The sequence below is a fragment of the Penicillium canescens genome (assembly GCF_028828765.1).
Source record: "Penicillium canescens strain IBT 15451 chromosome Unknown utg000009l_segment0_segment0, whole genome shotgun sequence".
NCBI lineage: Eukaryota > Fungi > Ascomycota > Eurotiomycetes > Eurotiales > Aspergillaceae > Penicillium > Penicillium canescens.
This window is the reverse complement of record NW_026703971.1, coordinates 2,748,000-2,817,582: the sequence shown is the minus strand read 5'-3', so window position 1 is coordinate 2,817,582 and position 69,583 is coordinate 2,748,000. Positions and strand designations below refer to the sequence as shown.

Sequence of the window (69,583 nt, the reverse complement as noted above, 5' to 3'; positions counted from 1 at the left end):
TTGACGCTATCCCATTCATCGGCATGTCGGATAATATCCACTACCTGTTCTGCAACACCTTTGCGGACGCGGTGCTTGCCCTTGGGGTTGGTCAAATGACGGACTATCTCCTTGGGCTTCACTCCATGCTCGCACTGGCGACAAATGGCAACTCCCCACTGCTTATTGCAAATAAAATACCGGTCGGCAATGGTGGGTTCTGCCGGTTCACTCATACTAACCATGGATATATATCTCACAATGCGGATTGTCCACTGAATGTATGCTGGTGAAACCCTAACGCTGGGAACTGCTCGGATGTTGATAAAATTGAAACTGGGAACTGATCGGAACCCCTGAAATCCTCGACTGGGTTTTCAAACGAATCGAACCAATAATGCGTGTGTGATGAATCGCGCGGTGATGGGTGTTGGGGTTTCATGATATTGGTGATGGCGCGGCCGACCGTACCCCATCAAAATAATTCCCCAACTTTGAATCCCTGTAACAACCTCTCCAAAACGTTGCTTTGCCTGGTAACTCGGGATAATAAACAATTGACTGTTCAATTGGAATTGGTAAAAATTTGAACGGAAAAAAACCACGGGAACGTAACTGTAATGGCACCCTGAAACTAACTGTAATCTGCCCCCTCGGGAAACCCTAACCCTATATAAAAAAATGCTGACTAAACTGTAACGAGCCTCATTACAGTTCACCCCATGGGATAGCCCTAAGCCCTAAGCCCTTTACCCTTACGCTTCATGCCTATACCACCCCCCTCACAATACTATACACCCCGCCTCACCTATAATAACCTATCTATTTCACCTTACTATCTTCGGCTATACTACCCCCCTCACCCTTACGTTTCATGCCGATACTACCCCCCCTTACTCTTACGCTTTATGCCTATACCACCCCCCTCACAATACTATACCCCCCGACATTACCTATAACAACCTATCAATTTCACCTTATCTCTCTTCGGCTAAGCCGGCCCCCCTCACCCTTACGCTTTATGCCTATACTAACCCCCCTCACCCTTATGCTCTAAGCTTATACCACCCCCCTCACAATGCTATACCCCCCACCGCACCTATAACAACCTATCTATTTCACCATACTATCTTCGGCTATACTACCCCCCCTTACTCGTACGCTTCATGCCTATACTACCCCCCTCACCCTTATGCTCTAAGCTTATACCACCCCCCTTACAATATAACACCCCCTGCCTCACCTATCTATTACACCTCACCTCTCTTCGGCTATACTCCCCCCCTCACCCTTATGCTCTAAGCTTATACCACCCCCCCTCACAATGCTACACCCCCGATCTCACCTATAATAACCTATCTATTACACCTCACCTCTCTTCGGATATACTAACCCCCTCACCCTTACGCTTCATGCCTATACCGCCCTCCCTCCTAATGCCATACCCCCCGACCTCACCTATAATAACCTATCCATTACACCTCACCTCTCCTCGGCTATACTACCCCCCTCACCCTTATGCTTTATGCCTATGCTACCCCCCTTACCCTTATGCTCTGAACTTATACCACCCCCCTTACAATATAACACCCCCCTACCTCACCTATCCATTACACCTCACCTCTCTTCGGCTATACTACCCCCCTCACCCTTACGTTTATACCGATACTACCCCCCCTCACCCTTACGCTTTATGCCTATACTACCCCCCTCACCCTTATGCTCTAAGCTTATACCACCCCCCTCAAAATGCTACACCCCCGATCTCACCTATAATAACCTATCTATTATACCTCACCTCTCTTCGGCTATACTACCCCCCCTCACCCTTACCGCTTTATGCCTATATCACCCCCCCTTACAATGCTACACCCCCTCACCTTACCTATAATACCCTATCTATTACATCTCACCTATCTATTACATCTCACCTATCTATTACACCTTACATACCTATCACACCTCACCTCTATATTACACCTTACCATCTATTACACCTTACCATCTATTACACCTTACCTATCTATTACACCTTACCTCCCTATTACACCTCACCTCTCTCACTATACTTTACCTACCTATCTATTAAATCTCACCCTCTTACTATTAAAACCCTACCCCCTATATCTTTTAAAACCCTCACCCCTTTTAGTAATACTAACCCTTACCCTTCTCACTAATATAACCCTTACCCCTCTCACTAATATAACCCTTACCCCTCTCACTAATATAACCCTTACCCCTTACACTAATACTAACCCTCACCCATTTATTACTATAATACTAGCTAATATATCTTATCTCTCTACCTATACTTTCTAACGGACCTCGCAATTCATGGCTTTGCTTACTACTCCTATTACACCTATCCTAAAATGGCCCATTTCTAACGGACATCGCACTTTACGGCTATTTCCACCTACTCCAATTACACCTATCCTAAAATAGCCTATTTCAACCCACCTCGAATCAATGGCTATTTCCTACCTACTCCCGTACGGCAATTACACCTATGTCTAAAATGACCCATTCCTAACAGTAAATCAATTAATAATCTATTCAATGCTCTTATATATCATGTCCTCTCGCTATACTCTACCTACCTCATTCGCACTAGTTTTAAAAATGACCCATTTCTAACACCTAATCAATTAATATATATTCAACGCTCTCACTATATCATAGCCTCTCGCCATGCTCTATCCACATCTTTCGGACCCATATATACTCATGTACCAATTTCACCGTCTCACCATCATGCCGTGACCCTAAATATCGCACTAGCTTACTCTCATTGCCGATTGATACCCCGAGCCCGTCTAATCTCCGAGCCCACGCCTCCTTTATCACCTCACTTCCCTCGCCGTATACCATGACTGCTAGCCCCGATAATAACAACCCTCGATACGTACAATACCCCTGGCTGCCGGCATTCACGAATCGACTGCAAATGGACTGCGGCATTCCACACCCGTAACAACCACTGAATGGGTCATATTTGATCTGCCGGCGTACCCGTAGCCACCAGCCTTTCGGTGATTCATTGCCGTGCTGGGTCTGGGCCCCGCACTGGTATAAATCATGCTGGTCATCGAATCCACGCTGTGTACAAAACCAGCATCGTCCCATCCATAATTGGGCCTGTTGTTGTAAAAATTCGACCCCGGTGGCAATTTCTTGATGTCCTGCCTGAGCTACCTCTCGGACGACCTGTCTCTCACGGTCTAACCGCTGAAACTGGCTAATTGCATGCGTGGGGATGGATGGACGGGCCACGCGCGTTGGTAATGAATGGGTCAGCTGCCGTGGCGTCGAATGGGCCAATGGTGCTGGCGATGAATTGGCCATTGGTGCTGGCAATGAATTGGCCATTGGTGCTGGCAATGAATTGGCCATTGGTGCTGGCAATGAATTGGCTATTGGTGCTGGCAATGAATTGGCCATTGGTCCTGGCAATGAATTGGCCATTGGTCCTGGCAATGAATGGGCCATTGGTCCTGGCAATGAATGGGCCATTGGTGCTGGCATTGAATTGGGCATTGGTGCTGGCATTGAATTGGCCATTGGTGCTGGCATTGAATTGGCCATTGGTGCTGGCATTGAATTGGCCATTGGTGCTGGCATTGAATTGGCCATTGGTGCTGGCAATGAATTGGCCATTGGTGCTGGCATTGAATTAGCCATTGGTGCTGGCAATGAATTGGCAATTGATCCTAGCAATAAATTGGTCAGTTGCCTAAGCATTGAAATTGAAATTGAAATTAAGCCATGGGGTGGTGTATTACCTGGTGGTTCAATACTGCGACGATAAATCGGACTAATCGATCCGACCTGGGATCGAAATCCAACCGATTCACTGTCACTTCGCTGGGAATTCACCTCCGAATCGGTTAATTGGATCACTTCCGGTGGCCCCTGGCTATATTGAATACCCTCCATGGGTTGCTCCGTACGGGCTGAATCCACCGGGGCTGGCTGGTTCAAAACATGGGTTAAAACCATGGTATCGGACATCTGAAATGACGTATTGGAAACTGGGCCATTTCTCTCACTTCCTACCTCACTTCCTACCTCACTTCCTACCTCACTTCCTACCTCTTCATTTGCCTGCCAATGCTTGTCACACCTATCGCAGCGCTGCTCTGTCTCATCGGATTCTCCACAATACTGCCGTGGATAGCTATCTAAATATTCGTCAAGTATGACCCGTCGGCAGCAGTCGGGATATATATATCGGTCTAACCGGCCCTGCTCGGCCTGAGCTTTCACGGGGTCTTCATGAATCGGGTCCCATTTCGGCCGATCGAACCCGTACGGTTGAATAATAATGGCCTCACTGCGATGCCCGTCTCGGCCAGCACGGCCGCTCTCTTGGGCGTAATCCAATAAGCTGCGTGGCAAGCTAATGTGAATTATACTGCGAATATTGGGTATATCAACACCCATGCCTAGCGCGCTAGTAGCTGCCACTACCCCGGTCGTATCGGCCTGAAAACGGGCTAGTACGCCATTGCGATCGATCGTACGGCTGTGATATGCCTCACATTCGACTAACTCGGCTAGTTTCTCGACAGTCTTGGTGGTGGGCCCGTAAATAACCACCCGGCCGGTCTGAGCACGCGCGCGCGTAATACGATCTCTAATAAATCGTACGATCTCGGGGTTCTCTACCCAATCGTAGCTATTGGCGTATCGGCTTGGGTTCGCAACCGTGGGCTGCCATAGCCGGTAAGCGACATTTATGCGATGGGTGCGAGCTCGAAATAAATGGACCTTCTCTCGCGACGTACGTAGCCGTTGAAATAGCTGATTTTCGGCCGTCGGTGGCAGCGTGGCAGTCAAATATATCATCTGAGCCTGAGCCACGAGCAATCGACCTAATTGAGCCATAGCGGGCCTAAAATGGGTCTGATCATTTAATACCACGTGGCATTCATCGATCACAATGCGATCAAGCCGATGACATAGCCGCTGCCGGTTCAAAAATGTCATGAAATCCTCCGTAATAGCTGACTCCGGCGTCACTAGTACAATCGATGCCTGGTCTGCCAGCCGACGGCTCTCCCATTCAACGCATGAAATGCCGAGCTGCCGGCATCGATGGACCATATCTCCACGTAATGCAATTAATGGCACTACCACCACCGTCACCCCACGGGGGCTGATCCACGCGGGCAGCATGAATAGTAAGCTTTTTCCACCCCCGGTGGGCATCACGGCGACCACCGGGCTCTGGCCTTGTTGAATAGCTTCTAACGCCGGTGCCTGCACCCCTCGGAGTCGAAGCTCGCTATTTCCTAGCATTCGCTGCATCTCGGGCTCTATAGCTGCCTGCGTCAATTGCCAGCGACGCTCCGTACGGCCGATCTCGGCTTCCTTCTGCCATGGTGAAAACTGGGCCATTCCTAATGCACTCTCGGCCCCGCCGTCATCCGTGGACACAAAGCCTAAAAATCGATGCCAGTCGGTGCTACTAAGCCGAAACATCTCACGCCGGTGGGCCGTCGTACCGGGCTGCTCGGTAATGCCACGGCCGTAGATCATGCCGGCCACGTGGGATGAATGGGCCGCCTGGAGGTCAGCAATGTGACCCATCCATTGCTCAGCATTCATGCCCTCTTCGTCATCCTCTTGTGAAGCATCGGCCCTTGCATCCTGCTGCGTATTATTGGGGAATACGCTAGATGGCCGCATGAAGCGACGGCTAATGCCAATAGCAATATCTCGGTAAGCATTCAAATTGATTGCTTGCCCATTAAGCCCAATAGTGGTTTCCCGCTTTAGCACTTCACGGAGTCTATCAGATGACCAATCTCGGCTAGTGCCAGGATCCGGACCCCAGAGGTAAGCCTGACGCTGCCTACATGCCAAAATTAGTAAAAATTGACGAAATTGATGAAATTGGAAAATTGATGAAATTGGAAAATTGATGAAATTGGAAAATTGATGAAATTGGAAAATTGATGAAATTGGAAAATTGATGAAATTGGAAAATTGATGAAATTGGAAAATTGCAAAAACTCACCTTTTGATCTCCTGTAAGCTGTCTAAGCCGTCCGATCGCCGCACCTTCGCGACGTACGCCTCCAACCGTCGTATAAATGGCAATACTAGCCATAAATAATGGACCACAAGCTCACCGACTTCCCGGGGTAAATAGCGATGAATCACCTTCGTATCATTGGATGCGTAAAACCCCTTGTGGTATTGTGAGACGAAGGTAACGAGCCCGTCCTCAATGAATATATTGCGACGGCCCCCGCTGTCGGTGTTGCAATGCCGAATGCTTAATAGCTCCGGGGCGCGAGCCGGCTGGCCACCACTGACATGAATAGCAATAGCAAGCTTCTCACGGAAATGCGCTACCCGTTGAAGGTATACGTCAATTGCTGCCATACGTAGCCGACCAGCACTACTCTCAATGAATCGCTGCCGTACGGGGCCGTGCTGCCGGACCCGAGAGATTAGCCATTGCTCACCGACCACCGGCCATGGCGTACGGGTGTCTTTTAAAAAATTCCACCCGTCGGCTGTCTCCGTGGGATCGTCGTAAATTGCCTGCCATGGAATAGCTGGAACGGACCCATTTTCGACGAATAATAGCTCATTGTGGAGAATTTGGCGTGCCGAGGTCGTAAGCCCGTGGATGAACCCACGGAAGTCACCTATCGAGAAATTGAATTGCTGGTAAAGTAGCTGGTCCTGATTCATCCAGCCGACGTGGCCCGTAGTGGTGCTATTGTAATGGATCTTTAAGCCGTACGTCCGTAGATCTAATAGCCATTGAATTGGACTATTAGTTCCACGGACCATGAATTGGCTTACCATCTCAGCCACCCACTCTCGAAATGATCGCTGGGTCTGCCGAGCCTGGGTAAATTGAATGAATTGCGATGACTGCGTCGGTGGCAGAACTGGGCCATTTTCAAAATTGAAAAATGGATCATCTGATGTCTGAAATTCAGGTGAATCGAGTGGACTCTCGGTATCCCAATCCCCTGCCATTTGATGCTCCGCTAGCTGATATAGCATTGCCTCAGCCGTGGAATCCAATTTCAATGCCTTGTGGACTACCATGAATCGTGCAATTTTAATAAGCTTCGATAAAATCGGAGGATAGCTCTCTGCCGTACGCCAGCCTGTCTCACCCCGACCGAGCACTGCCGTGGCACAAATCAGCGCGCTCTCATAGTCCTCGACCTTAATTCGATGATTCAAAAGCTCAATACAAAAATTGAGACACGCTAGATCAATGGGAGCTAGCTGAAACGGAGAATCGGTGCTATTTTGCTGATTCGCCAGCGATTCGCTAGCAATTCGCTGCGTGGGATGACCCTCGGTGTCACTCTCTGAATGCGCACTCTCTGAATGCTCGCTATTATCGTCTGAACTAGCCGTGGCTGAACTAGCCGTGGTTGAACTAGCCGTGGCTAGGCTGGCTGACCTAGCAATGCCTACGCTAGGTGATGCGCCCGGCTGAGCTAGTTTCCAAAGCGAATTCCACGCGGCTCGCTGGCGCCTAGTGAATTTGTAATTTGGACTGGCCCATTCATGCGAAGCCTGCGTACGAGTGAAAAACATCAAAATTTGCTGCCACGGTATGGTATGTCTCTCAATGTTATCGGCATCCATGTAAGCTTGCAATGGCTGATGCGGTAGTCGGTCACGCTCCGTCCGTACGGCCTCGGTGCGAATGGTATGGCTAGTTTTCGTACAAATCAACTGGCTAATTCTAGCGACAGCAGCCATTGCATCCCATATAGCGCTTGCCGCCATTTCCGTCGGATCGGATGAATCGACGTCGGGTGGTTGGACGCAGTCAATAAGGTGCTGTGGGTCGATTCCACGGAGGTAGACGGCCCACCGCGTACGACGGAGCCATGGATTCGCGTCATCGCGCTCGCCAGCTTCAATTAGCTGGGGTAGCTCACTTTCCTCTTTGAAAGCTAGTTCGATTTCATCAATAAGCCGGTCGCCGACCTCGGTCGCGGGCATTGAATCGGCTTCGGCAATGGCATCCGCCCCGAGCGTACGCACCCGAATGTAATGAGATCCTGGCCCCTGGATAAATGCGCGCTGGCATCTAACGACGCGCGTAAATTGCTGAATTTGCTGCTCGGCCGCCGATAAACCTTGCTGCCGCCGACGGCCGCTATAGTGAGCCGGTGCGACCCAGCCATGCTGCTCACGCCAATGCTTACGTATAGTGCTAGCTTTCCTAGCGATAAATTGACAAAACTGACCCTTTTCGCATAAAATGCCATCCGAAAAAACTGGCAAATTTGCAATTGGGTCATTTACCGCGGTCGGAACTAGCCATTTATCGCATTCTTGCGCGCGCTCGGAGGTCTGAACAGCTTTAGCAATTTGGCGTGCTTTCGGCATTGGAAAGCGATGGTTCGGAGATTGAAAGTGTCGAAAGACCTCTCCGGTCTAACGACGTGCTCGCATGTCTTACACACGAAGACTGGGTCTGTCGAAGGTTGGTGAAAAAATTGGGTTTGCATAATAAAGGTGTAGATATATATCGTACAATAGTGAATTGCATGAAATTTGACGAATGTCTAATGCTAACTTTGGGGTGAAATGGTGTAAAAGAAAAGTGAGATAATAGCTAGGAAGCTTTCAAACCCCCTGAATTAATGGCTACCCCTCCTGATCATTATTGACTAGCATTATCGAGGTTGTTCTATTCGTCTAGAGTGCTGTAGCGGTGTCTTAGGTGCTAATCGTATACCGTAATGGTACACCCCAACAAAACATCTCTAATTTTTAATCGCCATTTTCTCGATAACTAGTAGGCTATGCATGCTCCGAAGCAAATGGGAGATATTTCACATAGTCTATTATAACTCATAAAAATTTGAGAACGATCGGAGTTCATTTGACCTCTGAACCCTGGCGAGGAAATTAACCTGAACTCAGGCGGGGCCCACTTTTTATGTCCCATAGTTAAGACAAAGCCCTAACCTGAACTCTGGCAGAGTTCACCCACCCCCGTGGGATAGGGTTACCTGCCGTCGTGGGCGTTGCGTTGCGGGCGGACAGGTGGAAAGCGTGGATTGGGTTGTATAGAATCAAGCCGCTTTGATATCGCGCTAAAGCAACTTTATCTATGCCGGTGCGGGCACTAAGCCAAATCTGGTTAGCCTGGTTGTGAGGTGCGAACATAGACCACCCTACCAAAATTGCCAGCCTTACGGCTTTCAGCCCAAACAGCTGACTTAAGGCGAGTCGCCAGCTTGTGTTCCGGCAATCTTGAATCGCTGAAGTCGTGGCTCAAGATGTTTCAGATGAACACTATGTAAAAGGGGCCACCGGTACTGTTTTCGCTCCGCGGTAACTGCCACCCGCATTTTCGGTTCAAGCTCAAGGATGTTTGCCGCTAAGCGATCGCGTCGGTTGGCGATTGATTCTTCATCGGATGTGATCTCGTCTTCGGTGTCACACGCGGCCAACAGAACTTGTCGTCTGTGCCTCTTGCGGGGCCGGAGCATCCGTCCAGAATGTCGCAAGACCTCATATTCATCCAGGGCTTGGATCATTCGCATGCATAAGTCTTGCGCCACGGTGCCTTTAGCCTTGCGCTGGGCTTTCAACAACGACTCATCTCCAATTCTGATACCAAAGCGAAAGACAGTCTGCGGGGCTTTTCTCTTCCACGCTGGGGCATCGGGATTCTGGGAAAACTGATCGGCGATCTGTAACAATTTCTCATAGAATTCCCCTTCAGGCAGCCTAACCAGATCCATCTCCGGTTCCATGGCGTTCTCCATGTACTGAGATTCGCCAGACGAGCGGCCCCAGCCAGTCGTTGGATGGTGTTTGATATATTCGGCAGGGAAAGGGTCACCCCCTCGCGACACACCATACCATTGCCTGTAGTGTTCGTACAATCCGGCATTGAAGTTAGACCACCATACCTCCTGTCCTGTATCCTTAGACCTGCGCATAAATCCATTGCTATGTGGGTATGGAAGTAACCAGTGGCTTTGGAGGAATGAAGTCCTTAAGACTTTCTTCCACTCCCGCGCTCTATTCTTACCCAAGATTTGGTGGAGAGCCTCAAAGCTTTGCTGGTATACCATACGATATGGCTTATCCTTCCACCCCTTCCGATCAAAACGGCCATCTTTCCACTCCCATAGCCAAGCGAAGATAGTGTCCACGCTCTTTACCGCGATCCGACGCTGATCTAGAAGCTGTAACGGTTGGGCGCCCTCAATAAATACGCCGCTGATGCTGTCATAGCTAAGGGGAACCTCTCCTGCTAGAGCCCGAGAAGCATGGTCCGGGTGTAACAGTCGTTTGACCTGTAGAAACACGTCCTTACGAAACACACAAAGAGACAGTTGTCGTAGGAAGTCCGCGAGAAGATCGAGGCAAGGAGGAATGGAGCTAAATTCTTCCATCCAGCGGTGGGCCTGGTGCACCCGTAGGAAGTCTAGACGAACGTCTCGGATCTGCGCGTACCGTGCGTGGAACGCCGCCTGCATCGAAGGGCTGTTAAACATCATATATTGCGCGGACGGTTGTCGGAAGGTCATCGTATCCCAGTTGAGCTTATCCAGAAACCAGGCATATCCATATTTCTCACATACTCCTCTGGAATCCGAGACCTTCACACCGGCGAAGGCCGTCCGTCCGCCGAGTATCAGGCTGGAACCAGACATCCCGCCAGCAGCCAGACACCCGCTGTAGAAGGCCACCCGTATAGGAAAATTGCAGGCAGCGCAAAAACATCATCATAACCCGAGTATGTTCCCACGTAACAAAATGGCGGTCATTGATGCTATAGACAGTCTCAAACCCCACGCAGAACTTGTTGATATTCCAGTGGAACCAAAAGAGAAGAGTGGAGGTGGGGAGGGAGTAAAAAGGCTCAACTTGAGACGAAACTCCCTGGAAGTTGTGCCTGGTGAAGGTTGCGCTCGCGAAGCTCCTGATCGATCATATAGAACAGACGGAGGGAGATGCGGTGCTCTTCGCGAAGACCAAATACTTTGATATGTGATCCTTGCAAGGCAGCGTGGCACCGCTGTTTCATGTTCAGATATGCCCGCCTTAACGCGATTGGGTCATGGCTGAGACCGCCCCCGACATACTGCCAGGTCTTACGAAGCTGAGGATCTAGTGCCAAGGTTTCTAGGGCCGGATTAGAAAATGGGTATACATCCCCTGCCGCAAAAACCTCCTTTACACTGGAATAAAACTGCGTATAGAGAAGACCGGCCTGCCGCTGCGGGGAGGATGGACGAGTTTCTAATGTGAGGCTGCCAGTATCGTGGAGCAGACTAATCGGATAAAACTGCTGTGCTTTGGACGTGAGGATCCCGGAGGATGCTGCTGCCCAATCCACTCAGTATACGACTCTAGGCAACATCGCCGCCAGAGGATGGTCTGTGGCACCAGTGGGCTTGCACGGGGCTCCCCGTCCGAATGGAGCCTAGATGCGTGGAGTCCCCCACCACCAACCCGTGAGGGCCCAGTAGGACAGGTCTCTTTCCCAAGATCGATATAGAATTGATCGGAGAGATAAGACTCGTCGATCGTGTTACCCCAATGCTGGGCAAACTCCTGCATCATACTGTCCCACGTATTTGCTTTGGTCAATGTCTTTAGGTTTTTACCCTGGACGAGGATAATCACGTCTAGGAATTGCTGGAACCCAGTGAGCTCGATAGTCTCTAGAATATTCGCCCATACAAGCGAGAGTGCATCTGGTGGTAGGAAATAAAATAGAAGCTGCTCTCGCGCTACCGGATCCACTCGCCGGGAGCGCATCTCAACTCCCCGGGCCGTAGCATTGAACCGGCTGTGATCAAAGCTAGAAGGATAGTGCTGGACTAGAGATCCCTCGCAGTGCTGGTAGATCATAGGCAGGAGGACTTGATCCATCTAGACCCGAAAGTCATCATCCCGGAGGCGGCTGGACTGCTGCTCCTCCCGGTATAGTCGCGGGAACAGAAAGTAAAGAGAAATATCTTTAAATCCAATCAACCGCCCAAAGGTATAATGCGGGATGTTATGTACTGGTTGTTGGACGTGATGGGTGCGACTATTGCTTCCAGTATAGTGTACACGAGGGGGATCAAGGTGGAGACTCGAGTGAAGATCAGAGAGAGGCATCTGAGTTGGGTTCCACCGCACGCCAAGTTTGGCTACCGCCGTCGGGCGTTCCGGTTCATGGTCGGCAGCAAGGCAGAGGTGGACTGGACGAGCGCCAGGCGTGGCTGAGTTTATCCCGGTATAGATCTCCCGTTTTCGGTCTGCGCTGGTTTGTCCTGCAAGGTTTTCCTCACGTCTAGCCGTTGCCGCGACACTGGGAACATCCGGGTATGCCCCTATCTGTGAACCCGGGCGAAGTCATGGAGAATACACTTCCTCAAATTTACAGGCACGTCGGTGAGCGGCCTCACGCTGCCGTTTGACTCGCTGTCGACAAGCATTAGCTGCCAGCCTATCTTGTCGACTTGCATACTTCGGAGGTCGACCTCGCTTTGCGAGTGGATGGTGCCATCTTGTTTGAGATCGATGGTGATTCGCCGTCACCTGTCGAGATATTTGATAACCGGTTTCATCTATTATTTGCACTGACTGCACCATCTTGGGAAGAGTATCTCTCATGTCGCTATTGTTAATTTGCCTAGTCGTTGGAGTTGGTCTTGTTGATTGGGGATACGCCACCGTTGACTGAAGTCTAAAACCCTCTCAACGCGTCCCGTCCGCGGCAGAGGGAAGTGTGAAGACACGAGCGGGAATTGTGTCGTTGCGACTAGCGGCGCCACAACTGGTGATAGGAACCGCACTCTGGGCTTGGGGCAATAGTTTGGATTGAAGGGCATAGGATGAAGGCACGGAGATGAAACGGATGTGGGGTGGTGTTCATGAGCAGGTGGCAGGGCATGCCGACGGATCAGTGGCAAAGGCGGTGGAACGTCGATCGCGATTAGTGGACGATTAGTCTGTGAAATTCTGACTTGTTCGGCTTCGAACATGGGTCGAAATTGTGATTGCCACCGATAGAATCCGGACGAAGGGTTGGCTGAAGGATTGTGGGTCAGGGGAGCTGTGGCCGAGTTCCATGCCCAATGCTCAGAACGGCTTCTCAGCTGCCGAGGTTGCCAACAAGGTCATCCGGGTTAGACAGTTGGAATCGCGGTCGTATAGTGTCGACTGGAAATATAATCTCCCCATTGGGCAGAGGTGGAGCCGGGATAGAACATGCAGATAGCTGGCGGAGGAAAGCGGAAAGGTCAGAAGGTATTCGAGGTAGTTGAATGCGAATATCCATGATTTTGTTTGAGGCTATCCACCCGTCTACTGGGAGATCGGAAACCACCGCCGCTGTGACTAGGGGCGGGAAAGCGTCACTTGTGTATGGAAAGGCATGTGTCACCGCGGGGTGATAACTAGACCACCAACGGTATCTCCATTTGCCCGTTCTCCGAACTTGTATCTTCGAAACAAAAGAATTCGTGCTCGGATACGGAAGCACCCAGTGTGTGGAAATGAAGCGGCGTTGAAGGTCTTCACACCAGGCCTGCTGTTGTCGACTTCCAAGGATATGGCCGATTCTCTTCAGGCAACGGTTAAAAAGAGTCCTGTATGTTTTGTTTCCGAAAGTCGGAAAAACGGCCTGCTGGCAACTGTCTTGCACTCCGTGACTTTCATCCAGTTCCGAGTCGGTGTCGTATTCGGTGATACCTGGGTCCAGCTCAGAGCCTAGCTGCGGCTCCCAGAACCGGTGTAGGATATCAGATATTCCACGGGGATTTGGGCGCGATAGGCCTGGGGCGACAAAGAGCGGTAGGTGGGCCGGATCAATATGGTCTTCTAGGTCCGGTCCACAAAGAGCAATGGACCCAGCAAGCGCTGCTTCTCGACTAGCCGGAAGGATAATAGACTGGACGCTCTCGAATACGTCTCTTCGAAACGCTCGCAGGCAGAAGTCCACTAACAAGGATAAGAGGCCGTAGATCCGCGCAGGATCTGCGGTATAGCAAGCAGTATCCAGCGCCATTAAATAGCTTTCCAATTCTAGAAAGTGTTGCTTAGCACCACGCACGGCCTGGTATCGTTCAATATACCGGCCAAGGACGCTCGGGGTGTGGAGCTGAATGTACGGACGGTGGGCAACGTGAAAGAACATGGTTTCCCAGTCGATCTTGTCCAGGAACCAGGCGTAGCCTGTCCTCTCTAGTGTAACCTTCATCCCGACTCCCTCCCAGCGACGGTCGGCCGGGTCTGTGGAATGCTCGTCATCAAATTTGTTATTAGACGGAGGCTGGTCCCGAATGTCTTGCCAGCAAGCAAAACTCCAAGAAAGCTGGTTTCCCCTTCCGCCAAACGAGAAGCGGAGACTGCGTAGGAATAACAACATAAGCCGCGTATGCTCCCAGAGAACTAAATCGCGCCGAGACAGACTATAAACCATCTCGAACCCCGCGCAGAGCTTGTTCATATTCCACTCCAGCCAACCCAAGATGGTAGAGGTACGATAGACAAGAAAGGGCTGGGTGCACGGCGATGGTCTACCACGGAGGTGCATAACGTGATTCGCAAATCCGAGCCGCTCAATCTCCTGGTCAATTTGATGCAGAAGGTCTGTTCGAAGCCGGTATTCTTCCCGAACCCCAAACGACTTGGTTCTTGAATTATGAAGGGCCCTTGCGCTCCTCGTCTTGGAATGGAGGTATGCATCCGCAAGAATTTTCAAACTCTGCTTGGCTGCCCGTCCGCAATGCTCCCAATTCTGTTTCACGTCTGAATCCAGTGCAATGGCCTCTATCATACGGTTGCTAAAAGGATACACCTTCCCCGCGCATAGGGCTTCTTTCACCGAATCGTAGAACTGGGTGTAAAAAAGACCGTCTGCTCGAAGCGATGACCTTCGCCGAGTCTCCAGGGTGAGTGATCCACTATCACGTAAAAAGGAGAAAGGAAAAAAAGTTGATGAGGAACTGCCTGGGGGTTGATGATCTGCCCGATACTTTTCAAGACAGCATCGACGCCACATAAATGTGAGAGGCTCCACGGGGTTGAGTAGCTCGGGGGTATGATCGGGGGCAGGGAGCTTCGGGCAAATTTCCTTCCCAATATCTCGATACATGATTTTAACGTGCTCCGGATCGATGGTTGAAGTCCAGGTTTGCTCGAATCGTTGCTGCATACCAGACCAGGTCATACTCTTCGTGGCCACCTTGAGGTTCTTGGCATCCAGGAGGAGGTGAATGTGTCGAAATTGTTGGAGATCCTTCTGCTCGATGATCTTGAGTACGGCCGTCCATACAGCTGCAAGCCCGTCCGGCGGAAGAATGTGATTTAATAGCTGCTGTCTCGTTTGGGTGGTTACAGAGCGCGCTTCCTTCCAAGCCGCCCACGTGTTCATAGAGGCATGAGCGTAGCTCGAAGGATAGTGTTGAAGATAGTGCCCTGAGTATCCCTCCTGAAGGGCTGGAAAAAGACTTGGTCCATCCAGATCCGAAAGTCTTCCTCGCTCAGGCGGGGAGTGGAAGATTGTGGATGCGAAAGACCGGGAAAGAGAACATAGATCGATGTATCCTCCATACCTACAACTCGCCCCAGTGTATAATGCTTGATCTTGTGGACGGGCATATGGGTTCGGCGAATACAGCCACTATGACGGTCGGTATACTCCACCGGTAACGGATCGAGGTGGAGGGATGACTGTAGGTCTGACACCGGCCGCTGAACGGGTTGCCACCGAATGCCTTGGCGCGCGGCGGCGAGATTGCCTACAAAGGCTGTGACACTATCAGTGTCGAATGAAACGTCTGGCGGCATCAGCTGTTCTTCCTCATCTGCGAGTAAGACTACTGGAGGTGTCACATGATCGTTACAAATGCCACAGAATAGTCTTCGGCGGTCAGCCGCAGACCACTTTTTCGTCCAGGTAGTCTCTGCATCGGCGAGTCGTGGAGTACCAAGCACCTTGGGGCAAGACCACTTCTGCAGGTCGCCCAGCCTGATAGTTGCGAGAGGAGATCCATCCTGGCTAACTGGCGGCTCCATTGACCGCTGATGACACTCCGGGCAACAGCCCTGGAAGTGGAGTATCTGTCGTGCTATTCGCACCCCAAGGCTATCAGTGTCCGCAGTCTCGATGTTCGACGGATCGGACAGTGGGTAGTCGCCGTCATCCTCATCAGATCCGTATGCACTATCCGCCGAAGCATCAGTGTCTGAATCTGCTGAAACATCGGGAATGTCGAATAGAATCGGTTCGTGGTCATTGGCGGAGATTGGGCCTTCAGTGGGCTCGTTATCGTCTGGAATCGCTTTAGCAGACGGGTTATCGTTGATAATTGCCTCCTCCTGCTGCGGAGCATTTCCGCCGTCAGAATCGAACACACTAGGATCATCCAGCGAGAAATCATTATCGTTGGATAAAGGCAGCGAGCCTTCCAGTGTGAGTTGTGGCTCTGGTATAGGCCCCGCATCAAGTGTATCTAGAGCAGCCGCACGCTCATTGCCGGGTCCGGTCTGTGGAGATGAATTTTCCTCTCGTCTCGGCTTGTGTGGTTTGCGAACGACTTGTTCTAGCTCTGCAGTCGATAGTTAAGAAAGTGGCCGTGCGGAATCAAATTGGCAAATTATATCCCACTTACGCGTTCGTGGACGTCCCGGGACTGATGACTCCCGAGACGGCAGTGGACCTCGCTTTCGCTGCTGATAGCGGAGCCGTCGAGCCGCATTCTTCTCAGCCCTCGTTTTGTATTTCGCCGTAGGTCCTCTTCGGCTCATTTTGCTAGTTTTTGAAGAGCAGTCACGACAGCATAGGATAGGGTAGCATAGCTGGCCCTTATACGTGCGTTTGTCGACTTTTGGACAACGTAGTCCGCCCCTGATGAACACCAAAGACTGGATATATCATTTCTTGGCACTGAGCACAATTAGGCTTTGACAGAACCCACAAATGGGTTGGGTCCTGGGTCCAATTTCATAACCCATTGGGGCCCCAATTGGGTCGGCAAACGATGTAAACATGAAAAATTCAAAATTACTAAAATTACACTATGTTTGGAGTATGAAATCATACCTAAAATATAGGTAAACCTAGATTTTATTATAAATTTCATATCAGAACTAGACTTAAATATTAGCTTGTTTATTAAAATTTTCGAAATAAGTAGATTTTAGGGTCGAGAATAAATTTCGTGGTCTACACAAACAGTGGTGTTACTTCCCTGTCCGTGAATATATATCTTCATAAACAAACTATATTTCTGTCCAACTTCCAAACAAAAGTCTTTTCTTCTCTTTTGAATAAACATATCAGTTTAATGAACCTTTCTTTCGCTATTTTCAATATTTAAATCATATCAAAACTATTCAAATGAGTGTATTGAAGATTACGAGTGCACTATTTTATGACTGCCCCTGCTGGGTAAACGGCATTACATAAAGTCATAGCTGATGTGTCCCTAACTGCCCCAGCGCATCTGGCGGTGTTGCCTAAGGCAATCTATGTCTAGTGCAGCTGGTCCAATGTAGGGCAGTGGTCCTGACAGCCTCCTGTTTGCGCCCCAGCAGAACAGACCCTGACCAGTATACGGGATAGCACGTGACTAGTCTGGCTTTTCGTCCGAGTTTCTATTGGCTGAAACATTATCTACCCTATACTGCCACCATTTGCGAGGGCGATCAAAAGACAGAAGAACTCTGGAAGCAGACCATCGTTGTGATTTGAATGATACCAAGTTCAATATACAACAAGCGTCGTGGCGCCGGTACTATGTGTCTTGACTTTCCCACCACGTGACCTTCGTCCGGGTTTTTCGTCCGAGTTTCTATTGGCTGATAGTATTCTGCCTTCCCTTGCTACCAATTTTCAATAATATGTAAAAATAAAAATAGCTTTGGAACCTGGCGGATGCGAGCTTTTTACTCATACCCAAATGCTTTCTATCTGGGTATTGTGGTGTCGTGGTCACCTGCCACGATTTGCCTGTTGGGTTTGTTAGTGATATGATACAAAGCCAGATGACTACCCCGCTTCTAAGAACTGATATTATAGCACGTGTCCGCGGGCGGGGATATATCTTGGCGTTGGGTACTCACTACACCTGACACTGATCAGGCGTGTTTTGGTTCATAACCTGGGCCCGTTACGCTTGCAAGGGCATGCCATATGACCAATGATGAATGAACACATTTGAAGTCAAACTGTTGGGCTAGGAATTCCTACATGGTGAATTATGGCACCTCACATGTACTGTTTTGTCCACTTGTGACCAACTGAGGGTTGTCGATAGAAATTCAAATTTTTTCTTTCTTAACTATTCACAGTCTGTGACATTTCATCTTCAAACATGGATCTGGTAACCACAATTGAAATTAGGGGCAGAGTTGGCGCGCAAGGTATGTGGGTCTTCACAAACCAAATCTGCGTTTGATATCCTTGAAGATTCAAAGCTTACACCAACCCCCTAGCATCTGAGATTTTGCAATGGATTCAGTTGATTGAGAGTGGGTGGAATCTAGCATCTCCCGATTTCAGCTTAACGAACTATCATTGTATTAACTCATTGTCTAGAGAACTTCGCTTCATTGAAGAAGACGCCTTGTCGAGTCCGTATTGAACAACTTGCCTACGGATTATACATGAAGGGAAAGTGGACAGACCATCCATATTGGTTGATCCATGTATTTCAAGTGGAGGAAACATTCGATATGAGGGTACATTCCTATGAGGGTCCACAAGGCGAAACGCTGAACGATGTGCTTCAGAGGGTGTTTCTACAAAGTTGTCAGGAACATGCCCCTTAGACCTCAAGGAATGGCTCTTTCGTGTTCCAATCTTCACCAGTGTCTATATTTGGCAATCAGATTGTGATAAATCTGGGATTTCGTACTCTCGCAAATGGCTTTTGCTCTTTGGCCTTCTGAAGAGCTGTGTCTAAAGATTATCTGTTATACATACCAGCTGTGACTATGAAGAAATAAAACTGGCAGTAGTGAGCGGAAACCACTGGGAAACACAAACTAGAAACATCTTACAGTACTGTAGCCCACTAGGTTCATTTCTCTACGGCAGACACACGGTATTCGGCATACAGAAGAAAACAAGGCAAGGGCCTACGGTGGATGTGAATCAAGCCAGATTGCCAGATCTCACATACTTCAAGAACCTTATTAGAACATTCTATGAAGATTTACAGTATTTTACAATGACTCAATAGACACTGAAAACTAATACGTCGTAAATTGCGATACGGCTAAGCAGAGTTTATTTCCTGATACGGAATAGCGTGGTTCCGGATACGAGCCGAGAAACAATGCGTGTGTGTCCAGAGGGAATCTGTTTTCGACTCTCACTGTGCCACGAAGTGGTCCCTCGTGGAAAGTCACCTTCTCGTGGTGAGGGACGTCAGTAAGTTAGACTGCAAGGTCTGACCGAAACTGAGAACTTTCCAAATCGAAACTCCGGCGGAAACTCCTTTATTGGTTGTGACGACGCGGCGGGAAGCTTTCAAAAGAACACGTCGACAACTTCGCAACGTCGACGAGCCTTCGAACAACCGACCTGCCTAAATATTTTCAACCTATACTCACCGGATTTTGTTCGCAATAACTCACCTGCCCTACCGGTTCGATCGCATGTCGATTCGTCAGTCCTTCGTCTGCTATCTGGTGTTGCCGCCAGCGAGGCAGTCAGCTACTTCGGGCGTTAATATGAGAAGTACTCTCGGTAAATCGCTACTCAGGGAAGAGGTTCACGAAACTACATCGAGAATGGACACGTGGAGGGGTCCGGTGTCACAGAGGGATGGGTTATTGCTTTTGGGGGAGATGAGATGATGACAACAACAACAAGAAGAAATCGTTAAGGACATACCGTATGGGCTAGAGGGGTTTTTTGCAGCTGGTTCAGCTTTTCCTCTCGAAAATGAGACTATGACAAAATGTATGCAATGGAAAGATCAAATAGCGTATAGGTGCCCTCTAGGCTTGATACCTCCGGGCGTAATGAATTGTGTGTGTGTGTACCACGAAGTGAGCTCCCCTACTTGTAGGTTATGTTGTCTTGAAGGTGAACTGTGAAGTGCAAAATGTTACGAGACAAGCTGTCAGCAACCTGCGGGGGATGACAACAGCCAAACCAAACCCTCAGAAAAGACGAAACCTACAGGAATTACGTACAACCAATCATATCACCAACTGATAAGTTCCCAGGAGCAAAGCAAGAGCGTGTAAAAACGACACCTCAAGCATGAGACTGTGATCGATCCCTGATCGTTCAGGCGAACGTGACCTTGGGATCCACCCGACAGAGGGAATCCAGTACATAGATGCCTTCTAGGTACCTAATGTCCTCTGCCGTGAGGACACGCTGTCCTTGATCACCCTGATTGATCACTAAGCAGTCCCTGTGTAATTGTTCTTGAACGTGCTCCAGTTTGCTCCTGGGAGCTTATCACCCTGATTGATCACTGAGCAGTCTCTGTGTAATTGTTCTTGAACGTGCTCCACTTTGCTCCTGGGAGCTTATCACCCTGATTGATCACTGAGCAGTCCCTGTGTAATTGTTCTTGAACGTGCTTGTGAGAGTCTCACGTATACATAGAGGTGGATAGTGTTTCAAGATAAACAATCAATATTAAGAACAACTATAGTTGACTCTAGATACAAGACGTAGCGCGAGGAAGCAAAAGGAAGGTAGCTTCCTCGCGTTCAGGGGAACCCATGTACACCATGTGGGTCCCATGCGGATCATATCTCTATCCGTTCCGCATGCTTCATCTATATCCTTGACAGTGCTCTTCTTTGCTCCTGGGAGCTTATCGTGTGCTGTCAGAGATCGAGCATATATAGTAGCTTGGGAGTTTGGTCGCTGACCAAACATTGTGCCTTTTTGGCCAGATGGCGTAGTGGTAAAACCCAAGCATCCATGAACCGTCACATGTGCATGTTTTGTTCCTGGGAACTTATCAGTTAGTGCTTTGATTGGTCACACGTGATTCCTGTAAGTTACGTGTTGTGGTTTTTTGAGGGTTTGGTTGGTTGTTGTCACTCCCCGCAGGTTGCTGGCGGCCTGCCTCGTACAGTCAACTCTCGCTTATACCACAGCATACTATCCAAGCCAAATTACGTGGTATAATTGAGTTGTGTTTTGGTGAGAGGATGACATAATATTTGACAAGCTAACTCTAAGCCCTAATACCTATTTAGTCTTCCATCCCATCATCTGATCCAAAGTCACCTGACGTTTCTCATCAATCTGAATCCTGCCAAAGTCGCTGATTAAGCTCTCAATTTGTCTAATATGGTCCGAGGTACCCTTTTCTTTGCTACAAACCCATAGTAGGATATCCTGGAGGCTGTCCAATATAGCAGAATTAGACAGAAGCTCAGGTGGGGGCCCATCAATGTCAATATCCTGAATTTCTGAGGTTGTTGGGGCAATATATATATCTTGCTCATTGGTCTCATCTCGCCCTTCAGTCCCATCTTCTAACATGTCTTCGTCCGAAGGGTTCAAAAACTCGTCAAATGGCACAATATCTTTATCACCAAGCTTATCAATTGCTTGATTATATAGACTTTCAATCTCATCACTCAATCCGGGCTCGGAAAATAGTGCAGACTCAGGTGCGGACTCGGGCGCGGACTCAGGTATAGGTATAGACTTTGGACTAATCAAAGTACTTTGTTTAAAGCAATTGATAATCGTTTGGTCTGATACACTTGTTCTCCAAACTTGCGTTACCCAGGTAACAGTATAATAAATGCTCATTCTTTGTTTTGGGTCTATCCCACGATCAAGAAAAGCAATCATATAGCGCATCCATTTCTTCCGATAATGGTGCTTCAAGTTTTGGATAATACCTTGGTCCAAGGGTTGATAAATTGAAGTTGCGTTTGCTGGCAAAAAAACAACCGTAATCCGGGGTGGTGGTGGCGCTCGCTGGAGTCCAATAACATGTGGTGAAGCATTGTCTAAAAGGAGCAAAGCTTTCTTATCTAAGGGAATACGCCCATAGAAAGATCGCAACCAGTCCTCCATAATGTCATGACGCATCCATGCTGCCTTGTTGTGACGCCAAACACATCCCAGAGCTCGGAAATTAACCCCCGGAGTGCGCGAGGGGTTTTTGCTGTGCCAATCAACCATAAAGGGACTCGATCGGAACCATCCGCATTTGATGCAACAACAATAGTGATTCGTGTTTTATCAAGCTTTTTGCCAGCAATTTTTCCCTTTGAAAGACCACCATTTGGCATACGTCGCCAAAATAGGCCAGTTTCATCCATATTGTAGATTTCGGACGGTTTGAATTGATTGCAAATCGATTTGGTGCTTTTGATCTGATCATGTACCGAGGATGGGACTGAGGCAGCTTCTCCGTGGAAAGTATGATATTGAAGAGAGTGGCGTTGTTTGAAGCGAGTTAACCAACCCTCAGAGAATTGAGGTTTGGTCCGATCTTTGTATTCCGGTATTTGTCTCCAAAGCTCAGCTGCTTTAGTTTGGATCAAAGGGCCATTTATTGGTATTCCATTGCCAATATGGTTATCTGCCCAGTCATATAGCTTTTGGTCCAATAATGGCCAATGAGAGGATGAAGATCGTTTGTTTGCCCCTGCAGGGCCCGTATCAAGATAATTGTATTTGGATGAAAGGATCCTTGATATGGTTGACCGGTCAATCACTTGTTTGAATTGGTCCTCAAACCACTTAGCACATGCAGTCTGCGTGGGCTTTGGGCTAGTATTAGACCAAAATGCCCGTAGTGCCTGTTTCTGCGCGTCTGATATACCCAATTTGGTACGCTTTGGTCCCATTCTGACGCGCTTGGGTGGGGTCGGGAGGGTAGGAGAGCTTGTAGATTGAGGCATTCTGATTGGTTGATTGCGCTGACTAAGCAGATTCGAGAGGAAGAAAGTGTTACCTCAGTTCCCTCAGACCACAGCCAATGATGAGACAGAATTCTGCCGATTCTGCCACGCTAACCCGATTGGGTTGCTTCATCAGCCCGTGGTCTGAGCCGGGAACCCCTTCCGTACATACAAGTTTCCGGTTCTCGCCAGCAACCCCACCATTTGGTCAAGGTGTGTTTTCTCAAGCTCTCTGAGAGTATTTCTGACATTGTTAGAAAGAATGGCATCACCGGATTTGCCCAATATGATCTCTAGATCGCGAAAGCGTGCTCGACAATCCTCCCTCGAGTGGCCTTCTTCCAGTTCACCATTACAAGAACCACCTGCGTCTACTCAGCGATCTCGTTATATCTCAGGATTGCAGCCACGCGAACGTGTCGATATGGTACTGGCTGAGCTTAATGATAAGCACCGGTGGACAATCAAGGATCTTCTTTACCACATGGTGCATGCACAACCAGTCAAAAAAAATGGATATTCGACATCGTATCGAGCACAGAAATTGTCTGACGCTATATATGGGCAACCTGAAATTATTGAGCGGCTAGGTAGTGTCTCAAAAGACATATATGCCACTGGTGCATCCGATCTCGTGTCTCGGATACAGACCGAGATTCGAGGGCTGATTAACGGAGATATACTCGGCGAGTTCCAGTCCAATGTGGACCCTAAAGATATGGACATCTCTAGCTTGGCTACGCAGATGCAGAGGAAAGCTCCAGAGCTCTGTGGACTGCTCGTTAGCATCATGACACCTCCAGGAAACCATCGCGATACACCCAAGATCCACCAGGGCAGCATTGTGATGGTCTGTTCAATTCTGGCTTGCGCTTTTGCACCACGGAAAAGCAACAACTTCCCGATGTTGATCGGCTTGTATTTACATGCAATGGGTGTCAAGCGACGTGTGATTAGCTTTCTGGCTGGCCTGGGGATAAACTCAGCATACCAGACTATCATGGACAGACGGAAGGAACTTGCAGAACTAGGACAGGTACTATAACCGCATTTACCGGAGAATAACATGTTCTGGCTGACTTCTTACCCCAAGATGTGTACAGAAACAATTGAAACAGAATGCCCAGGCTTCTCGCAGGAATCTCATTGTGGCATGGGATAACTTTGACTACAGCCAGACTGTTCGACATCAAACTATTCGTGATCCATCAGAGCATATCTCCGCCACCACTGGCAAGCTTTGTATCGGTCAGTCCATCCCTGCAGGAGGGCTTCTCCGATCTATGTTCCATCCAGAGGTTACACTGAGTCCTCATGATATCTACATGGCACCAGGCAATCAGGATGATGAGATCTTCCATCAATGTCAGCGCCATTGGATTGCAGAGGCCATTCGCTATACTCATCGGGAGGCAGTAGAGAAACTATTTACTGCGGAAGCGTGCGTCAAACCAGGCCAGATGAAACCGCGAGCCCATCTTATTGACTGGCCTGAATTCCCAGCAGTTAAACGACTGCAAGCGCAGAAGACAATTCACTACAGCCTTGGGCCAATGTTATACAACGAAGGCACGACAGAGGGGACATACAAGGTCATTCAGAATGTCTTTCTGGAGCAACTGGGGGATGATGATGATACAGACCTTGATGGGCTTTTACAACTGGTTTATGGAGATCAGAAAACAGTGTCACTCCTTCGTGCCGTCAAAAAAGAACGTGCGGAGGCTTCTCGTCTTTTCGATCGTTTCAGCTGGATATTGCCAATCCCCGGACTGTTCCACTGGCGTATGAACTACTTGGATATGATCTTTGAGCTCTATGCTGGGACAGACCACCCTACCGTTGAATCGACGATCCATCATAATAAGGTCTGTCTCGGTTGCGTACAGGGACACAAAAGTCCATTCCACCATAAAGAAGAGGTGGCTACTCGCTCATTTGACGCTCGCGTCACGGCCATGTTCTATCAGTTTGTCCCATTAACAGTCAATTTCGCGGATGCTAAAGATGTGGATGATTGGATTCAAAGCCTCGGAAGGGGTCAATTCCTGGACGTTGTGGATCAGATACGCCAGTCTCTGTTCCATTTTAAAGAGCAGCAGTCTAAGGTTCGTGAACGAGAAGGAGAACCAGTCGACTATGAGTTCTCAGCACATGCGAAATTCCTTCAGCAGATGGAGACTTACAAGTCCTTGAAGCTTGCCATCAAACTTGGTGACATTGGAATTATCCAGCGGATCTTTGCACAATGTTGTCTCCTCTTCCCTGGCACAAAGAAAACCCGATATTCTTTCCTCTCCTTGTATATGACATGGCTCACTCAAACCAAAGCAGCTGATCCCGAGCTGCAGACTGCCATTCTTGCCAACGGACTTGTGAATCTACGGGGTGCGGAGGACGGTTGGTTCGAAATTGATCGACTGAATGAGTTCTTCAATCTTCATATGAAGACACTCATGTCGACTCGACGGACCTCAAATCTGGACATCACTACCATGTTCCGTCGAACTGCTCTCACAGCCAGCTACTGTACTGATCTAAAGGAGCTTCTGGAGGCTACCTTTGGAGAATATAGCAATGGGCGACACCAAAATAAGGATGCTAGCCAGGATGTTCGTCATCTAGCTTATCAGATCTCGAAGTGCATCCAAAAGCAACCAAATGGTCGGACAAGAGGCTTTCAACCATGTGATATACTCACAGAAACAATTGGCGAAAAGCTCTTCAAAGCCGTACAGAACTTCAATAGCCTCGTCGTCAACGGACAGTGGGCACAAGAAGTTGATTTTAGCAAGATGACATCGACTCCTATTGCTGTTCTAGATGAGATTGAAGAGAATGACACATGACACTGAATAGCAGGTTGCTGCCGGGACAGCTTTAGCTATACTTCTCTTCATTCCATTGATAATACTCCCACGCTATATTATAAGGTGACTGACACACATTGATGGAATGCATCAGATGGATTGTTCATCATTCTCTACCAGACCTTAGAACCTAGGTCTTCTCCACCCTTCATCACGCGACGCCCATTTCCTGATACCACACCGAGGGCCTTGCGTTTGGGAACTGGAGTTGCCGAAGGAGGAGGCATGTCCATAAAAGCTTGGGATGGCGTGTTAATATCAACCCACGGAGAGATATTCCGAGATGGAGTTGGTTGACTGGTGCTTTCTGGCGTGACTGCAGAAGACCATGTGAGGTTGCTGCATTCACTCATTTGACTAGAGTCATTCGACACACGCTTCCTCTTTGCAGGGGTTTGAATAGTGGCCATAAAGGCTGCTTGATATGCATTCTTCAAGACATCCACAAGACCCTCAGCAAGCTGATTCGACAAAGCCCATATTCCCAATATTGTCTGAAGATCCTTTGCCTGGAAATATTCCCGCTCCGAATAGGTGGCATTTTCAATATATATCGCAAGATGGACATATTGTTCTTCTGCCAGTATGCTTGAGCAATCAGGTATGAACTTCACTCCGTTCAAAGCGCTTGAAAGGACCTCCTTGGACCAATATTTTAACTGGTTGATGATTATCTCGTCCATCTGTCCTGACCTCGGACCGTGCTCAGTATACAGATAACGAGTTGGATCATTGAGCTGATACTCAGGATTGCAGTTGCTGCAGCACCGGTCACGCCGAGGATTACATCTGAACTCTTCAGGTTCATTGAAGTAGTCCAGGAACCGTTTCCGGAGGCATTCTGTAGGCTCATTGGCAAGGAGATACCAAAATTCAGGCAACACAGCACGTCGCTCTTCATGACTTAAGCGTCCACCTTTCTGTGGTCTCTCAGGGTTTGCTTCTTTGACTTCATCATCTGAATCGGCCAGTGGGTTGTCTTCCGCTAGATCATCATTTTCTGTATGAATCTTGCGTTTCACGGCACGTTTCTTGATACGCCCCTGTATCCACTGATCAACGAGAATAACGATCTTTCCATCCTGTCCAAGGCGAGATGCCCGACCACCGCGTTGCCAGAGCGTTGCTGGTTGTAGGTTTTTGGGGAACCGATACATGACAACTTGATCAATATCCTGGAGGTCCACTCCGAGCGCTAGTGCCTCGGTGGTCATGAGGACACGAAGCTTGGATTGCGGTCCGGGTTTCTGAAGCTCTTTGATCATTGCTTCCTTGTCTCCCTTTGCGGTGTCGCTATGGTAGACCTTCACCGTATCCATTGCCTCTTTGAGGGTATAGTTGCAATGTTGAACACTTGCCCCATCTGGTTGCTTGTTATGCTGCAGCCAATACCGACAATTTTCCATGGCAGTATATGCATCATTCTTCGAGTCAAAGAATACCAATGTCTTTGGGATTCGTGACGGTCGTAAAATGGGCTGACAAGGACCATTGTCAAACAGGAAACGCAAGGCCGTTGCCTTCTTATGCGCGCCTTGTGGGATCCAAGCTGTTTGAATGAGCAACTCTGGACGATTGACGGATGTCCGCAAGATTTCAACATCCTTTGGAAACCCAAGTCCCTCAATAACAACGCGCAATGTATTCATATCAAGCGTAGCAGAGCATGCAAACCAGGGGACGCCACTGCCGAATAGACTTCGCAATTGATGCAATCGCGCATAGTCCGTTCGAAAATCTTTGCCCCATTGAGCCACAAGATGAGCTTCGTCTACAACAACCAGAGCCAGCCGGTCTCGGAAACCTGGATGCATAGCAGTTGAACGGAACTTGTCACTGATTGCAAGCTCTGGACTCACGAGGACATGTGTGAACTTGCCCGCTTGTACCCTGTCAAGAAGTTCGGATGAGAATGTTTCCCTGTTTAGGAAACAAGGTCGCCCTCCAATGTTCTCGATGTAATTGGTCTGCTCAACGCCAATTTGATTCAATGGAAGCACAACAAGGGTGATAGACTTATCAAGCAAGAGTGACACTGCTTGCAATATCATACTCTTCCCAAATGACGTCTTCGCAATCAGGATAAGGTCCTTTCTCAGGTAGATCAATTGTCTCAATGCTTGCAACTGACCCGCACGTGGATAATAGGGATACAGCTCTCGAATTGCTTGTCTGATGGCTTGGTCCTGTTCATCCTTACGCTTCTCAGACGCATCGCGAATCAGTTTCTGCGCTTGAAGAACTGAATTCTTCTCAACTTGTTGTTTCTCCAGCAAGACAGTTGCGCCCTCATTCTCGTACTCCACTCCCAATTCAATAGGCTCTCCAGCCTTTGAAGAAGGTCGATTATTCTCAGAGGCCAACCAGTTATCCAACTGTGTCTGTCCATTTCCGGGGTCGTTCAGTTTCGCGTTATATTTCCGAGGAGGCTTCCGTCGTGATGGGCGTCGATCTGGCATCGTGAGGCGGGTTTGGAGTCAATTCTCACGCGATAGAGTTAATATTGTGGATCAGATGTAGCCACTATACATTAAAATATGTCAATATATGCTTCATGGAGGTTTTGGCGGAATACTTGGGGCATATAATGGCTTTGACAGCTTAAGAAAGGGTTCCTTCGGGTATTTTAAGGACATATTTCTCACCCACCTTTCCAGTTATACATACAATTTTGGTGTCAATGGGTTCAGCTCAGAAAGATGCAGAAGACATCGTCGCCCGATTCTTAATATTCGCGTGGGTGCGCGAGAAACTTGGAAATATTGAAAGACGCGCCTGGAAACTTCGCCATATAAACACGGGCAAAAACCCCGGAAACTTGTATGGTACCACCAAATTCCCAGCTCAGACGTTCCCCAAAAAAGGTGTGTCAGCATCGCTGGAAACAGCAGGCGGTGGATGGCCAAATTCACCGCCTTTTTGGGGGCGGCTGAGGTAACTGAGGTAAAGAAAGTGTGGTAAAACAAAATGTGTTATATTCTGTCAATTTATATGGAAAAAACTGGAATGAAGGGGCCATCCAAGCAAGGGATGTGTTATTATCAAGAATGTGCAATATCCCACCGTGGTATAAGCGAGAGTTGACTGTACACCAAATATTAGCTATTCAATAATAGCTTAGCTATTTACGTACTTTTTGCAATAAAAATCAATAGAATTGAGTAAGAATTGAGTGAGTAATAGCGGTTTTAAAATTACGGGTGGTTTTTGGAATTATATATTTTGGTGGGGTGTCAACAGACTCATGGCCTATGACTGTATTATCACTCGACTGAGGCAGATGCACTTGCACTATGTCGTCCCTTGATCTAGGCTGTATTTGCCCTTGTGGCGCCAGGGAGGTTTGACGTCCCGAGGCTGGCACGGATGCATGTCGCATACTGGCCGACGGTTGGTTTATTAGTCCCACCGTCTCACTCCCCCTGCGGCAGCAGCCGTTGCCACAGGAAAGCTCTGCTGTTTGGCTCCCACGTCTTCTCTGGTCTGCGTGGAAGGAGTGTTGAGGACTTCATGAAATTCTGCATTTGGCGTACCAATGATTCTGCCGTCTTCTAGCAGGATGCGATAGTTTGTATTTCCTTCGTATCCCAGCAGTAGACATGGCCTTGTTCTTGGTCCCGTTAACTTCTTTCTCTGTTTGGGTGGGATTAGATACTCTCCCTTGGATCCTATGACTCTCAGCCGTGACAGGTCAGGCTTGTCACCATACCAAGCTTGATACGGAGTCATGTTGCGTTTGGATGATGGTGATCGATTGGAGAGGAAGGCCGCAGTCCGCGCAATCTCCGGCCAGAATTTGGGCGGTAGTTTCGCATGCGCGAGCGTTGGTCCAACTCGATCGTAAATTGTCCTGTGGGCTCTTTCAGCTACCCCATTCTGCTGGTGCTGGTCGACGCCCGTGACTTCGGCTTGGATTGCCCTTGAGAAGAGGGTAAATTTCATTTCTTCTCCCACTTGTTCCGGGATCCGGTCAAGACGAATCCGCCTGCATTTGCGCTCAGGGCGCTCGTTGTGGTCGAGGAAGTACCGCAAGGACTCAACGACGTATTCTTGCCGTCGTGGTATGGGAACGATCTCAACCCATCCAGTACAGTCATCAACAATCGTCAGCCAGTAGCGGCTGCCATCAAGGCCCTCCTCAAACGGTCCTGCAACATCGATATGCAGGAGCTCCATGGCGTATTTGGCTCTTTTGCCTGCTTCTGAACGGCGATGTGGGGTTTCAATCATTCTTCCCTGGAGGCATGGGTTGCAAGGTTGGCGTGGCGTATCATTCCGAATGCCGTGAGCTTGCTTTTTGAGTCGTTGTATATTCGCACCGCTCATGTGAGCGAGCCTATTGTGCCAGAGTGCCGATTGCGGGCTGACATGGTAGGCTGGAAAAGCAGGCTTGGCCCATAAGTCGAGTGCGTAGACTCCATGATATTGGCTCGCGGTGAACAGATTTTTCCCATCTGATTTATTTCGAATAATGGCGCCATTGCTTGAGAAATCGATCTTTGCTCCTCGATTGAGAAGTTGCAGCACAGATATGAGATTCGCATGCGCAGTTGGGACGAACAGAACATCATCTAATACAAGCCATTTCTTTCTTCCTCGTACATTGCACAGGACATTTGCAATTCCTATACCGGAAGGGGCCGTTGAGGTATCGACGCTTCTCAACGGTGGGCCATCATACTTGTCCATCTTCACGAATCTCGAGGCATTGTTACAGACGTGCTGAGCACACCCACTATCCACGATCCAAGCGTCACGGATTGAAAGGGTTTTTGTGGCCATCATACCGGGAATGTGGCCAAAAGTGGCCACGTTTCCTTCAACTTCGGCTCCGAATGCTGCATTGATATCTTGTTTTGAGACTTGTGTCGCCATAAACGTCGCTCTTTTGGGGTCTCTCGGTCCTTCTGAATCGTTGTCTTCATGGTCCGTACTGGCCCGCCTCTTAGATGGCTTACAAAAGTCCTTATATGCATCGTTGGGTCTTGGCCTGCGTGTTCTTCTCTCCCTTTTCTTGGTCCCTCAGGTTGGGATTCTTCTTGAAACATTGAGGCTCCCTATGATAGGGTTTTCGACAGAAAGTACAGAAAGGGACATTGATGATCTCGATCCGGCATGTTTTCCCATCTGAAGACGGCGTGACTTTCTTGTCTCCAAGGCTTTGGCTGAGTGTGAAGGCAGGAAGCGCATTTGCATCTGCGGATTGGTTGCTCAGCTGTCCTTTCCTATGTTCCTCCTCAATGGCCTTGTTCTCAATGTAGTCGAATGTAGGGGCTGCTTTGGTGATATTTCCGTTCTCGTCTCTATCATTGACAATGTCCATTTGTCTGAAGATATGGTCACGGAAGCTTTCATATTCTGGACCCAAGGCATGGAGGAAAAGAAGGTTCGTTCAATCTCAGAAGTGACACATGCGGGGTCGAGTAAAAGTTTCTCGGCATGGATCTTTCTGATCTCGGCCCCGAGGGCTTGTGCACTCCCACATTTTGCTCGGGTAAGTGACATGTACCTCCTCTGAAGATTGACGTATGTTCCTGAACCTTCCGGCTTGAAGTTGTCTTTCACCGCTTTGATTAGAGTTTGGACTCGAGTGATTTCGAAGGCGTTTATCCGCTGAGCCGCGTTGTGGGTCAGCTTTGCCGCGATCATTGACGAGTAAAATGTCTGGCGGTGAGACCATTGCTGCGCTCCCTCCTCTTCCAGAGGTGGGATCGTTTCATCTTTAGCCACGGGAGATATTCGAAGAAACTCCTTGACTTTCTGGTTCCACTGCGACCAGTCGTTGGCATTATCAAGTGTTGGTATAGCATGGTAAAATGAGCTCAAGCCTATTTGTTCAAATTTATTCGAATCCATCGTGGTGGTATTCAGGGCTCTTCGGTGCTAAAGAATTCGGCACTTGACGAGCCACTTGAGCGAATTGAGTGGACAGAAGGCGTGTAGTCCGATAGTTCAGGAGATCGAGGCTCCAGACCAAATAGTTCGAGACTCGAGGCCTCGCTTGGTTGAGTAGAGTTGACGGAGTGAGAATATTCCGACGAGCCTGGGGTAGGTGTATGCGAAGGGGGAACGTATTCACTGTCCGGTAGGTCGTATGCTTGAGATGATCGCTATACGATTCGAAGAAGTGAGGAAAATGGACGCGGTCGACCATATATTGTGGCTTTCGCTCTGCGAAAGATGTCGGTCTGTTTGGTCGGAGATTGTACCGATTTGAGGTATTGCTATTTGAGGTCGACGGCGTAAGTTCGATCTCGATATTTATGGAGCTAGGGTGAATTGGTCCCCGTTCCGGATTTGAGAACACCGGCTGCGTTTGACTTGGAGAGTTACGTCCTGTGGTGCGCAGGAACTCGGCAATGACGGGCACAGCGGCGAGCGCCCGGCGTGTGCGCTCTTCCGGAGGTAAATGCCTATAGGCCGCGCCAACTGCGTGTTGGGAAAGTAGTGGAAAGTTCACCTTTTGGATTTTTGGAAAAGGCCAATGACGGATGCATCGAAGATAGCACACCAGATTGAGCTCCTTGTCAGTCCATTGGTTATATGGTCCACGCTTTCTTTTCATAAGTTAGAATAGCGGATTGTCCCCCTTTTGAGAAGATCAGGGGTTTTTAGGGAAAAATTAGCATCTCAGCATGCTATAGAGGACAGGTTATTTCATCTGTCCGGGTAATGTGATACGTCTGGAGCGGTGTGATATCTGTAGCTGTGATGCGTCTGTTGTCTGTTGTGAGACATAACTGTTGACTATGATTGGTTTCACAAAAATATAGCGGTGTGATTTTTGCCAGGATTCGTAAGACGAGTCCGCACATTTCATTTTTTTTTTTTTTCATCGTTGGAAACTGTCCTCTTCGTTGAAGTACTAAATGAGCAATATCAATTCAGTCAATAGATGAAGCTATCACTTGATGGGGAAACTTAGGAGTAAGAAGCGATCTTCAATTCGAGGTGAGCAGTGCCGGGCTCATAACCCGTTGATTATTAAGTGATGCTTCAGTGTTCATGTTATTGAGGGAGTTGATTGTGTGTTGTGTTGCATGTTGTCTAAGATACAAGTAGGCTGGTGAACAGGTAAATATGTATGCACGTGATCCCAGCCTCATTATCTCAGCAACCGGGATATTTCAACAGATATCGTACCGGCAATCGGCATCGACAAATTCAAAAGCTGCCGATATCGTATCGTCTGTCGATATCGTATCGTCAATATCGGTATATCGGCAATATCGTCAACAGCCCTAGTCCTGCCATAAGCTTTGACCACCGCGATACTCAACACGGAGACCTATCATTCAGCACTATTGCTTTTGAAATCGAAACAGCAAAACGCGCGCGCAAGGAGGACTCTTTATGCCTTCTTACGTGATTTGAATCTGTCTTATAAGTGGTCCCAACATCAGACAGAATCCAACAAAGAGGCTCATGGGGATACCTTTCAAAGGTATGCTACGGCTTTCTAAGGCATACTAGAGGAAGCCCACGAGAAGAGCAGATCAAGGAAGCATGATCTATGCGGTAAACTGAGTTCTTTGAACTTGAACCAGTGAATACCACCATCTCAGACAACCCATGTCTAGAGTGTGATCTATGTACATGTGTCCGTAGAGCCCCTTTAAGACGATTGACCGCCATATTCCAGCTGATGACATATCTCTCATTGGAGTTCTCCGGCGTCACACCAGTCCTCTCCAAGGACTATGAGCTCTTCCTCGTCGATCTGCCTGGGCACTCTGCGTCCAGAGAGTTCCTGCCCCTCACCCTAGATAACGCCGTCGATGCGCTTGCCCGTCTCATTAAGACGAAAGTTCCAGGCGGCAAGACACATCTCGTCGGCCTCTCGATGGGCGGCTTTATGATTCTGGAACTTGCGCGGCGACATCCCGAGCTCCTGCTCAGCCTGTGGTGCACCGGTTGCGCGCCTAACTATGGCTTTAAACTCTGGCTCTTCTCGCAGCCGCGCCTCCTCACCGGGCTCATCAGATGCATCAGCAGCCTCGCGAACGAGCGCATGTTCTGGCTCTCGCTCGGCGTGAAGCCGGTCCCCGGGCTGCGGGAGCAGTGCCGGAAGAACCAATCCATGGCGCTGCTGACGGCCGGCTTCACCGAGCTCGTCAAGATCACGCGGGAGAGCCTCGCGGAGATCAAGGGCGTCAGGATCGCGATCATCGCGGGTGCAAAGCTAGATAACGTCAGGGATGCGACGGACGCCGGGAAGATACTCGGGAGTGCGAATCCGGAGTGCAAGGGGTTTGTGGTGAGGGAAGCGATTCACTGGTGGGACTTACAGTTTCCAGAGCTATTTGCTCGAGGCATAAGAGCTTGGATCGAGGGTCGCGAGATGCCGAAGGAGTGCGAATTGCTGAGCTGATATAATAGAATCTAATCAAACGAGAAAAACACGCAAGCGTACGCTTTCCCGACTTCTTCCTCTAGTAAGACCTGGCGTTTGGTTGGGGAGCTATTGTGTTCTCCGCCTTCTAGATGCGCTTTTTTGCGGCCTCTATACCGTTCGAACTATTTGCATATATGCGTGAAAATTGCGTATCGATACGTGCATTACAGATAGCGAAGAGGTGAAATAGGATAAAGTGGAAATTGGTGTTCAGCTTCGCCGAGTGTTCAGCTTCCCCATAAATTACGTTAAAATAAACATGCTCAATCCTTCGCAGGTTTTGGAATGACCCCAGGATGAACGTGTTGTACTTTGTGAGGTCTTTCCCATTTACATCCTCTCAATACTTCATCAAACACTGCATTTGGCTCCCCCTTCCCAAGATATCGTTGAACCAAACTTCCAAAATTCGGAAAAAACTTGGCTGAATGAAAACTTCCACCTGAAGCAACTATCAGATTCTTGGTGTCTGGGACTTCGTCTATAATGAAACGTCCATCAACGGTGAGAAGATCACTGGAGTCTTCAGTCATATACCTCGCCAACAAAATTAGGATACTCACGGACAAACCCAACTTTCTATATCTCTATTTTCGAACTGTGGAAACCACTTGTGCAAAACAGCAATGTTTGCACTGGCATCGCGTGCCATCGGATGATCGTGAAGCTTATTCATGCTCTCCACCTCAAACGTGCGTGGTGTCGTCAACTTCAAAAGGTTGTGTCGTTTCGATACTATCACCTCTCCTAGCGGCTGTAAGCGAGCACAGAAAAAATCTAAAGCCTTAACCTTACCTTCATCCCCAACAGACATTGGCATGTCCATGTTCAATGTCTTCATATCAGTATGAGTTAGTCGAAGAATGCCCACAACCAGTCCGATAATCCTAAGGATTCCATCGGGGAACGGTATTTTGGATGCTTCGAGAAGCTGTGGTATCCATGGACCCACGGACACGATAACTTTGTCGGCGAGCATCTCGTATGGCACTTCTGCGTCGACTTCAACGCCTCGGCAACTCCCGTCATCATCCGTTAGAATCCTTCGTACGTCTACTTCTCTGACTTCAACACCAAGGGCTTTGACCTCATCCTTTACAAGCCGGAGCGCGTATGCTGTATCTGCGTATCCAACGGTGCGACTATGCCATAATTCCTCCGTTTCGGACAGTCTGGGAGCTTCGTCCGAGCCGACCATGCTTTGATACTCTTCTATAGAGATTTTGATGTCGCTTGGTGATTTCCTTTTGCTCTGGGCCCATTTCCTCACTCCCGCGACCCATCCGATTTGATGGAAGCATTCGTGATCCTGCCAATGATTCATGCCATCTTGCGCAAGTCGGACGTAAAGTTCATCTGGATAAAGAGTGCGTATGATCTTATTGTGATCTGTGGAAGCCGTCTTCCTCTCCGTACCTGTGAACCAAACAATATGGTCGTTTGGCGACCCGATCTTGAGAGCACGAACTATGGAGGCTCCGAGCAATCCGCCGCCCACGATCACATCGTGCCCGCAGATTTTCGGCATGACCGTTTGATCATGTACGGAAGAAATCGAAAAGAGAATAATAACTGCGGATGATGCAGTTAGCTAATAGTACAGCGAGCTACGTGAGAACTCAGCGACGCTGTAATTCTAAAAGCTACTTCCCATTGGTGTAGCAAGGAAACCATAACTAAAGCTAGTTATAATGACTTACCTTTTGTCCAGGAAAAAGGTAATGAATTTCACTTGAAGTAATGGACTTATTTATGTGGAACTAGCTTGTAAAGATAGATCTTTATATACTGCTGTAGAGAAGATCAAAAAAAAAAGGGACAGAAGGCTGGCGGGGGCCACAAGACAGACCCCAATTATTACAATTTTAGGTGTCGCCATATTTTATGCAAGTGAATGTACTATCTATATCGATATGTTTCATGCACCTCCCAATCTTCCATCTACGCATTTGTATCGGTAAGCACTTTGTCATCGGCTACAGCTTTAAAGTACGCGACAGCAAGAGCAGCCGCAAACTGAATGGCTTCCGGATCACGCTTCTTCGGAACGTGTAGGAAAAGCACTTTCCCTTTTTTGTCTTCATGATGCTCCAAGGCCTCTGCCAGCGAGGAATAGAGCCTAAACTCGCAAAAGTACGACCCCGCATCATCAGAAACGAAGCAGGGCGTATCCTAGGCATGCAGTGAGCCACAGCAGGCGAATATCGGAGCTGATTAGCTACTGGACTCACTCACTGGAAATTGTTTGTGCACCTTCTCCCATGCTGCATGCACGTCGAAGCTTGTCTTCAGCACTTCTGGCAGCCCTTTTTCAATAAACGGATTAGTCCCGAGGTATTTTCCGTCGCTGCCAGGCTTATCGTATACGTCACGGCGAGCCTGCGTCTCCAGTCCGAACGTTTCCTCTCTCAGTTCCATTCCAAGATGCACGACAAAATCGATGTCGATCGTGGTATCTTCGTCCCCTGCGTCCGGCTTTGGAAGGAAGTCTTTCCGCTTTCCAGCCCACACCTTGCGGGAAACGGACCGGACATCTGTGTAAGTATCAAGGCTATCTTGGGCAAGCTTTCGGACGTGTATGTTCTTTTTGCCCTCTCGTGTAATCAATTCCGGCAACGCATCGAGCACCAATCTGGAAGAATTGTAGCCGAAGTCAAGGATTGGCTACAAGAACAATATTCAGTCAAAAATGCTTTTCTGTGTCGCGATACTATGTTTACCTCGTTTCCAGTAACTGCAACATTAATTTCTTGTGCCATCATGTAGCGCGACCAAGAATTAAATGGACTTTTCCCGCTTGTTGTGGCAATGAGATGTCGATGAGATGCGACTCTCGGTGAGATACTGCCGTTCTTTGTCAGAGGGTTTGAGGCTCTAATGGCAGCTAACTTGGCTAGGCCACCATTAGCAATGCGAAACATGTGAATCTGAGACCTGCGTAGGAGCGCGTTTGCAACCCACGCTCAGCTGTACCCGCGACAAATGTGTGTAAGTGCTCAGTAGATTAGGGTTGTAAATTGGTCGAGTCGGGTTGACATTCTGGACCCAACCCAACCCACACAAAGGCCGGAAGGATTACCTATATAAAAGGGTGTAATTACTGAAATTACCACTAACGTATTTCACATACGAGCTGGACACCCAAGCGAGCTGGACACCCCAAAACACCATAGTAAATGCGATATATTCTACACCGATATCTCAACAATCACGTTTTAATTTTATTTCATTATTTGCCGATAGCTGCTGATAAGACTTTCCAACACTCTATATTAAATTTGAAGCAATTTAAAATCTAGATAGTTACCGTATCGAAAATTACATTGCTAGCGGCCAGAAATATATATATCTCAATTACCAAGTTATAGAAATTCTTTAAACTCTTCTTTGATACTAGATACCACTTAAAAAGCATTATCCTCTGAGGGAAAGTCTTTTGTAACCTGCCGTTGTTGTGATACTATGTTGTAATTTACCGCATTTACTATGGTGTTTTGGGGTGTCCAGCTCGCTTGGATGTCCAGCTCGTATGTGAAATACGTTAACGTAGTTCACCAGTGAGCTGCGCACCACTAGTGAGCTGCGCAGTCCAGAACACATAGTAAATGCGATAAATTACAACTTAATATCTCAACAACCCTAGTCTACAGGAATCTTTCCTTGAGCCTAAATACTCTCTATGTAGTGTCTAGCAATTTACCTGAGCTTAAGGAGTTTCTCTGTCATAATTATCAAAATATATTAATATCGAGCTTTTGCGTTCGTAATTTTCGGTAAATTTGGAAATGATAATCACCTAGCCTTTCGATGTCCTTGAAATTGATATACAGTACTAATAAGTCTTATCGATTGTTATCGGTAGGTAACTAGATAGAACAAGTGTGCGGTTGTTAAGATATAAATGTAACATATATCGCATTTACTATGTGTTCCGGACTGCGCAGCTCACTAGTGGTGCGCAGCTCACTGGTGAATTACGTTAACAAGTTTGGGTCTTACATAAGACCCAACACTGCAGGAGCTAAACCTATATAGGCCAAAATCCAACAAAAACCCGACCCGTTTACAACACTACAGCAGATAAATAGGGCGAGGCGCATTCGTGGTCCGTGCCGTGGGAGTAAGGCTCACCAGTCAGAGCAAGCACCAATGGTATCACGTCGATGCCCGAGGAATTGCTCAATCCGTAAGATAATGCCTAACCCCTCAACCCTGTTGTGCATGTCACTGTGGCCCGCATCAGCCGGGCCATGACGCCTTGCTTTGCCTGCTTTGTGAAGAGATGCTCCAGTCTGCGTCCGTGGCAAATATTTCCACCAAGGTGGAACGATGGAGCAACGTGGCACATCGTGAGGGCACCAGTCAGAGCAAGCACCAATGGTATCACGTCGATGCCCGAGGAATTGCTCAATCCGTAAGATAATGCGTAACCCCTCAACCCTGTTGTGCATGTCACTGTGGCCCGCATCAGCCGGGCCATGACGCCTTGCTTTGCCTGCTTTGTGAAGAGATGCTCCAGTCTGCGTCCGTGGCAAATATTTCCACCAAGGTGGAACGATGGAGCAATGTGGCACATCGTGAGGGCAGATGACCTTGCCAACATGTCGCATCTAGGCCAGTTGCCCAATGCGGGGTTCAATATGAAGTATGGCTTAGCGGAAATGAGAAAAGAGAAGGCTGTCTGTAGGATAGGCGGGAGCACGCAATGTATGTGTACATTGCTATCTGTGAGCTGCGTCATCAAGTCATGTGCCTCCTTTGCGACACGATCCCGAGCTGTGGTGCCGATCATTTATTGGTACATTGACAAGAAAGCTCCTTCATTCACTCGTGCTTGTTCCCTGAACTTCGCTTGTAACAGTTGTCTGGTTTTTATTCCGAACTCTCTTCGCTGTGCAGAGTCCTAAACAACGACAATGGCTTCGACCACAATGACCAGCTGTGTGGAGAAGATCCGCAGCAGCATCTTGCACGAGACAATTCAATACAACATAGCCGACAACATCTCCGAAAACTCATCGGACCGCTCTCGAGATTCAAGTGTCGAACCTGTCGACGAAAAACCCATGGAAGCCAACGAGCGCCTGCAACCATGGCACAAGGTTCCTGAGGTCAGCGGCCCAAAAGACAAAGTCTACGTTACAGCAGTTCGCGAAAACATTCGTCTATTTGGCAATCATGTCAATGCTCATTCTTAGAGCAAATTGGTGGAGGTATAAGACGGTTGGCACAGACTACAGTGGACATTCGCTGACGGTTGTAGACAGAATGAAATATTATCCACTCCGAGACTCTCGTTTGATGCTTTGAAATTGCTTTGCAATGATATGACTTATGTTGCTAGACTCTCGTTCAGTTATTTGTATTGTACTTCAGTATGACGAATAATTGTGTGGATTTAACTAGTCGATACTATAACACTCATTACGTCAAAAAGTTCAAAACACACTTCCAGTTGCGAAGGCTGGTTGAATGAGACTTATGATACAATTTACATGTTCAAATAAAAATGGTTTTCTCTGATCAGACTCGTTAAACATGATTCATATGATCCTCACTAAAGCTCATTCCATGCCAGGAGACGCAGCTCTATGCTCTCACGAGGTCGGGCATTTGGTCGAATGTCCCCGTCACGCAGCACCATCGAGCAATGAGGTGCAGAGTCTATTCTGGTGTCAATGTAGGGGCCTAAAGAAGGACGACAGGTTGACTTACATCTTCGACTGTCCGGATGGAATGAATCCCAAATGTTCATGACAATAGAATCATTCTTCGTCTGGTCGCTCATCCAGTACCATTGGTGTCGCTGCCTACGTTTCAGGTACATGCTTTCTTCCACACTATGATCGAGCACTTTTTCAACGACATCCCAATCGGAGTCCTCGACTGTCCGGATATCGCACAGAACCAGTGGATCGCTCTCGACAACATCAACAATGGGACACCAAACGCTATAATTCGGTCAGTAAAATTCCAGTGCATCCCGTGTAGCGGTAGACTAACGTAAGGCCACGAATGCGGTATTTGCTCGTATCATTCCACTTTTCATCTTCTCCAGCGGTCACGCTTGCGAGGACTTTCTTCATGAATCCTGGCGAGCCGTCTGTAAACGTGGTCAGCAAACGTTGCTCATATATTCTGCGGACAAGATATACCCGAGTGGATCAAATGCGAACTGTTGATTTGAGTAGTTCTCAATTCGTTGCCCTCCTTGCCCTTCAGGCTGTAGATGTTCGGCTCAGTGCGAGGATGAGTCGACTTGCTACGCCGAACCTGCATCGGTTAGCACTGACATGGTGTAATGGCAAGCGAGGATGATATACTCTCCAGTCCCAACACATGACTTTTGTGCATCCATATTTCTCTTTGATAAAGTTGAATGTGGAGTCGATATACTTAATTAGCGATTCCTGCTGTACGACGTCACCAAATCCAACATCGTTAGCTGTTTTGATGCCGCATTCCGTTGGGAATGGTCGATGAGCCCATTCAAAGCCGTGCGTCTCGAGACTAGGCTGGTCGGTCGATGGCAGGCGTACATCGTGCAACGCGCAATCGTGAACTATTTCGAGCTTCACATTGGTCTTAGTAATTGTTGGATCAATGTCCTCTGCCCAAATCTCGTATGGAGTCTCCTTTTTATAAAGAGGAAGATCGCATAGATGAGATAGGGATGCGGTCAATGGTCCCTGAGTAGCCATACTGGATGAATGTGGCGACACAATCGAAAGGTTACCTGGCGAGAGTGAGAGCTGCAATCCCGATTACTCCAAGAGCGGGGGATTCGTTGGACCCGGAGAAAAATGCACAAGGTTGTGATTGTGGCATGACACCCTTCACACCCAGAAACTTGGCATGCGGGGGGCCGTAAGTACTTAGTACATGTCCTCATCCTTCGGGCACCAGTTCTGCACCTCTCCAGCCTTTGCATGCAGTGTGGTTAGACAAAGGATCCTGCTTCGCCGGAAATGGCATTAGTGTGTATCGCCTGGTTGATAGACAGAAGTTCTAAGCGGAGAAATTAGCGCGAAGCACAGGGGATACCACGGAGTGCATCCGAACCCCACACCGAAACCGCTGCCACGACAACACGTTCATTGGGAAACTCAACGGCCCCGCCGAGTGTCCTGTATTCCTCTCTAACAGCCTTATGGGTTAATGTATGTCTGAAAAGGCTGTCCATCTATAGCCTGCTAAATGATTAATTGGTTGCCTATCGTACGTAAGTGCCTGGTTCGCACCAACATGGCAACACTTGAAGGCGCGCAGTATGAGAAACCCATCTTCATCACTTAGCCGTGAGTATGGCACTACTAACTGCTGATTACAGGTGCAAAGACTGTGAAGGACTTTGGCAAGAAGCTTTGCACCGTAGTCGTGACATATTGGGGGTTGAAGACTTTGAGTTTGTGCAGAACTTCACCAGCGTTGAGCGACTGCTCGCGGAAGTGCAGACACTGGAGCACAAATATGCCAACAGCTTCGTCCCGCGAATGCTTCGCGGTCTCAAACCTCATTTCTACCGCATGCAATACCTTATCACCTTTCTGATGCTCAGCATCAACTCGAACTCAATCAGCTACGCGTGCGTGTGGGGCGCAACATTCTTATTGTTAGATGTATGTTTGTCCTTAGCGTTCTCGAGAAAAACGTTTTGCTCAATACCAAATATAGTTAGCCACCAAAACCAGATCCGAGGATGCACTGCAAGAAATATCCCATTTTCTGCGCCAGGTTGGCGAGAACTTGCACCTGTTCGAGATATATCGCGAGAAGGTGACAACAGATCCCGAGATCGTTGCTGAATTCTTTGATATATTGGTGCAACTGCTCTTGGATTGTGCCACGGCCATTAAGCATTTTCGTAAGAACGATGCTCCGTTGAAACACGTTGCATGGCCTAGGGTACGTCAAAAGTTCACCACCACGCTCGAAGAACTCGCATCAAAACTCGAACATGTGAGAAAGCTAGTCGAGGCGAGAAACCTCATCCAAGTGAATCAGAATCTGGACAAGCTTGCCATGGGCGACAGTGGACCACACCAGGGACCGCAGCTGCCGTATTATCAACTACCATTTGCAAGAAACCACAACTTCTTCGGGAGATCAAAGATCCTTGAGCAAATTAAGGAGAAATTACGACCAGTCCCACCAACGCGCGGCATGAATTCTATTGCAATTTGGGGTACGGGCGGTATTGGGAAATCGCAGGTCGCGCTTGAATACGCGCACGTCCAAACTGCGGAGCAGGAGGTGCAACTTGTACTCTGGCTCCCCGCCGAAACTGTGAGCGAACTGTCCAATGCCATTGTCGAGGCAGTCACTCAGATAAAGCCGCCGGGTTTTACTGAGGGCGACTCGCCGGACAAAATGCGTTTGGTCTTTTGGAACTGGCTTCAGATCACAGGTTGGTTGCGCAGTGCGTGGCGCTTCTAGAAGAATATACTAAGCATGTTAGATGTGTCTTGGCTGATCGTTTTTGACAACGTGGAATCGAATGAGCTGTTGAATCAACATTGGCCAAAATCTGGCAGTGGTCAAGTTCTCGTGACCTGCCGCAGCGAGCTGATAGCAGCATCTCCCGCAGCTCATCAGCTAGAGGTACAGCCATTCGACGATCATGAAGCCGGTGAATTGCTTCTTCGCCTCGCAGGACGATCTACAGTTGATGCCGCCGAGCGAAACAGCGCGGAGCAGATCGCGGGCCTGCTCGGTGGTCTTCCTCTCGGCATCGACATTATTGCACGGCAAATTCTGGTGAAGAAGAAGTCTATGCAAGAATTCTTACCATATTTCAAAAATAACAAGCCATCCCTCAGAGTTCCGCCACGATATGCACCTGGGAACCCATACTACACAAAAAACTTGGTTACTGTCTGGCAGACGGCCTTTGAAAGTCTTTCTGACGAAGCAAATAAACTTCTGAGTATCATCACGTTCATTGCTCCAGATGGTATTCCTCGCTTCCTTCTGAATCCAAGCGGGAAGGTCAAGAATACCTGGTCCTTCCTGTCTACAAAGTACGTATTCCCCCTCTCGTCATTTCTTTCATCTGCGCTGACCAGCTAGTTACGATGATGCCGAAGAGGAATTGTACTATAAATCGCTGATTCGGATCAATACGGATTCTGGAACGCTCTCTATCCATCGACTCACGCAAGAGGCGTTCAACTACTTTCTTTCACGAGAACAAAAGCAAGAAGCGCTCCTTGTAGCGCTTCAGCTACTCTCACACTCATTTCCAAAGCGTCTACACGGTCGTCATCTGTATCACAGCTGGAATATATGCAGCCAGCTGGTTCATCATGTCGACGCTCTCCAGGAACAGTACGAAGAGCTGAAGGTTGAGGGATTTGACACCCAGGAGCCAAACTTCGCTATCCTGGCTGCGGACGCGAGTTGGTCAGTGGAATTTCGAACGTCTGGTTCTCGGATCTAATTGAAGTTTTTAGGTATTGTGCAGAGTCTTCGACCATTCAGATGGGCGAACGCATTGCCAAACGTGCGATGAACAATTGTAAAGACAGAACTGCGCTCCAATATGCCTACCTGTGCGAGAGCAGTGCCCATATGACTCATCGACGGGGCCGATACCCAGCTTCGCTAGAGTACTCCCAAACGGCGCTAGCCATCCGAGAAGCAGCTGATCAAACGACGGCGAAAGTTCTCGCCGACTCCTACAGCTCTGTCGCTCTGGCTCTGTTTGGGATGTACCAAGGGGACGCTGCTATCCAGAAAGTCAATCGGGCGATCGAGATCGCAAGGGGTGTCTCGGACGAGGAGCGAAAGACATGGAACTATGACAGATATCTCCGTAATCGAGCGCGACCTCAAGTAGCGCTTGGCTTGTTCGATCTCGCCAAGGCTGATCTCGACGAGGCCGAAGCCTTTCAAACCAGTGTGTATGGCGCAAGGAGTCATTTCCACGGAGAGTATGCAACGGAAACCGTTCCAAACGCTTTGAGGCTGCTTTGACTAACTTATATCGTGTAGAACTGCGTATATTCGTGGGAGAATAGCTGAGGCTGTAGGTGAGCTTGATAGTGCATTGTTTTACTTTCGTCTTGCGGAGGAACTTCAATCACCAGGCAAACCAACCCACCAGAGCATCACGGCAGCGAGGTATCATCAAGCGTGCGTACTTATACGACAGGATGGTGATAAGCAGGCGCTTGAGTGCCTGCAACTGGCACTGAAAATCGCTGAATTCAATGAGCCGAAGATGGGCGATGCGGGCGACTCTGCCCGAGTAAAGCTTCGGATCGCTGAGATATTGCAGCGTCAAGGTTCAATTACTGAGTCCGCGACATTCAGGGCAGCTGCGGAAACTACAAAATTGGAGCTGGAGCAGACAGGGGCTTATGCAAAAGCCCCCGATGACAGTCAGTCATGGGATACCTTTTGCGACCTTCTCAATCGATGAAAAAAATATATTCACGAGCTATTAGGTATACTGGTTTTGTTTTAGCTGAGCAGCATACGCCTTCTGCGCAATGCTGACTTGAGCAGCTGATAGTGCAAGACCAATAAATTGAGCAATCAGACCGATGATGCCGAGGATAATGACGGTCCATATCGTATACCAAAGCCTTAGATCGCGACGGTCTCGCCATAATGACGTAAAGCGATTAGGTTGTATCCCATGCATGTAGTCCTGGATGCGCTTCAGGCGGTCCTTGAATATGGGGAAATCGGCCTCCGCATCGTAAGAGTCTCTGACAGAAGCTCCGAGGGAGAACCACCAAGAGTTTGGTAAATTCTTTCCACAGAGCTCGTCCAAATATGGGTCCACAGTAGCCTCGTAGTCGTCCACTGCCAGGGCGGCTCGACTCCGCTCCTGCTGTATATACAGTTTCCGAGCCCTCGAGTCATCCCGAAAGAGTAATCGATATGTCACTTGCATTTCGCCTACAAAGTTTTGAGCACTGAATTTATTTGAAGGCTGTTCGGTCTCCTCGTCCATATTTACAAACATCCTATAGCAGTCAGTATTATGAGATCTGGGAAGTCATTGGATCATGATATCTTACTTGGCTAGTATAGATTCCTCTGATTGGTGCAGTTTACAGAAGGATGGACACCTGAATATACTGACGGATGGTGTGGTCGGATCGAAATCTAGATGTGCACTGATCGAGTCGACCCAGATAAATTCCATGTTTGCGAGTGTCTTCATCACGTGTGCGTTGAGATAGGATACCTGGATCTTGCGCTCCAAGTGGTCTTGGGATCCGTTCCGCTCGTCCACCTTCTGTATCTGTGACCTAATCGCGAACATGCCAGCGCATGCTCGGAGAAGTTCGTCCAATGGTCGCTCGGCCTTCTCTGCCGGCACGCTTGATTTTAGAGACGACTGGCGACTTTGGACAGCGATCTTGAAGTTGTTTGAGCCTGGGGTGCGCGTAAGGCCGTGGGAGGGTTGGTATAGCATCGATATCCAGCCTATAGTGTTGAAAACTAGCCTCCGGGCACTAAGATTCGAAGGAAGATCCTCGTCGTCTTTGAAGACCCGATCGGCCTGTAGTTGCTTGATTAAGCGGACGATAGAGAGACCGCCATGCATGCGAAAGGTATCGGCGACTTTCTGGCCGGTTACGATAGCCTTCAGATAGGATTCGGTTTGCACAGAGACATCATCGGTGACCACGTCATCAAACTCAGCCGGCCAATTGCCACGGACGCATCGTTTGAGCAAGCAGAGGGCGGCTTGAACATTCTCGGGAGAAGCGTGGACATCATTATCGTTGCCCGTGACGGCCTGGAAAAAGTCGACCTCTACCTGCTGCAGCGGAGACGAGGTAGTCGATCGGTTGAACGTAGGGAATTTTCGACGCCGGGAAATGTGCTTGGGCTTATCGTCTGTAACCAGTCAATATCAACGTCAGCACACGGGATGCAAGGTCTGACCTGTAGACATGCCTGCACACCCAGATCCCAACAATCGTTGGGCCTAAGACTTGTTTGTGCGGTGCGACTTAGTTTTATGCTCCCTGCCGTTCATCCTTGCCTAGTAGGCGTGAATTGTGAGGCCAAAGACGGGTTCCAATGCAGGACAGCTGGCCAGCCGAAGCACAGCCTCATCGTTAATGGATAGCACCGTACTCGAAGGTGGTCCGCAAGGCTGCGGGTTGATGGGCGGATTCCAACCCATTTCCGGCGAGGTCGGTTGGCAGGCTACGCCCGAACCCTGCCTCGTGATGACGTGTGACCTCCGCATCACACGCCAAATTTTTACAAGATCAACTGATGGGTGGGCAGGCGGGGCGCCACGGTGCTAATGCCTAGCGCACGGGCCCCCGCAGCGTCTTGTCTCGTATGCGGGTTCGGGGCTTGCAGCTTGCCTGGTGGAATCCGAATAGACCACGGTTTCACCGGCTGCAGGATCCCCTTCCCCCACCAACCACCCCCATTTTGCACACGCACATGCTCGATGACTTCGCGCTGCCTTCTCCATCATTCGCATACGGAGGTCGTGAAGGCGCAGACCGCCCATCACGCCTGCCTCACATTTAACTACAAAAGGCCGCGGAGCGTGGCTCATCTTTGACATACCTCTCAGATGTCTGCCGCTGTACGTCGAGCTCTTCTTCTCGTTGCGTCCGCCGGAGTCGTTGTATTGATCGCGTCGCAGTTCTCTTCGCCGCTCCCTTCCAAGGTCATCAACAGTTTCTCACCAGCCCTTCGGCGTCTACAAGGCATCGCCTCAACGTTCTCTTCGCCCGCTCAGCACGTCATGGCGGGAAATCTGGCTATGAAGACCCCTCTGCTGCGTCTTCGTGATGGTAATAATGTGCCCATGGTCAGCCTGACTTGAAAATCACACGTCAATGTCGCCTCCGCTGACCCCTACTTAGCTTGCTTTCGGTACCGGCACGGCATGGTTCAAGGAGCCAGAAGACCATGACAAGTTTGATAAAGATCTGGTTCTAATGGCCAAGGACGCTCTGGAAGCTGGATTCCGCCACCTTGACTGTGCCGAGATGTACGACAATGAAACCGAGGTCGGCAAGGCCATCAAGGAGAGTGGTATCCCTCGTGAAGAGCTCTTCGTCACAACTAAAGTCGCGGATGGGATCAAAGACGTTCCCAAAGCCATCGATGAGAGCTTGAAGAAACTTCAGCTCGACTATGTTGACCTGTAAGCCCCCAAGGCATAATCGCGGCTTCACAAGTACTCATATTCCACTAGATATCTTGTTCATGAGCCTTGGAATCTTCACACCCCTAAAGATTACCAGAATGTCTGGCGTAGCATGGAGGAGGTCAAGGCTTCGGGCAAAGCCAAATCAATTGGCGTCAGCAATTTTGTGCGTAAAGACCTCGAGATGATTCTCAAGGGCAGCCCGAAGGAGCTTCCCGCTGTGAATCAGCTAGAATATCACCCATACATACAGCGTGAGAACGATGGTGTCCCCTATATTCCTTGGATGCAGGAGCAAGGCATCCAGGTAGAGGCGTTCAAGGGTCTTACTCCACTAGCCCGTTGCCCAGAAGGGCCACTTGTAGGGCCTCTGGAGCGCATGGCCAAGGCTCATAATGTGTCCGACTCTGCTGTCATGCTTCGGTGGTTCCTGCAGCAGAACATCGCTGCTATAACGACCACGCGCAAGAAGGAGCGCCTGCAGGAATACGCAGAGGCCCTGACTTTCGAGCTCACGAAGGACGAGATGGATGAGATTTTCACGGAGGGCAAGAAGCTGTTCAAGCGATTCTACTTCCCAGAACGATACGATCCTGATGATCGATCTTAGGTTATGGCACGACGTGCTCAAAACTCTAGGCAGCAAATTCAAATTTTTCAGGGCAGTCTCTTTCCTTACCAACACATATCAAATTGAGTATTTGTAGCCACAGCGGCACGTACTTTCGTCTTACGCTCGACATCTGAAAGGTAGGCTTCGCAAAGTGATATCGTACATGCTTGGAGAAGTAGTGAATGGCGCGAACGAGGGTAACTGATCCATTGCGAAGGGTAGGCGCTGTTCCCATTGCTACGAATGTAAATTATGTTCATGATTTCCTGTGCCTTGAGGTAGTGCCTCAGGAGCGCCCTGCATGTAGCGCTCGCACTGCTCTGCAGCAGACGGTGTTCCCTAGAGCGTTGAGGAGCAGCCCCTGCTTGTCGCTGCACTAGATTTTGTCTTCGTACCTCCGTGTGGGCTTTTCATGACTAGTAATACCAAAAAATAAAAGTTTGATGCAGCAGCAAGTCTGTGCTACCGCCGGATAGAATTTATTCTTCAAGCCTCGTTTGGACCCGATGGCTCCCGAGTTCGATCGCGAAGTGTCAGTGCTACACTGGATGCCGCTCCCCACACAGATTTTAGCTCTGCGGTTTGTTTTACCAGGAACAACGTGTTTCTAAGAAGCCGTTCCCTTGTCAATTGGCTTCCTATACATTGAATCTCAGGATCCCAGCCGACCTATCCCTACGGACACCCTCTCGATTTCTATCGGTTCGGTACCATCCACCTCGTGGTGGAGGACATTGGGTTTTTCCGAGCACTTTCATACATTGAAATGTTGGTAGAGGCCAGCCGCAAGCGCGAGTGATGGTGCGAAAGCTAGAGGTTCTCTGGAAGCGACAAGTTGGCAAAGATGGTATGTTTCTATCTTGGACAAGTACTTTAGAGTCTGAAAGTCACCTTCACTGACCGAAGCTCTGGCAGAAAATCCACAATGGGTAAATACATGGATGCAAGACCTCTTCAATCGCGACTGGAGATCATTCAAGGTGAGTTTTCTGCTAGTGCAGCTCATCCTAGGCACTGCGATCTGACCGTGCTTCAGATTTTGCGATTCAGCATCTACTGCCCGCGTACTCAATCAAGCCCCCAGGAAAACCTTTCCTACCAGCATAACGCAATGCATTGCTACTTTTATGGCTCGATCAAGATCGAGGAAGAAGTTGCGCGGTATCTCAACAATCAACGCGGAGCCATGGCCGTAGCGGGTGAGTTTCTCAAGTCCAACCTCCATCCACTTTAGTGCGCTGAAAAGCGAAATATTACGGTTACGGTGCTAATAATATACGCAGTATGTTGCAGGTCCGTCAATAAGTGAGGCTGTGACGAAGACTGTACAGCCACACGCAGGAAGGAATCTCCAGCTGAACGTTCTCGACCCCGATATGAGCCCTGCACCGGATGGTGATGAGGATTTGCCCGGCAGCGTCGAGTCTGCAATTGACCACCAGGATCCAAAACACACAGTCTCGGGAGCGGGAGAGGGTAATCGTATCCACCAAGAACGATGAATTCCAGTGGACAACCGTAAGCTACAGTATTCATCGCCCACAGAAATCGATATGGAAACCGGAAAAGTCGAAATGAGCAACCACTCGAAGTGGGTGGAAAATAGATTGGCACAGGGGCGCTGAAAGCCTACCATCACAGTCACCGAACTATGAATCCTACCAGCTAATTCCGCTCCCTAGGAGCCTAGTTGGTTTCAACACTTCAATGAGTTTCCCTTAGGTGCACCGAGTGTGGGATCCGTTCTGCCTGCCTCTAGTGGAGGCCTTTTCCGATTGACGTGGTCTCAGCACAATGGTTGACTTTGCAGTCCGTTGGCAATGATATCTTCTGCCGGCAGTTCATGTATCACAGGGAGGGTGCCATGGAAAGCTTGGAGCCTGGCCTTGTTCGCCACGCAGCCGGTTCGCCTTCGCGAGCAGATCCCTTCTCGAGGTAACATTAATGGGTCTTCTTGGTGCTTGACATGATAGAAAGGCGATTGCCGGCCATGGCAAAGCTGGCAGCGAAGCGTGCTGATCTCGGGTAGACTGGTGTGTGCATTTCGTCCCGATCCAGCACACTCCACAAGTAAACTGCCTTCTTTTCGAGAAGATTTTGGGGGAGGAAAAGATCTCTTGGCTCTATTGCTTAGCACATTAGTAGTATTTGAAACACAAAGATCATGAGCTCCTCATACCTTGCATCCATCCACAACTTAGTGCCAATAAACCAATTCATAATTATGTGCGTAGGGAGATTAGTTGAAGGCTTCCAGGAGCAAGTGATTCTTACTCCTGGAAGCAATCAATAGCGTGCCTGGGAACCATGCCATGGATCCTGGGTTCGAATATGATCCTTGTGACGGTTCATGGATGCTTGGGTTTTACCACTACGCCATCTGGCCAAAAAGGCACAATGTTTGGTCAGCGACCAAACACCCAAGCTACTATATATGCTCGATCTCTGACAAACCAATATGTTGGCCCTGGGAACCTCAAAAGCATTTCTAGGAGCTGTTTATCCCCTAGGAACCACAATTTAGCTCCTGGGGCTGTTCTTAGTTCTAGGAAAACGAGATCTACCCCTGGGATCTTCACGTTACGTTCCTGATTGTATACGAAACTGGCTCTGGGAATACATTGACCAGGTCTGGGAGCTGTGGAGCCCCTGGGAGCTTACTTTAGGGTCCTAGGGTCACTATCTTGCCTTCCGAGATCGCCGAAAGCCCTCACAAAACAGCTTCACCGGACCTGCGCAAAATTCTGCGTAATTCGGTCATTCCTAGAAGGCGAAATCATCGCCCCAGGAACCAACAAGTCATCAACAGGAACGCGGCTTTGATTCCCCGAGGTGGGGATACCAGACCCCAGAAGCTACATCGGGTTTCCTGGGGGCTACGTGGCTCCTAGAGGCTGTTTCTTTGCTCCCAAAAGCGCTTCAGGGGGCCCCGGGAGTAAGAGAACTCCTAGGGTTAAGAGATGAATTCCTACCACTGATGCAACCGTCAACAGGAGCGTGATCGATTCTTGATAATGACGATGAAGATGTCCATGTTTGTATCTGGATACGGCTATGGATATCTGTTCGTTGTTTATACGGACAGAGACGGAAAGTGCGCATAAGCAAGGAAAATCTCCCTTTTCTTAGACTTCAGCCGTGAAAGACATCAACCCTAAGGAAATCGATATCAAACGCATCAAGCCTAGTGGATTTAGTTTCCACCTGATTTCTGGAGGCAGTAATGAGACGGCGTCTGAGATAAAAGCCCTGCTATCTGTAGAGGATTACCGAGTACGGCGAAGCAGAAATACTTACTCTAGTTAAGTTCAAGGTAAAAGAGAATCATGCTCTTACTCATTAATATTAGAACAAGAGCGAGTTATAACAGTATCTGCGACCTTACGAGCTTCAAACCTTCCGAGGACCACAAAGCAGCCAAGGAGGACCTCGCAGGCTCAGCTGGACTAGACGCAATCACGCCGTTCTGAAACTCCCTGTTTATGCACTATATCGTATATTGGTTGCTTTCAACATCACTTTTCACTCCTAAATCTGACATGGATTATGTACATGGCTTGGTCGAGCGGCGAATTGAGGAAATGATAATTTACCCAGCAAAAAAATGCGGCCCTGGCTCTTAAGCGCATTATAATTGGAATTGCGAGGTATTCTTTGCTCTGCACCTTGACTAGCTTTTAGAACTTCCCAGGTCCTAGGTGTCATCAACCAAGGGGGACAAACAACGGTGGCTAAATGAATGCATGGCTTCAACAGGCTCAATTAGGACAGGCACCCGTGCCTTCATTTTCAAAGTTCCCTATTTCCTGCTCTACAGGCGTGAGTGTCGGGTACGGATTTCCACTGAAGCACATTTCTCTTTGTTGCCAGAATAGCAACACCACTAAGTTTTAGACTGGGTCAGAACATGGAATCTGTATTTGAGGTGTCTCGATCTGCTGAAGGACACATACTGTAACCCATCATTAGCAAGAAAGACAATGGTCTTTGACTGAAATTCGCCACGCGTGATTGTATCTCAGTCGCCTACACCAAGGCAAGCATCGTGGCAAACAAGGGCGCTGAGTAGAAATGAACGGAGGATCTGGACCCGACTACTTGAAGCCGGAGATATTCTGCAGGCTCGGTTTCATCCTAGATAATATGTCGCGGATCCAGATCCGCGGCAAGACATGAGGGCGTTGTCGATATACCAGAAAACTTCTGCCAGATAGCGTGAAGGTCAAGATCGAAACCACAGTCACTAATTTTAGCACAAAACACGCATTGAAGAAACATGTACGGACAATACTTGCTCATTTCGTCCATTTAAAATTCAGGATCTGCTGGTGGGAAATTACAAAAGTGTATAAAGTAGCATTTAACGGGTTGGGAGGGACAAGATGCCGCAAGCTGAGCAGAGATCTTATTTATCTTCAATTATAGAAGATCAGGGCACGTTAGGAGGACTTTACGGCCAGATCCTAAGGTCTCGAAAACCAAGTGCTGGAAATATCAACAGCCGTGGAACGTTGACACTTCGTCACAGAACCCGATCAGTTTCATCCGCAATTGCATTCGCATTCTCTATAATCAGCGAAAATAACTGGTAGAGAGCACCAATACATAGCAGAAATATCCAAACGTGTCCTTATCCACGAGCGCCCAACAATACTGAGACCTTATCAGTTCCCATCAACGTGATAGGCTTGAGGATCGCTCGCTTGCAAGGCTGAAACCACACCGTTACAAAGGGCCTGAACTGCTCGTTTTCGATCCCACAATACCAGTTTCTGTTCCTCGCAAAGCTGCAGAAGGATGTCATTGTCGCTTGCTAGCCACTCATTCAACTCTTGAAGCTGTCGCTGCTCATCCTCAAGTCGCATCTTCTCGGCAGATTTGACCACGTAGCATTCCCATAGGCAAAAGTACAGGTCGAGCAGTTTCAGGGCTGGCGTAGCGAGGGCGTCATTGTATTGTAGAATTTTCATAAACTCCGCCATCAGGGCGCCAGGTGTCACTGGGATCTGCAGAGTATTAGCGTATCTGTTCATTTCTTGCCGAAGAGGGTATGGCTAGTGTGCCACTATTATTGTTTTGAGCATAGCATCTTTCTTGTGGGATTGCTATCTCAACGACGCTGCTGTTGGAATCAATAATTTGTGCATGGTCATGGCTGCATCTGCGGCATTGAGGGGATACACAGATGTGGCCAGGGTCGGAGCAGCGACGGATTCCGGCTAGGTCGACAATTATCTTTTACTTTGGGATAGTAAAGCTTATATACGAAGAGCAGGAGCAGCTTCTAATTGGCTTGACTGGCCCTTATCCCCTCACTAACCCGTCGGCTAAGCACCATGGCCTCCACATCCATCATGCAGATCGACTTGTATGAGGTTGCTGCTGGTGACTTGAGACAACCGGCTTGCAGCGGAAGTGTCTGTTTTCTTTGTTAAGATACTGTGGTCTCGCAGTGGTGATATCCGGGTAAATTATCCATATACAAGAAAGATGGCCGAATCACCTCGCCCCTGACTATCTTCATGGCTGGAGATGCGGGGAGCGGGAACGGCCGCGTCGCCCATAAAACAATCGCAACGTGGTCGCCGAAAACGCCTTCGAATTATGTACAATTACAAAAGCAAGCATCCTCGATTGAAGCATTACTAAAAGTAGCGCTCAAAAAGCCCACCGAGCTCGCTTAATTCCGCGATAAATCAGGTCCTTAGAGCGTGTCAAATTACAATGCAATCGGCAGCTTTACTCGAGAAAGAAGTAAGCGAACTACGCGCTAAAAACGAGACGAAGAAGCGAAGAAGGACTAGATCAGATCTACAAGGCAGATATCTTCCGAAGAAGGGCTCTCAGCTTCCTGCATTAATAGCGCAGCCGGAGCATGCAGTTTTAGCACAGGTCTCCTGTGAGGGAATACCGGCTCTGGCACATTTACAGCCACGCAAGAGAGCCTTACCGAAGTGCTGTATATGTGGAATTCAGGGTCATGAATTGACTACATGTCCTAATAGACCTCGAGTTTAGCTGGTTGGATTTAATGGCGTTTTGGTTAGGATAAATGCATTTGAGATTAATAGGTTAGGTGGGGTGTCCAGCTCGTATGTGAAATACGTTACGCCTCGCTGATCGAAGAATTAGGTCCGGATCCGCCCCAAAGGCGGATCCATTCGAGGTCTGAGAATAAGGCAAGTATAACCTGGAACCCTTCTAACCTAACTGTGACCCGTTCGCAGTTTTTAACAGTTGGGCGGAAATCTGACCCCAGTTTTGCTCAGCTGATTTGGGGGGACACTTCGCCCCCTTATTAATGCCGATCTGAAAGGGTATCTACCCACTAACTGGCCCCTTGGAAAAGTTACATTTTTTCAGACCCTCGCGCATGGCAGCATGATTGAGTGCCTACACACTCCATGGTATGTTTTGCGCACTCCAGCAGACGTTGAGTGTCAACGGATTAATTGACTATCTTAAATTGCCTCCGGTTGGTTTGCCTCCGAAGCACCAGCTTATGCTCCCTTAGTATTTAGTTCAGGCTCTAAGATCATGCTCCAAAATTTACAGTGGTTGGTTGGTAGGTTGGTTTCATTTACCCTGACCCTTCGCAAAAAGTTGGATCCCAGATTAGGTGATGTATAGATATTAAGCTGCCACCACCATCACGTTGATCGGTTGACGTTATTTTTCTTTACATGACTCGCCGTTCGCATGCTTGATGCAATCAACAGTCTTCTACTTCCCATGTTCTTCTTCTACCTCTACAACAAGGGTGTGCTCTTTCCTACGTATCCCCTACCCGTCCTGGTGGCTAAGACCTGGCTATTAGACAGGCAGCTTGTTCAGGTTTCTCTGTGTCTCAAGCGGGAGGAGAAAAAGGGAATGCCAGAGCATGCAGCATGGTGGATGAAGAAAGGCCTCTTTATACCTGAGACCAATTGTGACGGCGCATGATTGGACGCTCTCGCAATAGCAGCACTCCAATGCACTAAGCTGTTATAGGTTAAAGACCATTTTATTTTATTGTGAGACTATGCTGTAGCGTTGTGCGCTTCCAGGACAAACTTTTGTGCAGTTTTCTTCACAAAGTTTTAAGTTGAGCTCCATTTCGCTTGGGCATTTCATTCTATATAAAACCTCTCCATGGATGGGAATTTCTGCGCACGCTCAGGTCGAACATGGCCCAAATCAAGTCGATTCCCAATCGTTTAACCACATGGCTAGACTTTATATGTTACCATCAGTCGATTGAATGCCACAAATAATGGGACAAACCGCGGATAGCATTATAAAGAATCTATTAATTTAATAAGAGCCTCCCATCCCAAGAAAATAAGAGCCTGCCAGCTAGACAATTATAATCGTGCACCTCTATATCGTAAACCACCGGTTTGGTATTGGGTAGGCGATCGGAGAGAGATGTCTGTCCGTTTTTGCAACCGCGAAGCTTAGATGATAGGTTCTATTCGGGACTGTTGCGTGGGAGCCCCTTGCGTCGGGCCCACGATATCCCGTGCTGGACATCGCACACAAATATCGCCTGGCCTTCCCCTCCCTCGAAAAGAACATCGCCGTTTCGAGGGAGAGCCGGGCTCTCTCCGCGACGGTTTCTTCAAGAGTTTCCTTTTACAATGGTGCGTCATAGTTCGGCGGCCCCCAGTCTAACCCCTGGGGGACAGACCACCCTGGGCTCCTCGATCTATCCACCAGAGTACATATGGAATTCCCTCTCCGACTCCCAGCGGGACTCATTCATCTCTACTGTGTCCGCGTCCCTTGTTGCGGGCGACGGGCAGCGCAAGCGCCCACGTTTAGACCTCACTGCGGAAGAGGATGCTGACGACGGTAGGGTCCCGTCTCTTGTTTTGCCAGTCCTTCCCCGTTTCCCCGGCCTCGACCGTGCTGCTATTATAGCCGTTTTCGAGCACACCTTCCGACCTAAGAAGGACCTCATAAAACTCCGTAGCCCTGAGTTCAAAGCCTCGGCACCGGATGGCGAGTCTTTCGACTTAAAATCCACATCATCTGGCCTGCAATTCCGCAAGGTAGTCTCAATTAAGGACTGGGGAAATGACGCATCCCTCTGGGCCCATTGCTTTAGCAATTACGTCGCTGTCTGGTGTGATTTCTTCGCTGCTAAGCACCCGTTATGCATCAGTGGAATGGTTCTCTTCCACCGCCGCATTTGTGACCTTGCTAGGGCATATAAATGGCAGGACTGTATCCTGCAAATGGCCCTGGACCACCACCAGATGGTCGTCGATAAAGGCGACCTCACCGTTTCTCTTAGTGATTGGGAAATTGGGAAAGCCCTCGAAAGCTCCTACCTTCGCCCGGACAACGTGCTCCCAGCAAAGACGGCGCCGGCTACCCCAACCACACGGTCAACGCGCTCTACCGCTGCCCGAAATAACGATACTGTCATTTGTGAAAAATTCAACTCTTCTGCTGGCTGCCACTGGCGAACATGTCACCGAAGACACGTCTGCTCTAAGTGCGGCAACGACCATTCCGTGATAAGCTGCAAAGTGAAACCAGTGAGTTAGGAGCACGCCGGGGTCGGCCCTGGTATACGTCAAACCCTGTCGCCACCAACTAGCTGGCCAGCCCCGCGTCCCAACACTTCTATTCAGTTTGAGGTCTTCGACCCTTCCCTCCCGCCTCTGCGTGATTCCGCTTCTCCCTTAATTGCTTCGGCGTGGAAAACCCTCCTCGAACGCTATCCTGGCAATCTAGGGACTATCTGCAGCGGCATCCTTACATTCGGCTGCCGCCTCGGTTGTACGATCCAGCCAAGATACCGTCGAACTCCTAATCACCGCATTGAGGAACACTCTCTTATCACCCAGAAGCTCTCTGATGACCTACGTGCTGGCTAACACCCCTAGATAGGCGTAGTGTAGCCTAGATAGGTTTAGACTACCTGGCTACTACACCACTTTCTCTACCACTTTCTCTTAACTACCCACACCTCCTTCTTAGTATAGGAAGGCGGTATAGATAGTCAAAGATACCCCCCTAAAACTTACACTAACATTTTAGAACAACCTCCTACTACTAATACTAGATAGACTATGCCTAAAATTAACATAGGGATAGGGGAGTATCTTAATTAGAACCTCCTAAATTTTAAAAGGAATGCGACCACTAGAAAGGTAGTAGTAACTAGAAACAGTGAGAGTGTAGAGGGAATTCTAATTTTTGATAGGGTGCACTTAGGCGGCAGAAAGTGTAGAAACCTAAAGAATCAGGGGAGTGTCGGATTAGGGTGTCGGATTAGCAATCTCCTTTATTAGTTATAGGGGGTGTTTTTTCAGTGCTCCTCCCGCCCCACTATTAAGTGCAAACTGGTCAGAGTTACAGTGGCGTTCGTTTAGTCTGAAACACCCCCTTTGATTACAAAACTTTCTGCCACACTTAAACCTCACATTCCTTGCTTAATAGCTAGTATACCACCTGGTCAGCTAAATATAGTAGGCAAAGGCGGTCAAACGGGGTGTTTCAAACTAAACGAACGCCACTATAGGTTAGAAGGGTTCCGTACGAAATAATTTCCTCAGTCAAATGCGATATATAAATACCAAGGTATAGCTCACTCTGCCAACAGTATCCCTTCACTATATCCTTGATCATAGTTTTTCCTTCAACAGCGTTTTTTTTTGATAACTATGCTCCTCCACGCTTCCCTACTATTCCTCAGTACCCTACTTATGGTACAAGGGTCACAAGGGTCACCAATTGACAGCGCTATTGAAGTCGACACAGATTTGCCTTACAACGCTAGCGAAGTGCGGCTTAAACAACCTCTCGATTCGCTATACAAACGATCTGTTGAGACGGATGCTCAATGCGCTTCTTACAATACTCCTAGTCGTCAACTTAGCGCCCGGCAAGCCGTATGTATGCCGGAGGCTGGACCTCCGAACTACTATGTGCAGTGTGTTGATCAAAACGGGATAATAAAACACGTGTGGGCAAAATGTCCCGCTGATTCCACCTGCTACCAATTCCCGCAGGCAGCAACAGAGAAACCGGATATTGGATGTTTGCGTGAAACTCAGGTTGAGAAGGGAATTGGCTCCTCCGGTAATTCTGCAACAATTATTACCCTTGACGGTACCTACTCTTTTGGTGGATCATCGTCCAAAAGAATGAACTTTGATGCGCGTACATTTGATGTCAATGGGAACCCTATTCAGGTTCAGGAAATCGCGCAGTACGTTAATGGCCACTTCGCCGGCAGCCGTGTGCAAACAAACGTTTTCGATAATGATTACCTTATTGGAGAAGGAGATAAGATCCATTTTGAAGCTGAAAGGGGTACCATGGCATACGTCATCCTCCAGTGGACAGCGAAAATTGTTGGATAATTCTTAGTTTCAATTAGTGGTTACTTACCACTAAGGGGCTTATTCATCAAGTGCCCACTTTGTTTATGTTTTTGTATATTATTTTGGTTTACATGACGACTCTGGCTTTGTAACAGCGGAGTATCGAGGACGCACGGACAGCAAAACGCCCGTACGACCTGGGAAAACCCTTCAACGGGCTTTCCCCCCTGATTTTCAGTCCTTACACTCATTCAATTCATTTAGGGCCCCCCTTCCCTAACGTATTCGGTAAGCGAGTCGCCATTGTAAGCGAGCCGCCACCCTGCCTCTACCTATTAATTTTAAATGCATTTATCTCAACCAAAGCGCCATTAAATTCAATAAATTAAACACGAGGTCTATTAGGACAGGCATTTCTCTTATGGCCTAGGTTTCCACATAACCCACACTTCGGTAAGGCCCTCGTACGCGGCTGTAAAAGTGCCGGAGGCGGTCTTGGTTGACGGGGTGTTGGTGCTTCAATTACTGGTTCTTCCACCTGAATAAGCTCGATAGCTTCTGAAACTGATAGGCCCTCTTCTAGAGGTATCTGCCTTGTAGACCGAGTCCGTTTTCGCTTCTTCGTCTCGTTCGCGGCCCGTAATTCGCTTACTTCTTTCTCGAGCAAAGCTGCCGATTGCATCGTAACTTGGCAGGCCTTTAAAACCTGATCTATCGCGGAGTTAAGCGGGCTCGGTGGGCTTTTTGAGCGCTGTTTTAGCAAAGCTTTAATTGACAAAGCTTGTTTTTGTAATTAGACGTAGTTCGACGGCGTTTTTGGCTCCCACTCGCTTCCTCGGCTCGAGGGGGGTGTCGGGGTTCGAAGGCAAATATCGAGCTTCGAGATCACTTGATCGGGATTGTAAGGTATTAAACCGGCGGCGGCGAAGCTATTCTTGATAGTCTCCAATTTAAATGCCTCGATTCGCGTAGACGGGTAGACTTCGAGGAAGTCTAATTTATCGATATGGTTGATTCTAGCCCGTATTTTTGACTCGATAAGCCGACTATACGCGCGCTTTAACACCGCGAAACAGCTAATATCGAGAGGCTGTAAAAGGTGAGACGAGTGCGGAGGCATACAAATTGCGATAATATTGTTCTCTTCGCAAATTTGATCGAACTCCGCCGTTAAATGACTTCCGTGGCCGTTAAGTATCAAAAGTCTATACTTCCCCTTCGTACGCGAAGAAGTAGACGGAATAAAGAGCTTTTTAAGCCACCGAAGACCAATTTCATCAGAGGTCTATCTATTCGGACTAACCTCGAAGCGCCAATCCTCCGGGAGGCCGTCGAACCAAGATTCGATATAGACTTTGCCCTTAAAGATCACGCACGGAGGAAGCGCCCACCCCGAAGCATTTATACACTCAATTGTAGTCACCTACGTACGATTTCTAGGTTATAAAAGTGGTCGTCGACCGTAGTATTCAGCCCTTGTCACGACTTTTGCGGTCGCGATTAAGCCTATTGCAAACCCGGTCTCGTCGAAGTTATAGATATCGTCGGGAATTTAGACATTGACATAGGGTACCCATGGGTAGCATCTGATACCCATACCCTACCCATGGGTATACCCGCATATGGGTAGGCATACCCTACCCGCCCATGGGTATCTATGGGTACCCCATGGGTACCCATAGATACCCATAGACACCTAATTTGGCCTGATTTGGCCTGATTCTCCTGCATAAATCGCTGATTCATCGAAATTAAGTACTGTTATTTACGCCTGTTCTAACCCAAACACGTACTATCGCTACTTTCTCTTTATTCTACCGTGTAATTAAGTGAAATATGCTTATTCCTAAGCTTTTTACTATAAAACTAATCTATTGCATTGAGTTCTCTGATCATTTATTCGGTAAATGACTATGGTTGTAGAAATTTGGCTCTTTATATGTCGGGATATATCCTTCTGTCAGCCGAGGGATCACATCCCTTGCTTGGTATACGCATTCTTGCGCGGAGCTGCGGCTCCGGTGTTGTGACTGCCCAGTATCGGAGCATGGGATTAAGGGATATCTTGGAACCCGACCTGACTGGGAAGATACATCTATCTTATAGGAATCAATTGACTTTTGCTTTGGAAGCATATACAGTCAACTCTCGCTTATACCACGGTGGGATATTGCACATTCTTGATAATAACACATCCCTTGCTTGGATGGCCCCTTCATTCCAGTTTTTTCCATATAAATTGACAGAATATAACACATTTTGTTTTACCACACTTTCTTCCTCTCGAATCTGCTTAGTCAGCGCAATCAACCAATCAGAATGCCTCAATCTACAAGCTCTCCTACCCTCCCGACCCCACCCAAGCGCGTCAGAATGGGACCAAAGCGTACCAAATTGGGTATATCAGACGCGCAGAAACAGGCACTACGGGCATTTTGGTCTAATACTAGCCCAAAGCCCACGCAGACTGCATGTGCTAAGTGGTTTGAGGACCAATTCAAACAAGTGATTGACCGGTCAACCATATCAAGGATCCTTTCATCCAAATACAATTATCTTGATACGGGCCCTGCAGGGGCAAACAAACGATCTTCATCCTCTCATTGGCCATTATTGGACCAAAAGCTATATGACTGGGCAGATAACCATATTGGCAATGGAATACCAATAAATGGCCCTTTGATCCAAACTAAAGCAGCTGAGCTTTGGAGACAAATACCGGAATACAAAGATCGGACCAAACCTCAATTCTCTGAGGGTTGGTTAACTCGCTTCAAACAACGCCACTCTCTTCAATATCATACTTTCCACGGAGAAGCTGCCTCAGTCCCATCCTCGGTACATGATCAGATCAAAAGCACCAAATCGATTTGCAATCAATTCAAACCGTCCGAAATCTACAATATGGATGAAACTGGCCTATTTTGGCGACGTATGCCAAATGGTGGTCTTTCAAAGGGAAAAATTGCTGGCAAAAAGCTTGATAAAACACGAATCACTATTGTTGTTGCATCAAATGCGGATGGTTCCGATCGAGTCCCTTTATGGTTGATTGGCACAGCAAAAACCCCTCGCGCACTCCGGGGGTTAATTTCCGAGCTCTGGGATGTGTTTGGCGTCACAACAAGGCAGCATGGATGCGTCATGACATTATGGAGGACTGGTTGCGATCTTTCTATGGGCGTATTCCCTTAGATAAGAAAGCTTTGCTCCTTTTAGACAATGCTTCACCACATGTTATTGGACTCCAGCGAGCGCCACCACCACCCCGGATTACGGTTGTTTTTTTGCCAGCAAACGCAACTTCAATTTATCAACCCTTGGACCAAGGTATTATCCAAAACTTGAAGCACCATTATCGGAAGAAATGGATGCGCTATATGATTGCTTTTCTTGATCGTGGGATAGACCCAAAACAAAGAATGAGCATTTATTATACTGTTACCTGGGTAACGCAAGTTTGGAGAACAAGTGTATCAGACCAAACGATTATCAATTGCTTTAAACAAAGTACTTTGATTAGTCCAAAGTCTATACCTATACCTGAGTCCGCGCCCGAGTCCGCACCTGAGTCTGCACTATTTTCCGAGCCCGGATTGAGTGATGAGATTGAAAGTCTATATAATCAAGCAATTGATAAGCTTGGTGATAAAGATATTGTGCCATTTGACGAGTTTTTGAACCCTTCGGACGAAGACATGTTAGAAGATGGGACTGAAGGGCGAGATGAGACCAATGAGCAAGATATATATATTGCCCCAACAACCTCAGAAATTCAGGATATTGACATTGATGGGCCCCCACCTGAGCTTCTGTCTAATTCTGCTATATTGGACAGCCTCCAGGATATCCTACTATGGGTTTGTAGCAAAGAAAAGGGTACCTCGGACCATATTAGACAAATTGAGAGCTTAATCAGCGACTTTGGCAGGATTCAGATTGATGAGAAACGTCAGGTGACTTTGGATCAGATGATGGGATGGAAGACTAAATAGGTATTAGGGCTTAGAGTTAGCTTGTCAAATATTATGTCATCCTCTCACCAAAACACAACTCAATTATACCACGTAATTTGGCTTGGATAGTATGCTGTGGTATAAGCGAGAGTTGACTGTAGTAACCTCAACAAGAACACTACAACTACCTATCTCAACACATATTATGCAATTCATATAATTCATATTCGCAATTATTCATGAATATTCATGAATAATCATATTCCTTTTGGGTTAGAGTCTAACCCAAAAGGACGTACACGTGGTATCAGCTACCGACAGGGTGCAACCGGCTAGCTAGTATTTCTACCGACTTTACACTGTGCGTCCATCGATGGAGCGCCCATTTCGCGGTTTAAAACAGCGACTTTGAAGAAAGCTATTTCGAACAGCCACCTGGCGAAGCTACTTTTTCATGCCACAAAAACACTACTTAAAGAAACAGGATATTCTTCGCCATCTTTCAAATGAGATTTAGCAATGAACTCCATTCCGAAATAGCACTCTAGAGCGAGTCTTAGGGCCGGGAAGGCTGGTGAGAAGTGGGTTGATGTAAGGGCCCGGATATCCATGTTCAAGGCTCAACTTTAGTGCAACAGATGCGTCTTACTGACAAGGTAATATATACTGAGGTTTAGAACAAACTGCTCTGGATCCAGTACATCCTAAGATGAGCCACAGTTTTCCATCCTTCCAAGACATTCCGCGCAGCTGTGTTACTCCGAAGAGCGCAAATCCTGAGGCGGGCCACAGTTTTCTGTCTGTGCCCCCGATCCCGAGACTGACCACGAGTTCCCTTCTTCAGTAGGGCCAAGCTCATCACAGGACAGTCCACGATTACCCCTTTCTTCAAGCCATCGCAGGTCAGGCCGTTTCTCCCGATCGAACTCATCGTAGGACGGGCCACGATTTTTCCCCTCTTAAGACAAGCAAGTTCGCTACTCCCGATAGCGCGTATCCTGGGACGGGCCATGGAAACCATACGCTAGCCATACACGAATCGGGCGCCTCGCTATTCGGTAGCACAGGACCTAAGCGATTTCCAAGAGACTAGTTGGGAGGAGACAAAGCTGCTAAGAAAGGAGGTGGGTCACGCCTACGGAAAGTTTACACAATACAGTCAAAGTGGAATTTCAGGTAAGCTGATAATGAGCGTCTCAATGAAGTGGCCGCCCTGTTTATCTTCCTGGGTATCCACAACAAACATCTGCCTTCACCTGAATACACTGCTTTTTTCGAGAAGGAACCTGCCGTTTGGACAGCTTGGATGTTTTCATTAGCACTTACAAGGAATAGAGATAAGTTTTTGAGCACCGGGCTTTTGAAAGGACTTCCATACATGTCAATACATTCGCTTGGATCCGCCCTTCCCTGAATTAAAAGCAATGAGTATCGCTTATGCAGTTTTCTTGCCGCGAGCCATCGCGGCCACTTCAGAGCCGGGAAGACTGAAATCTACAAAGCCGCGTCTCTGGTATAGCGGTGCGCCTTCCTTGCTAGCATCCACATAAGCTGCAACGCCGTCCTTATCAGCCAAATCGCAGCCCCATTTGACAAGCATAGAGCCAGCCCCACGCCGTTGATAATCGTGATGATTGGCGAGGGTATCCAGGTCTTTGTTTCCAAGTCAGTAACAATCCTTTCCAATGTTAATTGTGAGATATATCATCCATACAGTAATGCTTCTCATCGCCCATAACGCGCTTCCTCTCCTTCTCCAGCGCTCTAATGAAGTCCTCGCATTCCTGAAAAGGTGAGTCCGCATGCCAATGCGGAAAGCGACGACCTTGCTCTTCGGGCATGGACAGGTCCCATTTGCCAAAGGCAACTAGCCGCTTGGCTGGTGCGATCGCATCGTCGAGCTGCCGTGCCGCCTCCAGTGAATCCTGCTGGCCATATTTCCCTTCTCCAAGCCCATATCAATGAGTGTACTCGTCTTTGGTACGTTCACCACCCGTAATAGGTCTCATGATATTTCGAAACTTATTAATATACCCACAATTCTTCATGTGCCGGTGACAGAGGGTTAGAGGGTTCCCTCTATTCCAACAATGACTAGATCTTCCCGACTGTCAGATCAACGCATCGACATGTCTTACTGTAATAAATATGCCTATGTAATACTGGCGCCGATATAGATGACTTCGAACTTTCCTATATCCTCGACGCAAGGCCTCTCCCAGCTGAAGAAATTCCTTCGTTTCCAAATTTCGTGAAGATTCCTTCGATTCTCTTAACTTGTCTGCAGACCCTGTAACTCCAGGAGCAGTGGTCCTCCATTTTCTCGACCGTCTATGGTTCCGAAAGTCTGTTCTTCGAGCAACCAATGCGCTACTGATTATCACCGAACAGGGCGAGTAAGAATATTTCGGAAGATACTGATGGCGTACGTTCCAAAAAAAAAAAAAAAAAAAAAAAAAAAATATTAGTAGGAACTGTGCCGCTAAGGTTCCCCTAAGGGTTAATTAGCCCTCTTTCGAAAAGCGCCCCCGGCCGAATAGTATAATATGTCGAAATGCAGCATAGCGGGAACAACTCTTTCTTGGCAAAAACGTTTTCTTGAAATATCTAGCCAATCAGAGGTCTCACGGCCTCGTGAATTAGTTCATCGCAATCGTAACCTCAAGCGCTACGGCCTGATACCCTTTTCATAGGGGAGATGGCAGCGATGGTTGGGACGGGTGCGAACGCACAGATTTTGCCCCCTGACAGGAGAGGAACGCCAAAAACCACGGCCCTCGCGGATCCGCCCCGATCCATGGACGACATCGCGGAAGGGGCCCGCCGGGTGCTTAACCACATCGAGAACAATGGCACAGAGGACCGGTACGTCACTGGATATATTCGTGCCGTCCGCCAGTACGCACTAAACGCCCAACGGGGAGACGGTCAGGGGATGGCCAAGGTGCTTGAGGCGCTGACCAAGATCAACGCCGGCACCGAACGCCTGAACCAGCGAATTAATACCATTGAAAAGACAACGAACACATTATCGACGGCACTATCTACCCCCGCGGCGAACTCTGCGGCAGCGTGGCGCAACTTCCGGGCCAAAGAATGGCGCCGCGACTTGGCTACGGCTGCGGCTCCTATCACCCGGAGCGGCGGCACATCGTCTCTAGGAGTACCGGAAATCGAACTTCGCGAGGACCGAGAGGTCATCGTCAAGGTCGGAACGAACCGCGAGCAAGTCCGTGGATTAACACCAAAAGATTTGGTCGAGAGGGCTGAACGACAGAGGGTATCAAATGCCCGTCAGAAGAATTCAGGGGTACTGGCCGGACAGGCTTCATTTGTCGCTGCTCAAAAATTGCCGTCGGGGGATGTGGCAATGATCGCCAGCAGTGCTGCTGGGGCAGAGGTCCTCCGCAAACATGCTGCGTGGCTGAGAGCCTTTGGACCAGGCTCGGTGATCCAAGAACCGTCATGGGGAGTGGTGGCGTACCATATCCCCGTGAAATCGATGAAGGTTACCCCGGAGACGATGGCTGACGTTGCGGCCGAGCTGCTCGCGCAGAACAACTGGGGCGAAGGCGCTAAGATCCAGTATCTAGGGTGGCTAACCCGTCCGGGGGAGAGGGCGGAGGGCTCCATCCTGATCGAGTTCACCAGCCCAGTCGTGGCTAATCGCGCGATCATCTCGGGAGTCGTGTGGGGGAAGCAAATTCACAATGCATCACGATTCTGTCGTGAGGGGCGGATAAAGCTATGCAGAAAATGCCAAAAGCCGGGGCATATCCAGTCACACTGTTCCAACTTCTTCAAATGCGGTCACTGCGCCAACGGACACCCGACCTGGGAGTGTCCGTCGACGAAGGGGCAAGCGATACCAGTCAAGTGCGCCAATTGTGGCGAAGGGCATCGCCCTACAAGTCGGGAATGTCCGGTGAAGGTTGCAGCGATGAACGAAGCCAAACAAGCGCTGGCCAACTGCCCTGCATATCACCGCGTTCCTATGCACCTCCAAGTGACGGCAAGCACCGGCAACGAAGCACCTTCGACTAGGGCAGACCCCATGGTTGCGAATGGACTCGAAGCGTCGATACACGCTCCGGAGGGGCAACGGGGAGAAGAGCCCCCATGGAACCCCCAGGATGCTGTACTCGACGTGGAGACTGCAGCGATAGAAGTAGAAACATTACCAGAGGAGGTCACTGAACCGACTCAGCCTACTCAGCTCAAAAGAGGCCCTGGCCGCCCAAAGGGCTCAAGAACGAGGCCAAAGAATCCCAAACCAACAGTGATACCGCTGGCATGCCAAGGGTCCACAAGGCTCCAAGCGGCCTCGAAAAGGCGCCGCACAGGCGAGCCGGACGACACCATGGACGAGCAACCAGACGACAATGAATGGCTCAGCATTCAACCCACTCCGGCCGATCTCCCTCAACCTGACACTCAGCAAGATAGCCTAGAACACCGACTTACCCAATTCATCAACGAGGTCACCACTGTCAATGAGGCCGGTAACACGTCCGGGCCTGATGACGAGGGGGAATTGGACCCCGAGAGCCCCGAATACCGCAAATTGGTGATTCTGAAATACACGCAGCGGCAAGCGATACCGATTGGATCATCTCCGCCGCTTTTTCCGACAGATGCACCAACAATCGAAGACCCAAATGATGAAGTATGGCACGAGGCCAGCGAACGAAGCGATGACGAACAAACTCATCAATGAAATCGTTTGAGATTCTTCAATACAACGTACACAAATCGTGGCCAGTGATGGCAACGTTCCTCAGAGACAGAAATGTCCTCGCGGCGGACGTCGTCGCGGTGCAGGAGCCATGGAAGAACGAAATGCAACACACAACGCACCAACCAGCGACGGCAACATTCCAGCTAATTTACCCACCAAAAGCAGCTGCCGACGGAACAACCCAAGGCCAGGACAATCAAGTCCAAGCCTCGGATCTCTCCCAACCGGGCGTATGCCTGTTTGTGTCTAAAAGGCTTGACCCGAGCACTTGGTCGTGTCAACTCGTCTCACAGGACTACCAGTTACTGAAACTTAGAAAGGCTCATCAGGGCAGAGACTGGACAGATCTCTTCATACACAACATATACAATAGGCCGGGCAGCAATACTCTTAGACATCTGAGAAATGAGCTGTCAAAACGACCTCATGGGGAACACATCATCCTTGGAGATATGAACGCGCATCACCCGAGATGGGGAGGAACAGGGACCAGGCCCGATCAGGAGGCCGAGCAACTCCTAGAAATCGCCAATGAATGGGGACTCGAGTTGACGACCCAACAAGGCAGACCTACCTGGTCTCGAAACGATCAGTCGTCGGTGATTGACCTCACCTTCATCACATCCAACCTTGTCAACAGGCTTATCAATTGCGAGAGGGCGGATGACATCGAACACGCATCCGACCATTTCCCGATCAGGACTGTGCTTGATATTATTACACCCATTGCAGTACAACAGAAGAGAAGAAACTGGAACGCAACCGATGATCAGAAACTCATCCAGAAGATCGAAGGAGGTCTACGGACAGGAGGCCTATACCGGGCAAATCCGCAAAGGATAGAAGCCAAATGCCAGGAGCTGATGGGAGCGATCCAAACAGCAATCGAGGAATCAACCCCATGGGCAAAACCATCCGCGTGGTCGAACCCCGACTTTGACGACGAGTGTAAAGTTGCGGTCAAAGAGGTTCGTCGCCTCCGTCGCAAACATACGAGAACTCAAGACCCCTACGACTGGATGTGCTACTCTGAAGCACGCAACAGAAAAACACGACTCGTCAAGAGAACCTTGTCAAGGGCGCACCGGCGCCGAGTCCAGCAGGTCATTGAAGATGGCCCACAGGGTATGTGGCGATTGGCTAAATGGGCAAGAAACCGAGATGGGGCCTACGAGAAGGGTATCACCCCTTCGCTGAAAATACAGGATCCCCAAATGCCTGGAACTCTCGCAGAAACAGTTGATCAAAAGGCAGAGGCATTCCGGATTGCCTTCTTCCCCAAACCGCCGCCAGCCGATCTATCCGACACGGACTCATTCCAGTACCCACAGCAAATCGAGTTTCCAGCAGTCACCGCTCAAGAGATACAGGAGGCGGTGCGAGGGGCGAAAGCAGGGAAAGCACCCGGAGAAGACGGTATACCAAACTCTCTCTGGCACAAGCTTATCGAGATACCGGTGGTTCTAGCAACAGTGGTCCAGTTATTCAACGCATGCATAAACACGGGATACAACCCGTCACATTTCCAGCGCTCAATCACGGTGGTGCTCCGGAAGCAAGGCAAAAGTGACTACCAGCTCGCAAAATCCTACAGACCCGTCGCGTTGCTGAACACGCTCGGAAAGTTTCTGGAGGCAGTTGTCGCGCGACGGATCAGCTACGCAGTAGAAACCAACGGTTTACTCCCACGAAACCATCTAGGCGGGCGAAAGGGCATATCCACCGATCATGCTATCCACACTATCATCGACCGAATCAAGACTGCATGGGGAAAGGGCAAGCCAGTGGTATCTCTGCTGATGCTGGACGTGTCCGGAGCGTACGACAATGTCTCCCATGAACGTCTACTACACAACCTCAAGAAACGTCGCTTGGGACATTTCGTTCCCTGGGTGAGGGCCTTCTTGACCAATCGAAGCACAAGGATCCGTATGCCCGAGGGCACATCCGGTCGAATCCCGACACCTACCGGCATCCCTCAAGGATCACCGATCTCACCCATTCTATATCTCATCTACAACGCAGACCTCGTTGAGAACTGCGGTAACGGTGTGACTAGCAACGGGTGGGTCGACGATGTTTGCTTCATGACAAAGGGAGACAGCGAACGCGAAACCATCAAGAAACTCAGAGCGGCATGCCGCAAAGCCGACCAATGGGCCGAGAAACATGCATCAGTTTTTGACCCGAAGAAGTATGCACTCGTGCATTTTGTAAACACCAGGGAAGTCGACCCACAATACACATCGCTTTCTCTACGAGGACACACGGTGACAGCGACGAGGACGGCTGAGCGGTACCTAGGCTATTGGCTGGATCCGGGTCTGGAATCCCACCATCACCGCGAGAAAGCGGTGGCCAAGGCCGGTGTCTCTCTCCACGCACTACGAAGCCTGGCAGGGTCAACGTGGGGAGCCTCACTCGATGCAATGCGAAAGATCTACCAAGCGGTGATCATCCCGCAAATGCTCTTTGGGGTTTCCGCGTGGTATCAACCTATGCTCGTCAGTCATTCCAAGGCACGCATAATCAGTCGGCCTTTCGTGGCAATCCAGAAGCAGGCAGCATGTCTCATCAGTGGAGCTTTCAGAACTACGGCAGCAGAGGCACTGAATGCAGAGCTTCACCTACCGCCTATTTCTGTTCACATGAATCGACTGGTGAAAGAAACGGCCCTTCGACTACGGACAGGACCAGAGTTCGCTGTCC

At 48.8% G+C, this 69,583-nt stretch overlaps 17 protein-coding genes across 17 annotated transcripts; 7 read left to right on the top strand and 10 right to left on the bottom strand.

Moving 5' to 3' along the window:
* Positions 1–9,203: 9,203 nt before the first annotated feature.
* On the bottom strand, positions 9,204–10,652 carry N7446_012120 (uncharacterized protein; the record flags this gene model as incomplete). The annotated part of the gene is made up of 1 exon (XM_058520862.1): positions 9,204–10,652. The coding sequence occupies one exon, from the start codon at positions 10,650–10,652 to the stop codon at positions 9,204–9,206; it is 1,449 nt and encodes a 482-aa protein (XP_058367148.1).
* A 209-nt stretch (positions 10,653–10,861) lies between these two features.
* N7446_012119 (uncharacterized protein) lies at positions 10,862–11,877 on the bottom strand (the record flags this gene model as incomplete). Its single annotated transcript, XM_058520861.1, has 2 exons — positions 10,862–11,325; positions 11,448–11,877. 2 exons carry the CDS (start codon positions 11,875–11,877, stop codon positions 10,862–10,864), a joined length of 894 nt encoding a protein of 297 aa, XP_058367147.1.
* Positions 11,878–11,994: 117 nt separating this feature from the next.
* On the top strand, positions 11,995–12,216 carry N7446_012118 (uncharacterized protein; the record flags this gene model as incomplete). Its single annotated transcript, XM_058520860.1, has 1 exon — positions 11,995–12,216. The coding sequence occupies one exon, from the start codon at positions 11,995–11,997 to the stop codon at positions 12,214–12,216; it is 222 nt and encodes a 73-aa protein (XP_058367146.1).
* An 871-nt stretch (positions 12,217–13,087) lies between these two features.
* Positions 13,088–16,746, bottom strand: N7446_012117 (uncharacterized protein; the record flags this gene model as incomplete). Its single annotated transcript, XM_058520859.1, has 3 exons — positions 13,088–15,435; positions 15,552–16,547; positions 16,611–16,746. The coding sequence occupies 3 exons, from the start codon at positions 16,744–16,746 to the stop codon at positions 13,088–13,090; spliced, it is 3,480 nt and encodes a 1,159-aa protein (XP_058367145.1).
* Positions 16,747–29,111: 12,365 nt separating this feature from the next.
* N7446_012116 (uncharacterized protein) lies at positions 29,112–30,587 on the bottom strand (the record flags this gene model as incomplete). Its single annotated transcript, XM_058520858.1, has 2 exons — positions 29,112–29,195; positions 29,607–30,587. 2 exons carry the CDS (start codon positions 30,585–30,587, stop codon positions 29,112–29,114), a joined length of 1,065 nt encoding a protein of 354 aa, XP_058367144.1.
* A 91-nt stretch (positions 30,588–30,678) lies between these two features.
* On the bottom strand, positions 30,679–31,568 carry N7446_012115 (uncharacterized protein; the record flags this gene model as incomplete). The annotated part of the gene is given in 2 exon segments (XM_058520857.1): positions 30,679–31,015; positions 31,027–31,568. 2 exon segments carry the CDS (start codon positions 31,566–31,568, stop codon positions 30,679–30,681), a joined length of 879 nt encoding a protein of 292 aa, XP_058367143.1.
* Positions 31,569–33,357: 1,789 nt separating this feature from the next.
* Positions 33,358–34,083, top strand: N7446_012114 (alpha/beta fold hydrolase; the record flags this gene model as incomplete). Its single annotated transcript, XM_058520856.1, has 1 exon — positions 33,358–34,083. The coding sequence occupies one exon, from the start codon at positions 33,358–33,360 to the stop codon at positions 34,081–34,083; it is 726 nt and encodes a 241-aa protein (XP_058367142.1).
* A 583-nt stretch (positions 34,084–34,666) lies between these two features.
* N7446_012113 (uncharacterized protein) lies at positions 34,667–35,635 on the bottom strand (the record flags this gene model as incomplete). The annotated part of the gene is made up of 1 exon (XM_058520855.1): positions 34,667–35,635. The coding sequence occupies one exon, from the start codon at positions 35,633–35,635 to the stop codon at positions 34,667–34,669; it is 969 nt and encodes a 322-aa protein (XP_058367141.1).
* A 413-nt stretch (positions 35,636–36,048) lies between these two features.
* N7446_012112 (peptidase C15 pyroglutamyl peptidase I-like protein) lies at positions 36,049–37,028 on the bottom strand (the record flags this gene model as incomplete). The annotated part of the gene is made up of 3 exons (XM_058520854.1): positions 36,049–36,279; positions 36,343–36,771; positions 36,828–37,028. The coding sequence occupies 3 exons, from the start codon at positions 37,026–37,028 to the stop codon at positions 36,049–36,051; spliced, it is 861 nt and encodes a 286-aa protein (XP_058367140.1).
* Positions 37,029–39,038: 2,010 nt separating this feature from the next.
* N7446_012111 (uncharacterized protein) lies at positions 39,039–39,305 on the top strand (the record flags this gene model as incomplete). Its single annotated transcript, XM_058520853.1, has 1 exon — positions 39,039–39,305. One exon carries the CDS (start codon positions 39,039–39,041, stop codon positions 39,303–39,305), a length of 267 nt encoding a protein of 88 aa, XP_058367139.1.
* Positions 39,306–39,664: 359 nt separating this feature from the next.
* On the bottom strand, positions 39,665–40,808 carry N7446_012110 (uncharacterized protein; the record flags this gene model as incomplete). The annotated part of the gene is made up of 5 exons (XM_058520852.1): positions 39,665–39,771; positions 39,823–40,058; positions 40,111–40,210; positions 40,263–40,380; positions 40,431–40,808. 5 exons carry the CDS (start codon positions 40,806–40,808, stop codon positions 39,665–39,667), a joined length of 939 nt encoding a protein of 312 aa, XP_058367138.1.
* Positions 40,809–41,352: 544 nt separating this feature from the next.
* Positions 41,353–44,530, top strand: N7446_012109 (tetratricopeptide repeat protein; the record flags this gene model as incomplete). Its single annotated transcript, XM_058520851.1, has 7 exons — positions 41,353–41,375; positions 41,438–41,726; positions 41,782–42,514; positions 42,566–43,127; positions 43,177–43,509; positions 43,560–44,039; positions 44,101–44,530. The coding sequence occupies 7 exons, from the start codon at positions 41,353–41,355 to the stop codon at positions 44,528–44,530; spliced, it is 2,850 nt and encodes a 949-aa protein (XP_058367137.1).
* A 21-nt stretch (positions 44,531–44,551) lies between these two features.
* Positions 44,552–46,024, bottom strand: N7446_012108 (uncharacterized protein; the record flags this gene model as incomplete). The annotated part of the gene is made up of 3 exons (XM_058520850.1): positions 44,552–45,083; positions 45,138–45,966; positions 46,015–46,024. 3 exons carry the CDS (start codon positions 46,022–46,024, stop codon positions 44,552–44,554), a joined length of 1,371 nt encoding a protein of 456 aa, XP_058367136.1.
* Positions 46,025–46,666: 642 nt separating this feature from the next.
* N7446_012107 (aldo/keto reductase) lies at positions 46,667–47,858 on the top strand (the record flags this gene model as incomplete). Its single annotated transcript, XM_058520849.1, has 3 exons — positions 46,667–46,906; positions 46,962–47,245; positions 47,297–47,858. 3 exons carry the CDS (start codon positions 46,667–46,669, stop codon positions 47,856–47,858), a joined length of 1,086 nt encoding a protein of 361 aa, XP_058367135.1.
* Positions 47,859–54,593: 6,735 nt separating this feature from the next.
* Positions 54,594–54,803, top strand: N7446_012106 (uncharacterized protein; the record flags this gene model as incomplete). Its single annotated transcript, XM_058520848.1, has 1 exon — positions 54,594–54,803. The coding sequence occupies one exon, from the start codon at positions 54,594–54,596 to the stop codon at positions 54,801–54,803; it is 210 nt and encodes a 69-aa protein (XP_058367134.1).
* A 2,756-nt stretch (positions 54,804–57,559) lies between these two features.
* Positions 57,560–58,219, top strand: N7446_012105 (uncharacterized protein; the record flags this gene model as incomplete). Its single annotated transcript, XM_058520847.1, has 1 exon — positions 57,560–58,219. The coding sequence occupies one exon, from the start codon at positions 57,560–57,562 to the stop codon at positions 58,217–58,219; it is 660 nt and encodes a 219-aa protein (XP_058367133.1).
* Positions 58,220–63,571: 5,352 nt separating this feature from the next.
* On the bottom strand, positions 63,572–64,184 carry N7446_012104 (GNAT family N-acetyltransferase; the record flags this gene model as incomplete). The annotated part of the gene is made up of 3 exons (XM_058520846.1): positions 63,572–63,789; positions 63,851–64,078; positions 64,175–64,184. The coding sequence occupies 3 exons, from the start codon at positions 64,182–64,184 to the stop codon at positions 63,572–63,574; spliced, it is 456 nt and encodes a 151-aa protein (XP_058367132.1).
* Positions 64,185–69,583: the final 5,399 nt, after the last annotated feature.